The sequence below is a fragment of the Aedes albopictus genome, chromosome 1 (genome assembly GCF_035046485.1).
Source record: "Aedes albopictus strain Foshan chromosome 1, AalbF5, whole genome shotgun sequence".
NCBI lineage: Eukaryota > Metazoa > Arthropoda > Insecta > Diptera > Culicidae > Aedes > Aedes albopictus.
Genome location: NC_085136.1, coordinates 291,327,914 through 291,400,002, shown reverse-complemented (window position 1 = coordinate 291,400,002; position 72,089 = coordinate 291,327,914). Strand labels below are relative to the sequence as shown.

At 41.1% G+C, this 72,089-nt stretch overlaps 1 protein-coding gene across 1 annotated transcript; it reads left to right on the top strand.

Annotated features, from left to right (window-relative positions):
- Positions 1 to 45,512: 45,512 nt before the first annotated feature.
- On the top strand, positions 45,513 to 46,730 carry LOC134287562 (uncharacterized). The gene has a single exon (XM_062849582.1). It carries the CDS (start codon positions 45,559 to 45,561, stop codon positions 46,585 to 46,587), a length of 1,029 nt encoding a protein of 342 aa, XP_062705566.1. The 5' UTR covers positions 45,513 to 45,558; the 3' UTR covers positions 46,588 to 46,730.
- The last annotated feature ends 25,359 nt before the right edge of the window (positions 46,731 to 72,089 follow it).

Sequence of the window (72,089 nt, the reverse complement as noted above, 5' to 3'; positions counted from 1 at the left end):
TGACTGCGGTGGCGGCAACGGCACTGACTGGCGGCGCTTCGTTATCTCCAGAAATGCTCGTAATATACAAATTTAATTACGAAGTGCACTTTTCCTCTGCTCCCACTCGACTACCACGGCGGCGATGGCAACGGACGGCCAAAAAACCAGACGACGACGACGGTGAACCTCGCGCGCGACCGAATAGAGAGGTAATCCCAGCATCAGCCCGAGCTGACTAATTGAGACAGTTTGTTTCCGAAACAAACGACGAGCGATGATGATGATGGTTTTCGATCTCACGTGGATGAACTACCTCTTGGTATATTGTGATCGTAAGCCTAAACCGACGAGTGCCTCTTGACTGATGAAGACGAAGAGCTTTGGACCATCAAAGAACGCATAACGAAAAAAGTCAATCACCTATTTAGATTGCAGCAGAGAGATGATCGGTCCCTTATTGTGCCACACCGAAAAAGTCCCTCAACTACCGGAGAATTTACGAGTTTACTAGTTGGAGGTATGCAGCAACATCCCATCCTCCTCTATTGTGTGGGTGTTTGATATCCCTGCCTGGAGGCTATACGATAAGACACCGCCGCTAAGATAAGTCGCACGCAGTAATCTCCATCGCTGCCCACACGTAACTCACTCAGATATGTTGTCCTATTTTAGAAGCGGTTATATCAAAAGCTAAAACTGTACGCTTAAAAAATCATTTACCACCGGGTAATTGATAGCAAGATGTTGTAAGCTTTCCGTCTATAAATTAATCATGTTTCGTCTTGAACTAGGTAAGGTAGTTCAGCGGTCGGTCGTCCGTCGTTGATGGAATACATACGCGGGGAGTACCACAGCAGCAGCAACAGCATCAGCAAATGGGAATGTAATCACGTGCTTGCTTCGAACGCCGCCGCAGAGGTATTAATTTTCCTTCCCATAAGGAGCGAGTAAATTGAAGGTAAATGATGGAAAATCGATGCTGGGGAGAACAAGACGAACAACGAGCGTACGTACTGGCACGACAAATCATACGGTTTAGCGACGACAACTTTGGCTTCGTTGGGCGACTGACTGGGACGAAGAGACCAATAACAACGACTTTCGATTTCTGCTTCCATAGAAGGGAAAATCGTATGGTTTGGACATCTCTGTCTGTGGCTGGTTAACTTTTACCCGATTTGCAGTAGTAAGTATATCATGAGAGAGTTGGAATCGATCTGGGTTGGTTTTTATCACGGGGCAGATGCGAAGTTCGATGTCCACTGGTTTGCGGTAGCTTGATCTTTGGGAAACTTCAGCAGAGAAAGCCTGCTGGATGTTGCCATCTGTAGTACATGATCAATGTGCACCACTTCCAATACCTAATGCTAAAATCAATAAAATAACTAGTTTAGTGGTCCAATGACTTCCGCTTCTACCTACTGCAGAAAATCATGAGATCGATTACAAGCCAGCCTCTAAGAGAATATCTTTGACAAAGGGCTGTAGACGTAGACTCTTAGGGGGGACGGGGGTCTGGCCAAAGTCTAAGGTTCATACAAATTTCGAAAATTTTGTATTTATTTACGTATTTAATTTCAACTGACCTAAATGGTCTTATTGAAAAACTTAAAACTAATGACACAGAGCTTTCAAACATAACATATAACATTAACATCAGCTTCCAACACAAACATTATTGAAACAAAAGAATTAAAAATGAACATGACAATCAACATTACCAAACATATAGCACCAAAACATAGTAGTGAATTGAACAGTATTATCAGTTACATATTGTACATTATGATTATGGTGCCCAATTCTCGATATTTAAGTCCTACAGGCCAAGTTGCGGGATCCATAGCCAAGCGCTTCAGGTTTGAATTAAATACAGCTTTGAATGAAATAAAGTCTAAATCGTCAATTGAGTATCCCTTGGGCAGTAATTTTCTAATCTTCACAGTTCTCTTGTCGATGATATCCAGACATTCACATACAAGTTGTTTTACGTCTTCTTCTGTAGCGTGGCAATCAACATTGGTGAGGAACAGAGAAAATGTATCGTTGAGTTGACCACTCTGGTTTGTGATCACGCTTGTATCCCTAGTGTGGTTGACTTTTGTTCCATCCAATAGAATAGAGCTCGCAATCGGAGGTGATAGTACGGCAGTTGAGTGCAGCTTCTCACAGAAAGGCTTTTGATGATGAGGTACGAGTGTAGCAAGGGTGTCGATGATCTTCTCTACTTTTGTTTTCAGGTCCGCAATTTCAGCTTCAATTTCATTTGTTTGGCTATTCGAGTCGTCATCGATCTCTGCTGAAATGGAGATATCTGCGTCACGGGTCGAGCAGTAATCAGCCAAACATTCATCACACATCCATAAAATATTTTTCGCGAATAGAGCACACATGATCGGTTCGGTTAGTCCTACACATGAAGCGTGGAATCGTTTGGCACACCTTCCTTCGCAAATTGTGTATGGACGAAAGTCTACGAGGGGGAGGAGGGAGGGGGTTCTGAGACGGCCAAAAATGAGTCTATGTAATTTATGGACAGTGCCATACAATTGTGCACAATTGTGAACACGTCCTCGAAGAGTAGTGTTTGCAAGGATCTCGAGCAGGGCCTGCTGATACGTCGGAAGTCTATGTAATCGGCAAAACAAGACCGTGATAAGTTCATAGAACACAACGGTGACAGCGACAGAGTCCGTGAAGCTAAAGGTACCAAAGTCGACCCAGAATGAGGACATTTTCGGATAGCACAAAAAAGTCGCTATGTGCGACTGCTTCCTCAAAGCATGCCAGGGAGCCGTTGCGTCGCATCGTAGGAGGAGCTACCTGGTGGCACTTGCAAGGTCAGGAGAATACTTACTCCGAAGCAAAAAGATCAGCTGGACGCCTGTCAGGCACTTCAGAAAGCTGAGAAGCGTGTGCCCGAAAAGACCAGCCTGTCTTGGTTTATAGGAAACAGGAGACTGCGACCTTGTGTTACATATTACGGCGCACCAGGAGGAAACTGCGGCGGGAGACTGGAGAGGACAAACCCGATAAAGAGGTCACATAGAGCAGTTGTCAAGCGACTCAAACGCTCTCATCATCAAGACCGACTACTGAGCGATGAGGAGCAATGATAAGCTTTAGGAGGATCTTGGAGCTGACGTACGTAGTATTGGACGTATTTTTAGATACCATCGGTCGAATGATCTTTGAGCTTAGATATGACACCGTAGGCCAACAGTGGCGCAATGCAGAGGATGCTTTGCGTCAACAGTGCGAAGTGCAGGTGGCCGCCATGATTGCCAGGTTGCGGAAACGTTCGATACGGAAGTAGTGGCCTTAATTTGGGCACCTGCGGCGGATGCCAATGCATTCGTGAAGGTAAAGAAACCCAAGAAGGCAAATGCTCGACAAGCACACCAGAGATGGACTGGACAAGCTCTCATCGTGAAGCATTTTGCGAGTGGAAAGCCAACACAAGGCTGGTTCTGAGAGTAAGCCTTGTGTGAGTTCGTTCGCAAACGCCTACCTCGTCAGTACAAAGCAAAACGTAAACAAGAACACTCACGAGTGTTTATAGAATTTTGCATCGAAATTTAAAATCAATTTTCCCTCCGAGAGAGAAAAGAACGGCAACGAATGGAAATCAAAACAAACCATTGGAAAATGTCAAAATTCGCGTGAGGGAAAAGGAAGGGACGAACGAGAATGAACCAAACGTTCATTCGTGACGTCACCTTGCATAATTTTATTCATGAGGAACTAGTGGAAATGCGGGAAACGCTTTTTGTGTCGTTTCAACAGCAACTCTAGTTATTATTCATATTAAATTAATGCCTTGTGCTTCATTGTTGCTAAAAAGCTAAAAATGTTAGCCGATTTAATGCGTTTTACATTGAAATGCAAACAGTTCAAAGCTTCTTCGTAAATCACAGGCGAGTGCGTGCCAACTTTGTTTACTCACGAGTAAAGTATGAGTATTCTCATGGCCACTGTACTCACGAGTAGGTGTTTGCACAGCTGCAATCTTTAGCATTGCCCATACCTGCCGGAGAATAGCTTCAGATGTTTCGAACCGGGATACCAGTACATATTGAGATTGCAAAGACCCGGAAAGAAGCATACTATTTAGAGACGAAGTCCATTAGGAGAGATCTTCCAAGTGTTAGATCTGTTCTTAGAAATCCAAAAACAGCAAACACCGTTGGTAGGCCCAAAGTGCCCGATCTTCAAGAGAGCCTTAGCTAGCAAACTACAGTGTAGGAACAGCAGTTAAACCTGAACTGCTGCGCTGCGGCAATTCCTGAGTGGTGAACGAATATTGTCATCATTGTGGATCCATACCGCGTACCTGCCCGAAATGGTAATTGTGTTGCGGATGGATAAAAACATGGTGTAAGTAGGGACGACGACGGCTTAATACCCAGTCCAGGAGATGGTGTCAACATCTAATGAGGGCTTCGTGTTCGTCAAGTCAAATGAGTCTTCTTCTGTAGCTGCTATACGCCCAATAGAAAATCAGTAGTCTGACTGTACTAACTATGTTATCGAGGAGGTCATCCGAAGTGTTCAACTCCGTGGTTGCGATACGAATGTATTTTATTCAAGTCTAAGAAATCTATTGAGCCTTAATTCTAAGCTACATAATTGGTTTCACAGAGACAAATCGAGAGAATGAGAGAATCGGTAAATACGAGGCGCATGGTAACATCGATATGCGTTAAAATTATATTGCAGTTGACAACCCGTCGATAAGTGAAATTCGAGAATCATTTAGCCTGGGAATATTGAGCTTGGGAAAAGAGCATCGTTGGCGGTTGCAACATGTGACCGGCTTTTCGGGCCCGTATGAAGTTGATCACCAATATTAACTTCTTTTCCCGATCAGCCTAGATAGCTGTGTAGTGTCGGTAGCGGTTAGTTCAACTGGCTAAGAATAGCACTACGGACCGCCTGTTCCAGTGGTAGGAATCCACTAATCAGGTGACCCCTAATTCATGGTGTTATGCGGCTTTACGCTTACCGTGCCTAGGAATGAATGGTTAGGGGGGTCTTATAAAAACCTAATCGCAAACGGAGCCTGTGGAGTACCAGGGCACCCTCCACAGTATTTGCCCTTACTGTGTTAACCGGAGCAATAGCGCGGTGGACCTTGTGTTTCTCCGAGACAATCAGCTGCCCTTCTTCAATCTCATACTTGAGGCTGAATAAGGGCGGGATTATGAAGATGTTATTTATTAGTTTAGATTTTCACCTATATGGTTTCGCATTATGCGTTTTACACAGTGTATTCTGTGAATCCTCGCCTTTGGCGCACTCAAATCGATACCGATCTGGCTTTATTGTTGCTGTTCTTTTTTGTGCTGTGATTGTTAAGAGTTTAATCTTGCCTAGTTTGGGTAGTGGCTACGGTTAGGATAGCTCAGATCAATCTTCAGCACAAAAGAACAGCAACGATCAATCTTTGTAGACTTATGCAAAATGGTACAGCCCAAGTGGCGTTAGTCCAAGAACCTTACTTTCGTAAGGGGAATTTCTATTTAGGAAACCTTGTGAATCCGGTGTTTGCTACTTTCAGTAAAAATGAGATGGCAAACTCACGTGTCATGCCTCGAGCATGTGTGCTTGTCAACAACGCAATCGTTGCTACACTCATCTCTGAACTAACTACCAGAGATGTATGTGCTATCACAATAGATGTATCTGTTGGAAACCTCAACAGGAAATACGTTTATTGTTCGGTTTATTTACCGCATGATGAACCATCCCCTACGGATGCTTTCAAGCAAGTCATTGCATACTGCACTTCAAAAGGCCTTCCGCTAATTGTTGGTAGTGATGCTAATGCTCACCATATAATCTGGGGCAGCTCAGACATCAATTTGAGAGGCTCCAGTTTGATGGAATACTTAAGTAGTACAGATCTTGGATTACTTAACATAGGCAACCGCCCAACCTTCATGGTATCTGGTAGAGAGGAAGTGTTAGACATAACGCTTTGCTCTAGCAGAATTAGTCATGAGCTGACCAATTGGCATGTGTCAGATGAAGAATCTTTATCTGACCATCGTTACATCTTGTTTGAACATGTGAATGTTACTTCGCAAACTTTGCGTTTCAGGAATCCCCGGTCAACCAACTGGGATCTCTTTACCGATTTGGTTGCAGCCAAATTTCATGGATACTCACCATCAATTGACACTCCAAGTGATTTAGATGATGCCGTTGATACTACAACGGCCTTCATCATGGAAGCTTTTGAAGAAGCCTGCCCTCTGCGGTCTGTGAAGACCACAAGAGGAACCCCTTGGTGGAACTCCGATCTGGTGAAGCTCAGGAAACAATGTAGAAAGAGTTGGAACAGACGACGTTCGGCTGGATCGGAGGCTTTCAGGTCGGCTCGCAAGGCCTATCAGAAAGCTCTTCGGTCTGCTGAACGATCCGGCTGGAAAAACCTTTGTACAAATGTTTCCAGTCTGAGTGAAGCCAGTCGATTGAACAAAATCCTTGCAAAATCTAAGGATTTTCAAGTGAACGAACTTCGTTTGCCAAATGGTGATTTCACTTCCTCTGATGAGGAAGTTTTAGAATGTTTATTCAGTACACACTTCCCCGGATGTGTGGATATTACATCTTCGGATGAACCTGATGTCTTTTCTTGTAGTTATGATTCTTTAGCTTCGGCTCGGAGTATTATAACTTTAGAATCAATTGAATGGGCACTTAATAGCTTTGCACCTTTCAAATCTCCTGGGGCAGATGGGATTTATCCTATTTTGCTTCAGAAGGGATTTGATCATTTCAAACATGTTTTGAAACAACTACTTGTTTGCAGTTTTGCTACAGGGTATATTCCCAAATCCTGGCGGGATATTACTGTGAAGTTTATTCCGAAAGTGGGTCGCGCGTCGTATGAAGAAGCAAAGAGCTTCAGACCTATCAGTTTGACCTCTTTTCTTCTGAAATGCTTAGAACGCATAGTCGATCATCACATCCGTGATGTTCATCTGGCCAATGTGCCTCTTCATGTGAACCAACATGCTTACCAATCTGGAAAGTCCACTGCATGGTCCACTGTGACTCTTTTACACAAGGTTGTTTACGATATCGAGAAGGCATTCGCTCAAAAGCAATCCTGCTTGGGTGTTTTCTTAGATATCGAGGGTGCCTTTGACAACGTGCCTTTCGTTGCCATATTGGAAGCCGCACGGGGTCATGGTATATCTCCAATGATTTCCAATTGGATTCACCAAATGCTCAAAAACCGACATCTCTTCTCGACATTGCGTCAAGCGGCGATTTGGAAACTGAGTGTTTGTGGATGCCCCCAAGGGGGAGTCTTATCACCACTTTTATGGAATCTCGTAGCAGATACGCTATTGAGGCAACTCAATAATAGCGGTTTTCCTACTTATGGTTTTGCCGACGACTACCTAACATTGTTAGTCGGTATGTGCATCAGCACCCTTTTCGACCTGATGCAAAACGCTCTTCAGGTAGTTGAGGGTTGGTGTCGCCAATATGGCCTTTCGGTAAATCCGAGTAAAACATCTATTGTTCTTTTCACGGAAAAGCGAAACCGTAATGGTGTTCGAACTTTACGTCTCTTTGATTCTGAAATCAATGTGACTGAACAGGTAAAGTACGTTGGAGTCATTCTTGATTCCAAGCTTTCCTGGACACCTCATGTTGAGTTCAGAATCAAGAAAGCTTGTATGGCCTTCGGGCAATGCCGGCGAACCTTTGGTACAACTTGGGGTCTAAAACCCAAGTATATCAAATGGATCTACACAACTGTTGTTCGGCCAATCTTGGCCTATGGATGTCTTGTGTGGTGGCAAAAGGGCGAAGTGAGAACGGTCCAATCAAAGTTAGGCCATCTCCAAAGGATGTGCTTAATGGCGATGTCTGGAGCGTTCTCTTCAACTCCCACGGCAGCGCTCGAAGTTCTCTTTGACGTTGCCCCACTACACATTCATCTCAAACAAGAAGCACTTTCTCGCACTTACCGCCTATGGGTACTCGGTTTACTAGAGGAAACTCCTGTGAACCGCAGTTCAACACACACCTCGTTGTTTCCACTTTTGGTGAATTGGGACAAAGTTGTCCTTGCTCCAAGTGATCTTACAATTGCTTGTAATTTTCCATATAGGACATTTTCCACGAAATTCCCTTCCCGGGAAGAGTGGACATCTGGTTATCTGGAAAGAAGTATTTCAGACGGCATCGTATGTTACACTGATGGCTCCCTTCTCGAAGGTCGAGCAGGTGCTGGTGTTTATTCTCGTGAGCTAAGGCTGTATCAGTCTTATTCACTTGGCAGACACTGCACCGTTTTTCAGGCCGAAATCTTTGCTCTTATGTGCGGAGTGCAATCAGCACTTCAGCAGCACGTAATGGGCAAAGTAATATACTTCTGTTCAGATAGCCAGGCTGCTATTAAAGCACTTGCTTCGGCCAACTCCAGGTCGAAGATAGTTATCGCTTGTCGAACTCAAATTGAGGAGCTGAATTCAGCAAACGCTGTTCACCTTGTATGGGTACCTGGCCATTCTTCCATCGCTGGAAATGAATTGGCTGATGAGTTAGCTCGCACTGGAGCATCACATGACTTCATTGGCCCTGAGCCAGCTATTCCGGTATCCAAGTGTTGGGTGAAGCTTCGGATTGACACCTGGGCTGCCACTCAGCACAAACAATACTGGAATAGTTTGGAGTCATGTCGTCAAACAAAATTGTATTGTACTGAGCCATCTCTAGGGGTGGCAAAGTATCTAACAAATCTGTCAAAGCAGAATTGCAGCATGCTGCTCAAAGCATTGACTGGCCACTGCCGACTCAGTTATCACATGGCGAATATTCAGCAAGCTGATTCATTTGCATGTGATAGCTGTGAATCCGATTATGGAACTTCGTATCATTTAATATGTAGCTGTCCAGTTTTTGCGCAATTGCGTTTCCGAGTACTCGGGAAACACTTATTAAGTGAAACTGACTTCAGAAACCTGAATCTTCAGGACGTTCTGTTGTTCTTGACCCGCTGTGGTAAAGAGCTATAGGCTCTCTTTACGCTTTATGCATGATCACAGTGCCCTTTTCAGGGCGCTGTTCGAACCCATTGTGGCACGCTTATGCGATATTACAGTGTCCTTTTCAGGACGCTATGTGAACCCATTGTGGTACGCTTTTGCGAGTATGACGATCCTATTCCCTTACCTGTCCTTTCCCATGTCCTATCCTTTTTCCTTCCCTTCTCCGTCAGGTAAATGATGAATAGGCTCGTGTTCATGGCGATGGCACAAATTTCCCGAATGGAGGAGAACGTGCCTCTAGAGCCGACCTACTGATACCTGATACCTGATGGTAACATCGATATGCGTTAAAATTATATTGCAGTTGACAACCCGTCGATAAGTGAAATTCGAGAATCATTTAGCCTGGGAATATTGAGCTTGGGAAAAGAGCATCGTTGGCGGTTGCAACATGTGCTATTGCACTTGGGTGTTCTTGCCCACGTTGCAAGACCTTGACGATGGGAATTATTGTTGCTGTGCCACATCTGTTGGCAATATGCAACTCAACTAATTTATGCACTAGATTTGCGGTAGATTTTAATTCTATCGTAAAATGGAAAGTTTTCTCTAAATTAGCAATATAGCTCTGGTCCTCACAAGTTCCTAGCTCATGCTTCCACGGGTCAAGCGATGACAAAAACCGCCAGCTAAGAGTTGCGTGCTTAGCTGGTAGTGCAGTCTGGGCACTGTTGTCCTTCTGACTTCAGTTAGATTGAGGAGGTACGTTTCGAGCGTCTGTTCACCAAGGAGGTGCGGCTCAAACACTTCTGGCATACAGCAGCTGAGTATGAAATGCTCCTCTACCGGAAGCTATACCTGAGGCGGCAGCCCCATCACGGTGGATAGGGGCCCTTCGATCAAGCCCACGCGTGGGCTCCATACTACACACGAAACAGCACGTCGTTAACGATTTTTAATTCCGTTAACAACCCATTTTCGCACCGGTCGTTCGTTTCCATGTGAGTAATAGTAGTTTACGCAACAAGGTGCAGAATGACGATTTTTACAGCACGAGTCGTACATTTATCCAACGAGGCTTGCCGAGTTGGATAATTACGACGAGTGCTGTAAAAATCGAGTTCTGCACCGAGTTGCGTACAACGTTTTTTGCAAGTTCATAAATTACTACTTGAAAAAAAATTTCTCATCAAACTGCATACTGATGCTCATAGCCATGTTTAAGAAAATCTGATCATAGCAGGTTATACTGTGCAGTTGTCACAATTTTTCAAAACTGCATCCAGAAAGCATCAAGAAGTTGATCAAAACTGAAAACAGTGCTGTAATGATTCATTACGCAACGCAAATCAGTGCTGTAATGAACCATTACAGCACTGTTAATTTGATGCAGGAAAGTAGGCCTTTTCCTGTCAGATTTGCATGAGGTAAAACAGCCTATTACGATGAGAAATTGCAAAACATAATTATCGGTCGCCTTTGCACACCGGTGGTCTCTATTCCATCCGTATATTCGGTTTTTGCACTGTAAATCATCTGTGGTGTCATTGCAAATAATCTGAGCAGTATTTTTTTTAAAGGAGAGGGTTTTGGGTATAAGTCAGAACTGTTCTTTGTTACGTTTAAAGATAACATTTTCTCAAGAATGCGTTATTGGATTTAATCCTGGAATTCAAGTTATTTTTTACTTAATAATATGATTGTGACTTACTGTACGGCTTGTAGGTTGATTGTTGTTCTAAAATAATGTTTATCTCTTCGATATCCATGTTGCCTTTCTCGCAACAAAACTTATCAACCCGCAAATAATATATCTGAATTTCAGCTCTTGAGCATTTTTTGTTTATATTAAGTTTTATTGATAATTTTCTGGACATGTGTGTAAAATATATTCATAATGTAGGCAGTGCCGGATTTTGGCTTCGGGGGGCCCGGGGCAAACCCCATAAAGTGGGCCCCCAAAGACAAGATTTTCAGTATGTAAACTCAGATTGTGTACTCCTGATGTCCTTTAAAAAGTATACCTTTTTCAATGCAATTCTCCAAAATTTAGACAGATTATTAAAAAAATGAAAAAAAATGTTTCGATCATTTATTAAAATATTTTTGCTAAAATGTTAAGATGCCGCATTCAGGTTTACAGCGTAAATGTTATCTTATTCAGATAGTACATATATTTTAAACTTTCATCCAAATTCAATAAAATTTGTGAAAATGTTACAACTTGGCGTTCAGTTCGGATTGCAATATTAGTAAACAAAGTAAGGACTCTAGGGGCATGTGTAGCAATTACATTAGGAAAATATATTTTTCCGAGATTTTTTTTGAAAACTGCCCCGAATTTCCCGAACATCTCCAGGAATCGTTATCTTCTCTTTCCCAGGATAACCTCTGTCCTCAATGAACTGATGCAGATGAGTATTAAGCAGTTGTTTGACAGACACGCTTTTTTATTGTTATTTTAAAGTCATAGTTTTTCTAGCTTCGTTTTACCTGATAATTGAATACTGTAATACTTCTCTAGATTGGATTGTTTAGCAATTAAAATATAGTTTTTTTTTTTGGTGGAGCGGACCTGGTGTGATGGTTAGAACACTTGACTATCACGCCGAGGACCTGGGATCGAATCCCACTCCCGACAAACTCACAAAAAAAATGTGAGTTCTTCCTTCGGAAGGGAAGTAAAGCGTGGGTCCCGAGATGAACTAGCCTAGGGCTAAAAATCTCGTTAATACAGATAAAAAAAATATAGTTTTTTTAAACCTAATCAAGAGAGGAATATTTTTGCATCAAATATTATGAAACTAAGGATTGCGACGTGAAATTATCAAAAATTATAAACATTTGAATTTTAAAGTGAAAATTCAGATTGTGAAATGATCTGGATCCTCTTAAGAACCTAATTATAACTACTCAAGGACATGTATGAAATATAATCGTCTATTGGAATGCATTTTATATAGTGCTTCAGGATTCTAGGGAGGCCCCCCTGATCGGGGGGCCCGGGGCACTTGCCCCCTTTGCCCCCCCTTAAATCCGGGCTTGAATGTAGGGTCTTGTACCATTTGGGCAGGTGTACCTATTTTGGGCACTTGCTGCTATAACTAAGTCAATTTCAAACCGGTTATTTTGAATTTTTGTATAGTGTTAGATACTGTACGTGCCTAACGCTATACAAAAATTCAAATTAATCGGTTAGAAATTGACTTAGTTATAGCAACAATTGCCCAAAATAGATACACCTGCCCAAATGATGCAAGACCCTAGTTCTCTCGTTTACAACTTCGCGTAGGTAAACATTCTTGGTCATAGTAAATACTGTCTTCCAATAGTCTAGATATATATCGGTATGATTTAAATTTTTTTACAAAAAATATCTGCAGTTTTTCTGTGATTTCTGAATTTAGTTACATAGGATTCATTCAATTACGCAAACGTATTGTGGGAGGGGGAGTTGATCTAGCGCTGTGTTACGCTTCACATAAAATTTCGATATTTCCCATACAAAAGTTGTTACGTTGGGGAGGGAGGCGATCTAAAACTGCAAAATCTTGCGTTACGTAATATCAAATATTCAAAATTTGAAAGAATCCATATCCATAACTATCTCTAAACAATCGTAACTACTTTTATCTAATCTAATCCAGTACGAGGAAGCACCCTGGAAAGTAATCGCGCACGGAGAACTAATACTACCTATTTTTTTAGTTTATTTTACTCAGAAGCATGTATATCGTTTAAACTTTCTACCAAAAATTAGGTTGTTTTCTCTTTTTCTCCCACCGATGTTGTCAAAAACAAAGCAAGCTGCATCGACCCTCTTAGGGTACATTGGCCCAATAAGCCAATTTTGGGTAAATGTCGTTTTTGTCAAAATTGGGTTGGAAAAACTACCTAGTGTGGGTTTAATCTATTTACTCAAATTTGAGTTATTGGGTCAAACTATGGGGTTGCGCCAAAAGAACTCAAGTTTGGGTAGTTTGGTGGCTCCGTGTGTAAGATCACGCCCAATTACTGTCCTTGTCAATATTGATGATTGCAGCGTATCAGAGATATGACACATGTATCAAAGTAACCGAACTGAATCACTATTCAATATAAGTTCTTCAAATATAAGTTTGAAAACGATCGGCCGAATAAAAAATTGAAGGTGCAATTTAGAACAATCGTAACTACTTTTAAGAGAAAATCAATACATTTTCGATATGTATGATCGGCGAAGAAAGGAAAACTTCATTCAAAACATACCTAATTAAAACTTGTCTGTTTCAATCTATTATTTTTTTGCGTTTATATTGTCACTCTATCACTATTGTATGTCAGATAAATTGTTATGTTTTTGATGTAATGATTTATGATATTGTTTCGAAAGAAATTTCAAAGCAAGAATAAATATCAATATTTGATACAAACTAAAATAAATTACCTACACAAATCTGGAAAATCATTCTTTACAAACTGAACCGAACAGGAACGATTGTCAACAAATCCTACTCATATTCTTTCGTCTCCTCTTTGCGCTACCCAGAGAGTTGAACGCGAGAGAGCGCACGAGCCTACGGATAGATACCGTAGTTTGCTTGTCTCTAAATTCTAAGCCCCGTTACGAACCGTATGTAAACTTATCGTTTTCGAGCCCTTCTTAGCAGCGACCGGGTTCACGTCTTCGTTCGCGGCTCTACTTAAAGTTAAAACGCTTGATGGAGCCCATGCGTGGGCTTGGTCTTAGGCCAACAACCTACCTTTCTCGAAACCCAAAAATCGTTACAGAAACCGAAAATTCAAAGTTTGCTTGGTTTGACTACAGTTCTAGGTACCATTGAATTGTTTGCGCATTCATGCCTACAGACAACATCTGAATTTGTTTGTATTTTTAGTGAACGCCAAAACACAGTCAACGTCCCACACAGTCCAAAGGTGATCAGCGGTGCACCATTAAAACGCACTCTACTTTCCCACTGTAAATACTAAAAATACAACCATTTAGCAATCAGCCAGCCAGCCACTTGTTTCTCCTCAGGGCGGCTTTCGATGCAAATGCAATGACAGTTTTATTACGGAGCGATTCCTGTCTGGGCGCGCGCATTGAGTGGCACAAGACTAATTGTGGGAAATCTTGTCCGTGCGCCCGGGTTCTTGTTTGAGATGCTACTACATACCCTAGACCACACCACAGCAGAGTGCGCGGTTTACCGAAACACCAACGATCCATCCAGTTCAGAAGCAGCGAGAAGCTGCTTCTGCTGGTGCAGTTTGATTTATGACCCATAACATCAAAAACTGCAGCCAGCGCCGCTTCATCCAGCGTGGTAGGGCGCCACAAAGTGCGCGGAAAAGTTCATAACCCACTACTCGGCTCGGCACTTCCCGGTCGGTGGTGTCACAAAAACGGAGCTAAACGATCTACTCCCGTCGTTTCGCTTCGTGTTACAATAAATTTCCCAATGAAGCTGTACTGTATGTGAAGCTGTTGCTGAGTCTGCTGTTTGCAAAACGGTAGCGCCACACAAGTTCGTTTTTGGGTGTCTTGATTCGATTAAAATTTAAACGACACAAAAACAACATCAACTCGGTCAGAGTGACGCCACCATGCTGCCACCGTCGATGAATGACGACGGCGGTGGCGCTCTGTAGTGCTGATGGGAGCTGAGCGTTCACTCTGTTTCAATCATGATCTTCCTCAATTTGTTACTTCGATTTTTTTTCTTACAGTGAAGGGACGAATTTGTTTGATTTGATGCGAAATGTATGTGTAAGTATTCTAGAAAATTTAATTCTCACGTAGTGAAAAAAATAATGATAGTTTTATATAACCATCTACTGAATATACTCATCTCAGAGCATAATCCTATAGACATGTCAATTGACTTGAATATTCCCGGAATGACACTTAGAAGAATTCTTGAAGGCATTCTCGTAAAACTTTGAAACTATCACTGGAGAAAATCTTCGACATATCCCTGTGAGACCATGGAAGAGAGAAGAGTTTCTGGGAGGTATTCAAATAATTATATATAATGGAATTCTTGAAAAAAAATCCTTAAAATCACCTGAAGGAATTCCTGGACGATCATAGAGAACTTCTTGATGAATTCTCAAAATAAATTCCGGAGAGTCCGTCTTGATTTGTCGTTGCATCGCGTCGTCGTTCTGTGTGCGTGTTTTTGGGGGAAAAAAAAAACTAGTTTTCGTGCGAGTCGGTCGTGTGATGCCAGCAGCTGATGACATTTCAGTCCGTCTTGATTTGTCGTTGCATCGCGTCGTCGTTCTGCGTGCGTGCTCATCTTCGTACATGGCGGTTTAGTGTGTTTTTGGAGGCAAAGTGGAAGTGCCGCTTTTTTTTCATTCGGATCGGCCGCGTCGTCGTCGACAATTTGAATGTGCACATCGTCGTACCAGTGTGTTGTTGTAGCGGTTCAGTGTGATTTCGTGACCAGTTAGTGGAAGATACTGCAACACATACGCACTGGAGACTTCGAAGGATGTTTATTGGTGAGCTCGTTCCATTTTATCACAATAATTAATGCTAAAGGATGTATAAAATTCTGCTCTGGTTTTTTGTGTATTTATCTAACAAATATTGAAAAGTTCGTCACGTCATGTGTCGGCGCTAGTTCCAAAAGCACATTTAGTTGATGATAAATATGTTTCTTTCATTTTTTGCATGTACACAAAAGTTTGAATGGTTCGTCATCTTCGGTGTCGACATTTGTAATATTTTAGTCCAAATGAATAAATGGTAAAAGATAGACGGCGAACCATACGGTAAGGTCTTTCTGATTTATTTATCACGTGTAATTTTGTAAATACTTGTGAATCGATCGCGTTCAGCATTGTCTCGGGCGGAAACGCAAACTACGGGTGCGTCGGTGTTTAACATCAAAAATCAAAACATTACATTCGTTTACTACGACGAATTCCTTAACACATCTCCATTTACCCTGTCCAAACTCCTAGTGATTTCTCGTAGTAACGCAGAGAATTCCTCGGTTATTGGCCTAAGCGAGAATCACGTCATCACTTCCTTCCCCATCCTCAATTGACCTGCATTCGGACGCGGCCGGCGCTGGTATTGCTTATTGAAAAGTATTGGGATTCCAGTATTTACACAATGAAGAGAAAGCTAATCCCAAGCATCATCTGTTGGTTCTTTGTGTAAATGCAGTTGTCCTTGCAATAACAGAAGAGCAACCGCGGGCGGTCAATCATGCTCATGCTCATGCTCATGCTCAATTCTCAAAATAAATTCCGGAATCCGGAATCCCTGGGAGAATTCCGAAAGAGTATTCCATGATAAGTCGTAAAACCCTAGAGGTACACCAGGAGTGATTTCTGGAGAAATCATTTGACATAGCTTTGAAAGATTCCCTGAAGGACTTCCTAAAGGTGGTCCTTAAAACTTCTAGAGGAATCTCAGAAGCTCCTGAAGAAATCCATCGATGACTTCTTGAAGGTTTTCTTGTAGAAAAAAAATCTCAGGAAGAACTTCAGGAGGAATTCCTTTGCAGGAGCTGTAGGATGAACTCTGAAAGGATTTCTTGGGGAAAATTGTAAAAGAATCCCTGGATGCCTTCCTGGAGAATGTGCTAGCTTATGTAGGCATCTCTCTAAAATTATCTTAAAGTATTCTAATACAAAACGCTGCAGGAATTCCTCTAGAAATCTTTGAGACAATTCAAAAAAGAATTCAGGTATTCCTGGAGGCATCCCTGGAGAATTTCTTGAGTGCATCCCTGGAAAAGACGATAGAAGGTTTTCTGAAATTTCTGAAGCAATCCCTGGAAAAAATTCCGGAACAATCCCTGGAGGAATTCTTGTACACATTGCTGGCATATCTGGAAGATTTCCTGTAGGAATTCATGGAACAATCCCTGATAGAATTTCTGGAGGAAACTCTGCTTGCTAGAAGGAGTTCTAGGAGGAATCTAAAGAGGAATTACTGGATGAATCTTTAGTGGAATACCTGGAGGATGCTATAACGGAGTTCCTGGAGGAATACCTGCAAAAAATCTCAGAGAAATCTCTGAAGGAATGCATGGAGGAACCTCTGGAAAAATGCCTGAAGGAATTGCTGGAGAAGTCTCTAGAGGAATTCCTGCATAAATTTCAGGAGGAACCACTGTGGGAATCACTGAAGGAATGTCTGGAGAAATTTCTTAAGGAATTCTTGGAGGAAGTCCTAGAAGAACTTCTGGAGAAATGAAAGGGTCCCGGGTGGAATTCCTGCAAGAATCCCTAGAGGAATTTCTGCAGAAATGTCTGTAAACAGCTCTTGGAGGAATCTCAAGAGAAATTCCTGGAGAAATCTCTAGAGGAATACCTGCATAAATTCTCGGAGGAATCCCAGAAGGAATGCGTGGAGGAACCTCTGGAGAAATGCCTCAAGGAACTCCTTGAGGAATCTCTAGAGGTATTCCTGAAAGAATCTAAGGATTTCCTGGAGAAATCCCCGCAAATTTTTTCGGAGAAACTACTGGAGGAATCCCTAGAGAAATTCCTGGAAGAAATTCTGGATAAACCCCGTGAATTATTCCTTAAAAATTCTTGGAGAAATTTCTGGAGAAATTCCTGTAAGAATTCCTGAAGGAATTTGCAGGGATGCTCTTGGAGAAATCTCTAGAGGAGTTTCTGGAGAAATTGCGGCAGGAAGTCCCAGGAGAATCCTGGAAGGAATTCTTGGAGAAATCCCTGAAAATAATCCGTGAAGGTATTCCTGGAGGAATTCCTGAAGAAATCCCAGGAAGAAGTACTGGAGAAATCGCAGAAGAATTTCTTGGACAAATCATGAAGTAATCCTGATAAAAGTTCGTGGAGGAAATTCACACATTCAGTAAAACAGAGAACTGACTTCGGCAAAGCTGTTGCAAATTGACTCCTTTATTAAGGAAAAATGGGAATATTTGTATTGCTGACTACATCCCAAATTGGACTATCACACTTTTTATGGTACGCCTAAAAAGTGTGATAAAAGTGCACATTTGCCTCGGATCGTCTCGACGTCTTCGGGGCACTTATTCCTCCATTTGCTAGGAATAAGTGCACCGAATACCTCAATTCGATCCGACGTATCCCTGCGTTGCAATCACACTTTGAAGATGTGTGCACACTATTGTGTCAGTCCAATTTGGGGTGCAGTCAGCAATATTTGAGACTTTACTGACAGACAACCTAGAACATCCTGAACACCATGAAGCTTGGGAAACGAAATATTTGACATACCGGTTATTCTAAAAGCTGAATTTGGATATGGGTTACACTCATATGTATTCAGTTAACCTTCGTCAAGAATATAAAATGGTGTTTTAAATTCTAGGATGTTCTACGTATTCCAAACTGTCCTGTGGTATAGTCTTTCAAATCTACAAGAATAATTTGGAATACAGGGATATTCCAGGTCAGCCAAACTACCATGAAGTGCAGAACTTCAGATCAACGCTCATAACCGTAGCCATATCTGCTACACTGAGTAACGATGCGGTTATTGGACCAATCCACTGGCGTAGCCACGGGGGGGGTTTCAGGGTTAAAACCCCCCCCAGAGCCAAAATTTGTGGAACAAATTTTAAGTATAAAACGCTTTGCGACGAAAAAAATTTTCGGCTGCGCCGCTATTTTTAAACTTCGAATACGATTGCTCGTTACTGTTTACAAAATGTAAGTGTCAAATCAAAAAAGGTATCGTTGACCGTTGAAAACCCCTCCCAGAGACAATTTCTGGCTACGCCACTGGACCAATCATAAAACTTAAGGGTCAGGGACATTCAGGGTCGTCCAAACTGTCTTATAATGAAGTCCTTCAAATCTACAAGAATAACGTTATGTGTTTTTGTCATAAATCAGGGGTTGTCCATAAACCACGTGGTCATATTTTTGGGACTTTTTAACCCCCCCCCCCCCCGCGTGGTCATTTGTCCATACAAAATTTTTAATTTGTCCATACAAAATGATCATTGGCCGAACCACCCCCCCCCCCCCCCCCCCCATTACCACGTGGTTTATGGACAGCCTCTCATAGCATTTCATAATTTGCTGGGATCCGTGAGGCTCTTGAAATCTGAAATGTCGTTTAGAGACACTATATGGATATTCCAGGTCTGCCAAACTACATTGGAGTTCAGATCTTCAGGTCTATACTCGTAACGGTAGCCATACATGCTATGCTGAGTAACGTTGCATATTCAACCGCTGTTACTTAACGAACCTGAAATCTACCATATATTATTATGAACCTTTGGGACATTTAGGGTCGTCCAAACTGTTCTGAAGTTTAGCTCTTGACAGTAACAGTGGTTGTTCTCACAATGAACTGTGACATTACACATCCAGCTATAATATATAATCCTCCTGGCATTTCACGAGTCATCTCAAGAGAGTTTTAGTTAATCCAGATCAACCTAACTACTTTGTAGACCATAGCTTCAGGTCTCCACTTGTGATGATAGCTTTTGCCACTACGTTAAGTAGTGTTGCATAAACCACCGTATGTAGCAAATTAGTTCGTGGAACAATAGGCGTTGTTATATATTTTTGGGATATTATGGGCCAGCCTTACCGTTATAGAGCTTAGTTGATGAAAACAACCACTATAATATGAGGTGATTTCGTTTTAGATAGTAACGTTACACAACCATATAGGATCCATGGACCTCTTAAATCAAGGGTACTTCATTATTGTTTTGTGATAATTTAGGTCATCCAATATTTCACGGACAATACAACCTAATATCAACATTTGCAATGCCAGGCTTCTACACTGAATAATGATCCATAATAAACCATATTTACTAAAACTCTTCAAAGGCTAGTAGGCATTGTTCAGTGCCTGGCTGTAGACTCCATGTAATATATTGCAGGGCAGTGTGTACGATTCTGAATATCCTGAAGCTATGCTATAGTCTCTGATTGTATTCTGTGAGCTCCAGTAAGTATAATAGATTATTCAACATAACTCTATACAGCCAAAACAGAAACTTCAATTGCTGTATATGCTAGATTTTGAACATCATAATAATTTTCGATGATCTCAGCAGATCTGTTGATGTCCATTGAACGTTTAGAAGATTTGCTGAACATGATAGATTACAGATCGTAGCTTTGTATAATAAAAAAAAGTTCCCGTTCACCCGTAGACTTTAGGATCTAAACTGAAGAACAGTTTGGATAACCTAGGATATCCCAACTGACCGGATACTGTCTATTGAACTTTCAGAAGACTAACTGGACATGATGAAATACAAATCGTAGCTTTGTATATTGAATGAAGTTACCGTTACACTCGTAGACTTTAGGATCTAAACTCAAGAATGGTTTGGATGACCTAGGATATCCATAAAAAAATATTCTGCACCATATTTTATCCTTTTTATGATTGATTTGATTGATTTGTCTTTATTTAAGAGACTTTCAGCCCTTGACCTTTTTATGCTGTTGAGCGCTAAAACCATTGAAAAACGTACCGTCGTTAGGGGTGACATTGGGCCTAGAGGGTAACATTGGTCCATTGATCTCACTGATTCAATATAAGTCAGAGAGCTTGTCGATGGACGCCAAGTATCTTAGAATTATGTATTCTAGTAGTTTTACAAACAAAATGCATTCCCGTCGTACTCTAAATGTGCGGAGCAGTGGCCCAATGTCACCCCGCACGACGGTACTTAGAAAAAATCCGGCTTCAAAGGGTTAAGGCAATTTCCGGTGGAGTTACTGGTGGAATTCTTGGAGGGAATCCCTGAAATCATTCTTGGAGGAATTCTTGGAGAAGCTCCAGGGGGAATCCCGTAAGCCATCGCTTACGGAATTCGTTAGGAAATCCCAGGAGAGCTTTCTATTTGAATTACTGGAAAAAAAATATCTTATATGAATCCCTACAAAAAAACGTCTGAAGGAATCCAAGTCTGCAGTAATTTCTGGACGAATTATTGAAGGACACCTTAAAAAGACTCATAAAGGTTTTTTGTTCAAAATTTTGAAGGGACGTCTGGATCATTTTTGCCTTTCTCGTACACCGAAGTGTACTGAAAGACAATATGTTCACTCAAAAAACGAATTTTCGATAGAAGGCTTGGAGGGTCAAGACACATATACCAATCAGCTCAGTTCGATGAATTGAGATGGTGTCTGTATGTGTGTATGTACGTATGTCCGTGCGCAAAAATAGTTCACTCATTTTTAAGGCACTTCCCACTGGCCGATTTTTCAGATTATAGAACCGGAATCGATCCAGAATTCGAATTGAACCGGAATTTTACCGCATTGTTTGCTATTAAAAATGGTTCGTATCGGTCGAGGCGTTCCGGAGTTATGGCCATTTCAGTGATCCGGACCAGCACCGGTGGAACTAGCCGTTTATAAAACTGAACCAAGCCCCATCATGCGACACATCAAACTGCGACACATCAAACTGGTTGACGTCACAATAGATCAAAAAACTGGTCGCAGTGATGGAAATACCCGACACGGAATAAAAAAAATGGTTGACGAATTTTGTGTGGAAATCAGCACTGAAGACCGAAAATTTCAAATCCAAGATGGCTGCTGTTCAATAAAGTTTTAAGCTTTAAAACCATGCAATATGGGTATGTTTGGTATGAGGAAGATGTCCGGAGTCCAAAAATGGCAACCAGAATATCCAAGATGGCGGTCTAAAATCCAATATGGCGGCTCCAAATTCAAGATGGCTGCTGTTTAATGGAGTATTAGGATCTAAAACCAAGCAATATGGGTATATTTGGTATGGTGAAGATGTCCAGAGTCCAAAAATGGCGACCAGAATATCCAAGATGGTGGTTCAACATTCAAGATGGTGGCTGTTTGATGGAGTTTTAGGCTCTAAAACGATGCAATATGTGTACATTTGGTATTGGAAAGATGCCTGGAGTCCAAAAATGTCCATTAAAATATCTAAGATGGCGACCAACATATCCAAGATGGCGTCTCAATATTGAAGATGGCGGCATAAACTGCAAGATGGTGGCTCTAAAACCGTACAATATGAGTATATTTGGTATGGGGAAGACAATCGGAGTTAAAAAATAGCGACCAGAATATCCAAGATGGCGTCTCAAAATTCAAAATGGCGGCTGTGTAAAGGAGTTTTGGGCTCTAAAACCATTCAATATGGGTGTATTTGGTATGGGGAAGAAGTCTGGAGTCCAGAAATGGTAACCACAATTTCCAAGCTGCCGGACTTAAAACTAAAATGGTGGCTCAAAATTCGAGATTTCTGTTGTTTTTCAAGAGATTAAGGCTCAAAAATCTAAAGCCAGATAAATGATATGATCTCTGATGCTATGAAATGGATTTCTGTATGAAAGTGCGATATTCATCAACATGTCACTTGAGTTGTGTTGAAATGTGTTTTCGAAGGTACGAGAAAGGCGCCATGACCGCTTGGTGGATTATTTAGGGTTTTTTTTAGTAATCATCGATAGAATTTTCTGAAAGAATTTCTGGATGGTATATCTCCAGAAATACTCCGAATGATTCCAGATGAAATTATTGGAGCCATCTTTAGCGGAATTTATGAAAAAACTACTGAAGGAGTTCCTGCAGAATTACAGAAAAGTATCGCTAATTTTTTTTTCTTTTTTAAGAATCCAAAGCTCTCCGAAAGCTCATTTTTATTCGAGGATATCTAGTTGAAAAGAGAAAATCGCGGTAGAACTTATTTATATTCAGTGTAAGAGTATTTATGACATCCACTAAGTTTCACCACTACGGTTACGAAAGGAACACATCGTCATCATCACGTCATAAACAGGACTCCACTGTACTCTGCGGTCGACTCGATTCTGATTTCGCATTCCAAGTACCACAATGGTGGGGTGGCATAAAACTCTATACTGCAGGGAAAGCGTGCCTAACCCGTGCACAGTCTACAGTAGATGGCAACTGCTGCGTGGGATGCATTGCTCAACCGTGGAATGCGACGACGACGACATCGATGGCAACAATTGGTTAGAAGAGGGACAAACAGCAACAACACTACCAGAGTGAAACGTGACACGACTATGCTGCTGCAGGCAGGCGCTCCAAAGACAATCCAACCACTCCAGTCAGTAGGATATAGCTTCGTCCGTTCCGTGTAATAGATTGAGCTGCTCTCGAAGTGATATTTTGATCCGTTCCCCGTCGCGCGTCGTCGTTCGGTACTTCTACACATCTTCTGTTGCTCGCTTTTTGTCGGGCTGTTGTTGGGTGGGATCGGACTATTCGAGCGAAAAAACAGATGTTTTCCGTCGAGAGCGAGAGGGGGTTCGGTTACTTTCTGTTTGCCTGGAGAATAGTGCCCGGAATCTGGGATTATGGTGACTCAGTATTAGCAGAGCGACGGAATTGAAGTGGATTTTGATGATATGGATGTAGAACGGGACTTTATGGGGATATTGTGTGACGCAAGAGTTGTTCGTTTATAGTACATTGTTGGATTTTTTTCTTGGCATGTGGAAGCAGTATACTATTTCGAAAATGGTTCAGATTGGGATGACAGTTCTGATTGACGACGGAATTTGACTCGAATAAAGTCATTTGTTTGGTTGGTGGCGTTGATTGAATTCGAAATTAAGGTTTAGATGTTGAAGTTCAAGCAATTTAGATAAGGAAACTTTAGTGCATGTTTTACGAACTGTGACGAAACTCTTGCGCTTCAAGGCCACCCACTTTTTGTGGTTGAAACTCGAAAGCTCAAAAGCTTTTCCGTAACGTTCAATGATCCTTTAACCCATTAGTTACAATGTTGCTGAACAAAGTATTTCTTAATTTTCCGTTGTAATTTATAAAACAAATAGCGAAGTGCTTTCGGTAGACATGTGATAGGAATCATAGCAAGAGATAAGATCTATAATTAGCAGTATACAACATTGTAAATGATACGACTTTGGATTGTTAGTCCAACTTATTCACCCCGGAGTTTTTCGACTATCATACTCCGTTTTCGCTGACAGTAACCAGTCAAGACCGATTGAACCATAAAGATATTCTCCTAAAACACAACTTCCGTCTCGTACCTCCAGAGCAAACAATTCATCGTAACTTAGCGCTCAGCAACGGTCGCAGAGCGACCTTCCATTCCCGAAAGTGAGCGGGCGGGGGGAATCGCTCATATCTGATGACAACTGTATCGCGCAATCAAAAACAAAATATTTACCCGCGTGCGGGCAGCCAGCGCGTAGCTACGTCTGCTGAGTAGAACGCGCAGTTAAAAACCGTTTCCACCACCATCACCAAGCACATCGCGCAACTTAACGACTTTGTTGCGCGATTCAGCGATACGCACATTGGGAAATTTCGGCATTTCTTGGAATGGCCTTGCCGCGGGCCACTATAGACTAGCAGCGGTCGTGGTGCGTTGGTTGACATGAAAGGCAGTAATTCCGCTCGAAGGCGGATAGGACAGTTTGAATAGTAGTCGAAGTACTTCAAGGAACAAACCTTTTACAGCAATAATTTTTACAAGCTGAGCACGTGTACAGATTTGCATTTTTCTTAAATAAGTTACCCAAAAACTTAATTTTGTGAAAATTTCTAACTTAGATTGCAAAATTGACACCTCATTGATAGGTGGATTAGTCAGCATTTATTAATTTAAAGTTCAGCTCCGCCTTGCGGCAAAACCGTGGCAGCAAAAAGCTCTTTGCACTGAAATTCATAGGTTATGGCTACGCACAACATTCGATTCGCCGCGGATGATCAACGGAGAGTCAATACAACACATGCGTGTGTGGGGCCCGATTGCGTGTGTTTACTCGAGTGGGCATGTTTTAATAATAATGGGTCATAATTATGTGACAGATCCCCCGGACGCCGCGCATTATGAATCATGAACCCTCGGATTGATGATTTAATTCGCTGCGGACTTTTCATTAGGTTAGCATTTGTTCATCTACTTTTCGTGCATTGGGCATATGAAATATCCGATGAAAAGTGTGTATACTATGTTTTAAATAATGCGCATACCTAATGATCGAATTCGGACCTTCCTTATTTAATATAGTTTTTACAGTTGCAGCACTTGTATTATGTAACAGCTTGAAACTTAACATGAAGAAAATTTAAACTTGATAATGCTCGGGATACCTTTTAAATTTACTCATTTCGTCCCCCATAACCTATAATAAAATTCAATTCGATCAAGTCTATGGATTCAAGCTCAACTCAAACTTGAAGTTTGTATAAAAAAGCCCTTACTAATCCACCTAGCAGTAATTGAGCCTTTCTCGGGTCTTCGAAACTCCATTTCAACAAAACTCAAGTGATATGTAGATGAATATCGCACTCTCATACGTTAGACAAAAAAAATATTTCATGGCCCGAGAAATCATATCGCTTATCTGGCTTTTGATGTTTGAGCTTTGAACTCTTAAGAAAGCCGCAATCTTGAAATTTGAGCCGCTGTTTTGGATTTTAGCCCGCCATCTTGGATATTCCGGTATCCATTTCTGGACCCATATTGCATGGCTTTAAAGCCTAAAACACCATTGAACATCCATATTTGCAACCATGGTAAAGGTTACAAAAACCGCCGCAGTTTGATATGCAACACATCATGGGGCCAGATTCAGTTTTATATACGCCCAGTTCTACCGGTGCTGGTTCGGATCAATGAAATGACCATATCTCCGGAACGCCGTGACCGATCCGGATCATTTTTAATAGCAAACAATGCGGTAAAATTCCGGTTTGATTCGAGCTATAATCCGAAAATGGGAATCTATAATCCGGCCAATTGGGAAGTACCTTAAAAGTAAGTGAACTTATTTTGTGCACAGACATACACACATACACACATACAGACATCATCTCTCCATACTTAGGTATGGCGGCCCGGCGTGGGGTACCGCGCTAAGTACTGAATGCTACCGACGGAAGCTGGAAAGTACTTACAGGCTTATGTGCCTGAGGGTTGCAAGCGCGTACCGTACCGTGTCACACGACGCTCTCTGTGTCATTACTGGTATGGTGCCCATCAGCATTCTTATCAGTGAGGATATGGAGTGCTTCGAAATGCGCGGCACAAGAGGCATACGCAAGACTGTCAGGATGGCCTCTATGGTCAAATGGCAGCGCGCGTGGGACAGTTCCACCAAAGGAAGGTGGACCCATAGGTTGATACCGAGGGTAGATAGTTGGATTAATAGGCGCCATGGGGAAGTTTCATTCCACCTGACACAGGTCCTTACAGGTCATGGTTGCTTCCGACAGTATCTACACCGTTTCGGGCATGCGGATTCTCCCGAATGCCCAGTGTGCAATGGTTTAGAGGAAACGGCGGAACACGTTTTGTTCGTGTGCCCGCGTTTTCGCACAATGCGTGACCGCATGCTTGCCACATGCGGGGAGGACACAACTCCGGACAACTTGGTCCAGAGAATGTGTAGGGATGAGATTAGCTGGAATGCCGTTTCAACGGCTATCACCCATATCGTCTGGGAGCTACAAAGGAGGTGGCGCGTGGACTCGGAGAATGGCTAGTCCAGATGCAGTACAAGAGGTGGTCCAGGGGTTCGAAGTCGGCTTCGTAGGTCATACCGGTGCCCTGCGGTCGAGATCGACCCTTACAGCGATTAAGTGGCCGCGGAGAGGAAGTCCCGGTAGCGGTGCTGTCGTGGCGTCAGTCTACTGGGTTGGATCTGAGCCCGCGGTTGGAAAGGGGTCCCCGGCAAGGGTCGGGGTAGGTGAGACCCTGCTGTCTGCAACCTACGGATGCAGCTGATAAGGCCTGAAGGGTAGTGATACCCTTGCCTTCAGCAGGTCAGATCGGGTTGCATGTGGGCATCAGTTCTTGATGTCCGCTCAGCAGTAGGGCGCGGGCGGGGTTGACCCTGCCCGCCTTCCGAGGACAAAGGGAGTGGCGAGGACCACTCGGGAAACTGGCTAAGCGCCAGCATGCTATCGTGATGGACTCTCCAGTGCGAGTCATCGATGTTCGTTGCTGCTAGGCTACGGCAGCTAACCTTGAGGGTGCGATATGCACTAGCCCCTCTCTGAAGCAATACCTTCTTGGTGGTTCCGGAGAGACGTAGGGTTTGGCGACCATAGGAATGTGTTTTAGTGGGTCGAGGAGAGAGTAGTCCTGGCTTCTACCGGCATTGTAGAAGACGGCCTCATCCCCACACTACCCTAACCTTCCTGTTAGGGTGTCTGATGAGCAGATTTATCCCCCTATGGTTTAGAAGGAAAAAAAAAGACATCATCTCAATTCGTCAAACTGAGTTGATTAGTACAGGTCGGACTCGATTATCCGGAGTCGGGTTCTGATGCTTCCCAAACATATATCTGAGGAACGGAATGCTCTATAAAGCTGAAATTTTGACAGTTTGTTAAACCAACTTTGGTTAGTAATCAGTCAAAATTTCAGCTTCATAGAGCATTCCGTTTGCGAGCTATTATTTTGGGATGGGCCAAAACCCGACTCCGGATAATCGAGTCCGATCTGTATATGCGTCTTGGTCCGCCAAGCCTTTTCTCGAAAAATCATTTTTTGAGTGAACATATAGCCTTTCCAGTACACTTGGTGTACGAGAAAGGCAAAAAGGTCCAAATGTATGGCTGTTCTTAAATTTTTGCCACTTGTTGGCGCTGTAGTCGTTAAAACATTACAATTTTTTATTTGAAGATAGGTTACTTAATACCATACAACTCTGACGATTGTGAAGAAAGTTATAACCTAAGCAAAATGAGGAAATCCGAGTTTGATCAAGTTCAAGTTTCTTTCATATAAACTTGGACCATTCTTATGTACTGCAATCGTTTCTTTCATATGTTAAGTCATAATTAGCTATATTTAATGGTCTTATATTTACTTTTCATTTCAGGTAGGCGACTATTTGGCTCCAATTACGGTAAAATAGCCCAACTAACAACCACCAGACGCAAACAAGCATGCATGCTGAATTGTTGCTTTATAACAGTAATTATAGCTGAACTAAAATTATGCTGTACACATTACTGTACAAATGCTGTTTCAATTAAAAAAGTAGCTAATGTTCAACTTTTCATACCGGTATTGACAATGATATTTAAAAATACTTTTCAAGCGTTCAATAAGATTTTTATGCAATTCAGTATCATAATTTCTATTTTATATAACTCATTTCAGTATCATTATGGTCAACTTTTCTGAACTGCTTCATTATGCAACTAAAATGAATTCCATAATGAAAAATAGTTGCAACTCAAATGGGTTGCATTATGAAAAAAAAAACCATTGCATAAAATTTTGTATGAAACTCGTTGCAAAACTCGAGTTTTTCAGCACTCTTCGTATTTATGTACGGCTCGTGCTGAAAAACTCAACTTTTTGCAACTCGTTACATAAATAACTATTATTCGACTCGCAGTAATTCCTTTACAGCATAGTTTAACAAGACTTTTTTCTGTAAAAATTAGCTCATGTATCTGTATAATGTGTTTTTCACAAGTCAAATATGCGCTTTCGTTTCATCATATTTCGACTCAGAGTAAATGATGGAAAGCACGTGGTTTTTACTGAACAACAGCTGATCTAATCTGTTGTTCAGTCGTTGACCATAATGTTGTGTTAATTCACCACTGCTGAATAGGAGTCGAAGTCTGATCATTATTAAACCACGGGAAGTTTATGTTTTGATTTGAGCACTGCAATTCATCATCTCTAGGATGACGCAGATAGGAAGGCATGCGGCTGGTAATCGACGGGTCTCGAGTTCGAATCTGGAATTAGGTAAATTTATATGTAGTTATTATTTCACAATATTTGTTCACAACATTAAGTTCCAATCATATAAACTCTAGTGGAAATTGAAAAATTTTGCGTTTTTTTTAATTTTTAATCATTTTTGCTAAAGCTGAATAACAGCTTTACTATATGGTTGTAAAACGATTTAACAACAAATAGTTCAGTTGGACAACACTATGCTTTATAGTTTCTCCAAATTTGTGCTAACAAAACCCGAACAAAGGTTGTGCCTGAAAATTATCCAAATGTTATTCAGCACCATGCTGAATCAATTCGTTGTAAAGGTGCTTGTAAAATGAGTGATTGTTAGTTGGAGGGATCCTTCAATTATACTTAACATATAAAACAATATCTTTTCAGCAGCACTATAGCTCTTAGCTCTGATAGAGGTTTATCTGAACCTTAGTTAGACTTAGTGGAGATGCTCAGCAAAATAGGCCAAGAAAAGTTGGACACCTCCATGCACTGGTTGATAGGTAGTCAGGATCTGGGAACGATCCCATACCACAACACCTTTTCATCGACTTCTAAAGCGGATTAAGATAGTATCTAACGCACAGAGCTGTTAAAAATTATGAAAGAGAATGGCATTCCTGTGAAACTTAACAGACTGATTAAAACAACGCAACGATGGACGGTGTGCACAGCTGCGTAAGGATTTCGGATGAAGTTGAACCATCCAGTTCATTTGGATTTCTTCGCGGACTGCGACAAGGTGATGGACTCTTATGCCTATATATCATCTATGAAAGTTAATTTGGTGGATGTCAATCAATCTATATCCTAGGATGATCTTTAAACTACCCAGACAACCAATTTGCACGTGTAATGAAGTTTATGTTCATGTTATACGTACTTTTATGCGGTGAAGTTACATCGCATAAGATGCAGTAAAAGTGCCTTATGCGTACAAAAGTGGAGGCGCTATACGTGCATTGACGGAAATATAATGACGCTATATGACTTGAAGCGATATCTTATGCGATGCACTGTATGCGCTATTGCGACGTAATATAGTATCTCATGCGACTTAAAAATATACGAAACAAAAAAATCTTGTCACCTAAGTATCGAACCTTTGAATTATCGAGCTGCACTTCACACTTAACACCAAGCACTACTTATGAAACACATTGATTAATTGTCATGACATTCTAACTCACCTCAGTGCTTGTTGGAATGCACTTGGTTTCCGTGCGCTGTACGTTTTCGGCAGGCTATCTGGAGATCAAAATGATGTAGCATGATTTCCCGCACAGTTACCACTACTCCTCTCTTGCTAGCACCACCCATTGTTAATTATCAGGTCAACAAAACAAAAATGATGTCTTTGTAACTTGTTTTGTAATCATAATGATGACTTTTCACTTTCTTGTAGCTTTTTGGTACTCCAACAGCACATCACATTGTTATCACATCGCAATATGCCAACGTTAACGATTCTAGCTTATGCGAGTTTGTATGTATATTTGAATGAGTGTATTTTCACTTTTATGCGATTTAGTTTGTACGCCACTGCGGGATAAACTGAAATAATTAGAATAGTACCAAGCGAAGTCGTATGATCATCGCAATACGCAATTATGCGAATTCAATTGACACTTTAACTCAAACGCTTTTGCGAATAAGCAAAGTTTGTCGCAACAAAACATCGAAATATCGCCTACTACGATGTAGTCATTCATGTAGTTAATTTGCACTCTTATATGATTTTACCAGATACATCGCAGTAAGTTAAAAAAATAACATCATATGCGATGAAAGTTGTCCCTCAGCCGCACATATATGCGATAGTGACTTAAAATAGTACTTTATACGATGTACTGCGTGCATCCTTATGCGATTCCTGGTTGTCTGGGTAGGGTTCGAGTGACTTTGTGATCGTTTGATACTCACCTGATGGAATAAGTACGCATTTCTTACGAAGTATAGAACTCCCGAACGTACCACCCGGCTACTAATGAACCCGGCCGTTGACCTTCAGCTGTTCAAATCTCGAAACGAAAACAAAAACCTCATCACGGCGACGGGCAAACATCCGACTTCTTCTCGCTCACCTGAGAAGCGCTACAAGTTTTGCCACCTACCCAAAAACAAAAAAAAAAAAACGACGATAAAAAGCACCAAATTTCGGGTATTTACCGAAGGCACTCGAACGGGACCGTTTTCTTCCCCAAAAAACTCCCCGAACACTTGTTTTTGGCATGTAGGTGTCGCTAATGCTAGTTTAAATTTGAACAACGCGTGGTATGTAGTCTAAGGTAAACACACGACCTGTCTGTCACCCGGCCCCGGCTAGTTCATCGTCGTCGTCGCTTCGTCGTCGTCACCCCGCTGTTATTCCATTAGTTTGGTACCGTACGCGGAATTCAACAAACATAGAGCTTTAGTAACCGTGTGAAACATTTTTCGGGTCGTGATTGGGGAGCACCCGCTGAGGCTGTGGATGCCATTTGGTGTAAATTAACGCCTCTCTAGTGCATGATACCTACTTCTATCGATTAGGTTTCTGAAATGATGGTCATTGTGTGAGCACAAAATATGACCGATCAACGGAATCCATAACACTAGTTTACAAAATAAAATGAAAGTCGTGAACTTCTGTCAACGGCCAAAATTTTTGAAGCACTATTCAGTGCTGATTTCGAAACCGTGCTTTAAAAAAATTAAAGTAGAGCAGTTTTTGAGTTTTAGCTCAATATCGAGTTTTACAACTTTTAAAAATATGGAATTTACTAAAATTCAATATCTTGCGTTTTGTTCAACCAATTTCAAATCTTTTTCCATAAATTAAAAGCTGAATACAATACCATTTGATCATCTGAATGCAGGTTTTGCGTCAGATTGATGAAATTCAAGATATTGGCGAGTTTTAGAGACGATCTCCTTAAATTTTAGCCAAATTTCCAAAAATATATGAAGAAATGTATATTTTTCAACAAGAAAAAAACAATCTAAAAATTCTTTCTCAACGTTTATTTAACATATCATATGTAGGCAAGTTACAGTAAAAAATTCAGCTCAATCGGAACATTGATTATGAAGAATGAGATATGCGAAGTGAGCGACGTTGCTTAAAAATAGAACAAAAATCGATTTCAAATCATCAACCTTGTATGAAAAGTCGAAAAAATTTCCGCTCTACTGTAATTTTTTTCCTTCGCGTTTTCGAACTCAGGGCATGATTATACACCAAAAATGATCATCAGCTTACCGAGTTCAAAAATGCTGTAAACTAGTGTAATGAGAAGCTCGTTTAACCCTAAATGAACTACACCAGATCGATTCAATAGACTAATCAATGGATGATGTGATCTTTATGGGTTGTTATTGCACACTAATGTGCAGGGTAGCACTTCTCTATAACGTACCTATTGACTGGCTGATAAGGGGTCAAGTTTAGCTTGGCGAGAACAGTTACATCATGCTGGCTGCCATCGATGTGAGCAACGTATTGAAGCCTAATTGATGGATTACGATCTGCTAGAGGAATTTCAATCGACTAACTGTTTACATTCATAGTGCTTGCTTACAAATCAAGTTCAAGTGCATGATCGATGATGAACCAATGAGCGATCTGTTTCAAAAAAAACTATCATTAACGACTAGACATGTGAGTTCTTCTGGTTAGTTATGTATAGCTATGTAGTTATTATTTTAAATTATTGAATCAGAGTGTTCTAGTTTTGCGATATTACAGCTCTTCTCTAGTGTTAAATTGCCGATTGCCGCATATCAATATTTGTTCATTTTTTATGACAACTATAAAATAACTAACTTGCTTAATTATTATTGTTTTTATTATCTTTATTAGCTGGATTTTCAGCCCAAGGCAAAATTCTCAAATAAATAGCCAACTAACTATCCTTTCCCATCCCTAGTTACTGCAAGGTCGTGACTCTGAAAACTAGTCAAAGATACGACTGAAATCTCTTTGCTCTGTGAAAAGTATGTATTAACAATCACAATACCGTGATAGGAAAAAAGTGGGAACTGAAAGTTTCAGCAGCTCGTTCTCAGCCGCCTATGTACCGATTTTCAATTTTCTTTCAGGGATCTTTTACCCAACTTTTCTACTTCTGTTTTATACAAAAATCGTGTTTAAGGGATGCTCATGCTCATTTTTCCTCCAGAATAGCGTGAGTAAGGAACGTTAAAAAAAGATATTTTTTTGTTTGCATGAAACATTTAAGTTTGACCAAGGTCGTGACAACTTCAAATGACTGCATAGCGTGATTTCTGCTAATTAGGCAAAATATAGAGGTAATACAAAATGTTCGCAACTATCTGGAACATCCCTAGCTACGATCAATTGCAGCTCTTGACAAACAAGCGCTGTAGCGCTCTTGCCAAGCATCCTAGGGTCTTCAGAAAATGTGTCTAGATTGATTGGTGCTACATTTTTATGTCTTTGTCTGTCTGCTGAAATTGATCTAGATAAGTTTTAACTTTCAATACTACGCACTAGTGTTCTCGGTATGCATCCTAGAGGGTTGTAGTCTTCGACAAAGTGTTTTGAATTGGTTGGTACTACATTTCAACGTCTTTGATTTTGATCTAGAGCTGCTAAAACTGATCCAGATAAGTTTTATCTTTCGATACGACACTCTTTTTTTTTTATAGAACGAGAAAATCTGCAACAGATACCCAAGAGGTGGTTCCTCGGGTGATGTGGGGATCGACCCACTAAAAACTCATTCTCTCTCTTCCTTACCTTCGCGGTACGCCCGTTAGGGATGACTTCGAGAATCCGATACGACGCTCTAGTGTTCTCGATATGCATCTTGGAGGGTTGGAGTCTTCGGCAAAGTGCTTTGGATTGGTTGGTACTATACGCGCCAACTTGTGACGTAGTTGGGGTGGCAAGGCCTCTCAAAATCAATGAAATCCTGAAAATATCGACGCAGTTCATCTTATTTAGGTATATTCACGTGATAACTAGTACGTTGAGCCGAAAAAAGATTAATATTGTCCAGTTTTGGAAAGCTTCGCCCCCCAACTACGTCACAAGTTGGCGCTTATGGTTGGTACTACATTCTTACTTCATCGGTTTTGATCTAGATCTGCCAAAATTGATCTTGATAAGTTTTATCTTTCGATATCATATTATTCAATATCACTTTGCCGAAGACTCCAACCCTCTAGGATGCATATCGAGAACACTAGAGCGTCGTATTGAAAGATAAAACTTATCTGGATCAGTTTTAGCAGATCTAGATCAAATCCGAAGACGTAAGAATGTAGTACCAACCAATGCAAACCATTTTGTCGAAGACTTCAACCGTCTGGGATGCATATCGAGAACACTAGAGCGTCGTATCGAAAGATAAAACTTATCAAGACCTGTTTTAGCAGATCTAGATCAAAACCGAAGACATTAAAATGTAGTACCAACGAATCCAAAGCACTTCGTCGAAGACTACAACCCTCTGGGATGCATACAAAGAGCACTAGAGCGTCATATTGAAAGATAGAACTTATCTAGATCAATTTCAGCAGATCTAGATCAAGACCAAAGACATAAAAATGTGGTACCAATCAATCCAAAGCACTTTGCCGAAGACTCTAACCCTCTGGGATGCTTATCGAGAACACTAGAGCGTCGTATCGAAAGATAAAACTTATCTAGATCAGTTTCAGCAGATCTAGATCAAAGCCGAAGACGTAAGAATGTAGTACCAACAAATCCAAAGCACTCTGTCGAAGATTCCAAACCTCTAGGATGTATTTAAAGAACACTAGAGCATTATCTTGGAAGACAAAACTTATCTAGATCAGTTTCAGCAGATCTAGATCAAAACCGAAGACGTTAAAATGTAGTAAAAACCAATTCAAAACCCTTTGTCGAAGACTCCTACCCTGTAGGATGTTTACCGAAATCACTAGAGCGTCGTATTGAAAGCGAAAACTTATCTAGATCAGTTTCAGCAGATCTAGATCAAAACCGAAGACATAAAAATGTAGCACCAATCAATCTAGACAAATTTGCTAAAGACCCTAACCCTCTTGGATGCTTGGCAAGAGCACTAGAGCGCTTGTTCGTCGAGAGCCGCAATTGATCGTAGCTAGGGATGTTCAAGTAGTTGCGAACATTTTGTATTACCTCTACAATATGCCTTATTATCAGAAATCACGTTTTGCAGTCATTTTAAGTTGTCATGGCCTTGATCAGACTTGAATTTTTCATGCAAACAAAAAAATATCATTTTTTTAAAAAAAACTTCCTTACTCACACTCTTCTGGAGGAAAAATTAGCACCCCTAAAAATCATGAATTTTGTATAAAATAGAAGTAGAATAGTTGGGTAAAAGATCCCTGAAAGAAAATTGAAAATCGGTTCACAGGCGGCTGAGAACAAGATGCTCAAACTTTTAGTTCCCACTTTTTTCTGATCACGGTATTCCGCGTAAAGTTTTTTATCACGGTATTCGGAGTGTTAATAATAAATGCTGAGACTGATGTGAAAAACCAAGTTTCCTGTTTTGAGTTAGAAAATCTCTTGGAGGATATTTAGGGTTTTTATATAAACGTTCAGCATCATGCGGATCATGTTTTTTAAAGCAGTAAATTATAGTAGATTTCCCGCAATAAACCTGGAGGGTTAATGTCACTGCATCCTGGAGGATTATTGTAACTGTAATCCTTCCCCATCCCGTGCTGTAACAGGGATGGTCTGGCCAGGACTGCTCTTGACTATTGTCTTAGAGTCAAAGATTAGTCTCAAATATCTTTGCATTGGCAACGGGCGGGAAGGAAGTATGGTTTTTATCTAATTTCCATCTAACTAAGCACCGACCAATAATGATCGAGTTTACCCAAGTAACCACGGTGCTGAAGCCTTATTGCATGCAGATATACGGTGTACTTAGAGCAATAATTACTTTACATGTAAACTTAAAGTTGATTTAAAGTGGAAATGGGCAATTATGCGACTGCTTCAAGATTATACCAGTATAATCCTAATTTGATATTATAATTGCCCACTTCCACTTGAAATCAACCTTAAGTTTGCATGTAAAGTAATGATTGTACTAAATACACCGTATATCTGCATGCAATAAGGCTTTAGCACTGTGGTTACTTGGGTATTAGCTTGAGTAATTGTCCCTTGAATTTTTTTTTTCGTCTAATCAACGTCTAATTCTGGCAAAACCTAAATTCAATTTCGGCACATTCTGGTACATAGGATGGCCAAAAATTATCATTTTTAACCGGAGGTGTTTATTCGAAAAGTCGGTCAAATTCTTCGCAATCCAAATCAAATCATGCGTTCAAAGTAACATGCAACAGTAACAAAGCCACACCTCGAATTTTCAAGAGCACAAATCTGAAGAACCGAATAATGGTTTTCGCTGAAAAGTTGATCGTTTGGTCACCACCAGCGGGTAACCAATCGATTAACTTTTCAGCGCAAACCGACATTCGGTTAATCAGATTTGTGCTCTTGAAAATTCGTGGTGTGGCCTCGTTAAACCTAACACCCTGTATATTCACCTTAATTTTACCCGCCAGATAATAATAGGTACGGCATCACAGTGCAACGAAGAAATATTTCTGTGTTGTGATGAAATACGATGTTGCGTATGCAGAAAATCCACGCACACAATTGCTTGCATCCTGCCTAAGCGAAGACAACTTGTTGTCTACATTTTACTGATGGGAAAAAAGTTATGTATTTGATTAATTCAGCAGCTTTTGTCACATTCTGCATCATTGAAATATAACTTTGAAGTGCCACAGTGCTTTTGAGGGGTAAGCATTCAAGGTTGGATCAACGAGTGAATCTGGCGAAGTGAAAATTTGAAGGTGATAAGAACAATTCGGCTAGTTGCAGCTGCAGCATGCTGCTTTGGTGCGTTTGGCTTCGTCGTACGTAAACTTTGAATTTTTCGCGTTATTATTCGATTTCAAGAGCCGGCTATTGATAGTCTACATCTTTTTACTTCCATCTGATGAGCCATTGGCAAAGGTAAATTGAAATATCTGTATTTATTGGCTATTTTCCGTCTGATATGACGGGAATTAGCGCATATGATGGAGTATACAGATGGTTTGGGACTGCACCTACCACGAACTAGTGTGACTTACGTTGTGCTAATGCTAGAATATTACTGAGAATGTGAAGCATTGCATGTATCATGCATGGGATGTAATGCTGAGAAAAATAATGGAAGATGAAAAAATCCAATATACAGCGTTAACAATTGTCGCAAAAAATAATGTTACATTCTTCAACGTAGTATCCTTGGTCCATTGCATCGGAATTTCTTGAATGGAAATTGTTTAGCGTTGTTTTTTTTCTGTATTTCTCCCATCTCGGCGAAATCGCAACCACTTTGTTGCCTTTTCGTTCTGATTCAACGTAAAACGGACTGCAAAAAACACTCAGCCAGCCAACATATGAAACCCATGACAACTTGCTTCCCATTCATAAAACATAAAACTCCAAAAGCAAACGAAACAAAACATGAGAATAAAAAACCTGCCTTGGATAAACGTTTCCCCAGTTGGTTGTGACTGGGTGCAGATCTTACTGGACCCGGTCCCACTGCTACCGGTTTCGCTCGCACATACCACATACGCGACGAAATGCACCACCGCCGCGTCGCCGGCCGTTTGGCAGCCAGGAAAATGCCACCGACCCTTGAACGACCTCTCTCGCTGCTGGAGCTGGAGGAGATGTCCCCAAACCGATAAAATGTTGCTCCCCGTCCGTTCCTCGTCAGAACACCTCTCCGGACGAACGGTGGACAATGGGTGCCACACTGCTGATCCGATCCCGATGATGGTGCTGGCGGTGCTGGATTTCGTTTTCCCGTTGTTGTATACTTTCCTTGTTTTAATGTGCCTTCTATTGCTGAGCTCAATTGTTCTTCAATCGAACATGTATCATTAGACAAGGGTTTGTGAACCTGCTTGGAATGGGTAATCCATGGATTCCATATGTGCTGTAAATCATTCGTTGGTGTTCCGTTGTTGGAACAAACAATTCATAAAAACCTATTAAACTTGAACGTTGTACAAAAATAACTTCCACTAAACCATGTGTCCTCTCGAAGAAGAGGACAATTCTTGTTCAGCGTTCTTACCACTCGGAGAACTTTTACACCTGAGATCATATTTTGTATTGAATTTAATTCCCAGCAGAAAGAACAACTGTCCAGCACGTGCTTCGTAGCAAACCCGTGCCGTATAAGTCGCAAAACAGCTAACTTGCCTGGACTGGACTGCCTTTGGTTTCAGTGTAACCAGCAAATAAACGATGACAGGTTTTCCGATTATTGGATGCTGCTTCTGGTTGATTTATTCGATGTTTTGTAAAATATACATTTATTTATCGCGATAAGAATTCGTCACACTCTGAAAGACCGGTTGAGCCGGTTGTCTGGGAGTCTTGGATTGCGCGTTTCTTGCTCATAGAATAATAGTTGAAGAATGATGTTTCTGGGATTTGAAGGTAAAGACGTAAAAACTTAAAGCATTTGAGGGCAAAGTACGTATAATTGACAAATTGAAAGATACATTTGTGAAAAGTTACCACTTGTATTGGTGGGATTCAAACCCACGAATCCGTATCGCTAGTCCGGCGCTTTAACCAACTACGTCATAAAACAAGTTACGATTCTGCGAAATACAAACTCAAACTGGAAGCTCCATCAAGTTAAAGAGCCAACAATAAATTGAACTCAATACGTTACACAAAGAAGTCAAACATATATGTGAACATTTATATACAGGGGGTGGTCAAAATGTTTGGGATAGGCAACTTTTTTTCTCCCACAAAAAAGTTCAGCATGCTGTAACTTTTCATAGAGTGCATCAAACAATCTCAAATTTTGACTGTTTAGCAACCTGTTATATGTGCATCATTGGTACAAATTTGGGCTCGATTGAATATTTTTTCGCGAAATTAGAACCGTTCGGGTAAAACACTATTTTTTAGACAACTCATTTTTGAGCTGTCATATCTCGGAAACCAGTGAACCGAATTGAATGAATTTTTTAACGTTTATCAACAATATATTGATACTTAATACAACGTCATAAAATGTAATATTTTCTCACGGCGAATTAAGTTATACCGGGTTGAAACTTTTACTCATACAGAGGAAAATAAGTCTAATTTACAAAATCACACAAAAATTACTAAATGTGTTCTTCCTTTATTCTAAATAGGCTTCACTATATCTGATTAAAGATAACTTGAGAACAGAAGTGGAAAATCTTTGGATATCAACACTATAATTTATTGACATTGACTTAAAAAAAAAACATTTTCTCGAGAAAAATCCAAAAAGAGTCAATCCATGATAACTTTTTTCAACATTCAAAAAGTATTTATGTTTTAATATTTTGTGAAGCATTTGTATATTGTTAGTGTACGTTCAAAATTTCATTCAATTCGGTTCACTGGTTTCCGAGATATGACAGCTCAAAAATGAGATGTCTAAAAAATAGTGTTTTACTCGAACGGTTCTAACTTTGCGAAAGATTAATCAATCGAGCCCAAATTTGTACCAATGATGCACATATAATAGGTTAACAAACAGTCAAAATTTGAGATTTTTTGATGCACTCTATGAAAAGTTATAGCATGTTGAACTTTTTTGTGAGAGAAAAAAAGTTGCCTATCCCAAACATTTTGGCCATCCCCTGTATCATTAAGTTTTTTACAGGTTCCCAACATATTTACCTTGCACTGTCTGCCAAGTCCGTGCCCAAGGGAGGGGTTAAACCCCTCCCGTGGCCATATTTCATATACTATGCACTCCTTCGCCTTTTACAGAAAATGCCCAAAACCCCTTCTTTTGCGCCTTTTCTGTGCACGGACCTGCTATCCGCCATAAGTGTGATCCGTCAGTAGGGTGAGTGGTGGTCAGTCAGTGGAGAAGGAAGGATTTAATGGAATAATTCTCCAGAGAAATTTGAACAGTGACTAAATGAGTTTTCATAAAGTTTCAAGAAGGAGTTTCAAGAAAGCTTGATGAAGGCCAAATCGTGCGATGGAGCACAACTCGATTTTCAGTGACGGTTTAAGCTCCAAAGACATTTAAAGTGTTGGATGAGGAAAAAGGGGTTTTCAGAAAATTTTAAGGGAGTGTTATATAAAGATGGAGATATGGAAGAATTGAAAGGAGTTTAAGGATAGGTCAGAGGAGGATTTTCGAGGAGTTTAGTGATGGTCAAGAAGTCCAATGACAACCTTAGTAAGAAAATTCAGAAAAGTTTTAGGGAGTGTCCTAGTAGAAATTGTGGGAGGGCAAAGGAGTTTTCAGTCGTCGGTCAAAGGATTTTTCGGAATGCTTCAAAAGAATGTTAAGATAGGTGCAAGGGGCACCCTGACCATGAGTCCTTCTTTCGCCTTTCAATGTTGAACACTTTGAACATTTGAAGGCTATTTTTTCTTTCAAGCCCAACTTTTGCAAAAAAAAAACGTCTTCACAGTATTAAAATTAGAAATGCGATTCACTGAAAATACTTTCATGGTAGTCATTGTTTTGATTTATAGTAAAAAACTGATTATGTATTGCCGTAAACTGATGATGATTGGGGCTTTAACACATACATACGAACAGTAACTTTCCTCTCCACTACAACTCCTGCTCCCTTTTTTGACTTTTTTCAAAACTTCCTGAGCCCTTCTTTCGGCTCCGTATAAACATCTTTAAGACTACCTTTTGTCCATCTTCAAACCGGGTTGCACGTTTTCGCTCTCCTTACGCCTTTTGAGGTCATTTATTTCCTCTCAGCCATTGTGCAACTCCGATTGCCGTGAAATTTGATGGGTTTGTAGTTCATCAAAAATAATTAGACCAGTATTTTTTTTATTTCGATTAGGGTGTCCAATTTTCAGATTGGGTGGTTCAAAAAATCAAAGTTTTTCAAAACCATCAGTTTTCTAAAAATCATAACTTAAACCAGTTGACCTATTTTAAACTTCTTTTTATTGTTTCAAAGCTACTGAATTCTACTTTTCAGGAAAAACACGCTGAGAGGAACAAGCTGTGTTTTAGTGCAAAAAATGCAAATAAATTAGTTTTTTTCACATTTTGATGGTCTTTGAAACAAAGAAATACTCTGGTTCTTATTTTTTTTTTCATAAAATTCAGGTAATTTGGCACTCTATATTTAAAAAATCATATCTCAAAAACTAAAAAACACATACATCACTGATTTTTTGGATAAACATATGAAACCAGGGTGCCCCTTTGGTCCCGAGGCAATAAAAACGTGATGAAACTGATTTATTTGCGCCCAAACACAGTTTGTTCCTCTCAGGGTGTTTTTCTTGAAAAATAAAATCAAACTGCTATAAAAAAAAAAGAAATTCGGACAATCGGTTCAAAAGTTATGATTTTCAGAAAACCGTTTATTTTCAAAAACCTTGTTATTTTGACCACTCTATCTGGACATTTGTCACCCTAATAACGAAATAAAAAAAAACGTGGGTCTAATTATTTTTGATGAACTACAAACCTACCAACTTTCACGACAACCGGAGTTGCAGTAACATCGATTTTCTATGGAATGGATGCTCTATTTTATAGCATTTAAAGACTTTTATTATTTCTTATTTTAAGTTCGAGTTGGTTGCACAAGATGTCAACAAACCTGACCAGGTACGTAGGAACAGATTCACATTTATCGTCTAACTTATTACTCGGTGATATGGCCGAGAGGTACGGTCCACCCACGCCTCTCAATCAGCGGACTAGTGTTCAAATCCAGTTAAATATTTGACTTTCATATGTTTTATCGGTCAATTCGGTTCTTGCGATTGCTAGCGCGACTTTATTTGTTATAGAAGACGCACGGTGTCAAAATTTCGATTATTATCGAACTTTCATGTACATCGGATTTTTCTTCAGGGAATGTAAGAATTTCGGCTATAATGTATAAATGCAAAATTTGAAAATATTCTATCGGGGAAAATTTGAGTTAGATGAGTTTTTGGGTCTTTTCCATACTAAAAATCAATAATTACTATTTTAGCCCAAAAAACGTCCCATACAAAATGTATGGAAAAAATTTCGCCGATGAAATATTTTCTAGTTTTCCGATTATGAATATATAGCCCATTTTCGAAGAAAAATCCGAGGTACATGAATGTTCGATAATAATCGAAATTTTGACACCGTGAGACGTAAATTTACAATTTACAATTTACAATTTACTTAAATTTACACGAATTTTTCTAAGGGTGTATGCTTACTGAAACTCCTAGGGAAGTGGAACCATCTCGGCAGGGGTCCTATTTTGGGCACTTTTCTGCTATAACTCAGCCAATTCTGAACCAATTTACACAATTTTTGGAACGCGATGAGATACGTATAGTATCTAGCCGTGTACAAAATTTCAAGTCAATTGGTTTGGAATTGACTGAGTTCTATCGAAGAGTGCCCAAAATACCGGCCGCTGCCCAAGTGGTTCGCTACCCTATGTGTTCCCCCATTAAAACTCCTTCAGTACACCTTTTCCACTCTTTTTAAAAATCGCTGACGGGAGCGGACCTGACGTGATGGTTAAAGTACGTGACTGTCACGCCGAGGACCTGGGATCGAAACCCACTCCCGACAAACTCGCAAAATGTGAGTTCTTCCTTCGGAAGGGAAGTGAAGCGTGGATTCCGAGATGAATTAGCCTAGGGCTAAAAATCTCGATAATACCTACCTTGATACCTTGTTGGCTACTAAGTTACTTTACTCCAACGCCGAACGTATAATAGAGCACCATCTTCGTCGGTCTTGGGCCGACTGGAACCTCCAGTTTCCCCGAACGTGTAGGGATCGTAGATCTTCTTCAACTACGTGCAGCCAGCGAGTTCGCGGCCGCCCACGAAGTCGCCTACCTCTACCGGGTTCTCTGCAGCATATTGTTTTCACTATTCTTTCTTCCGCCATTCGCACTACATGTGCAGCCCACTGAAGTCTGCCGTATTTTATACGTTTCACAATATTCGCATCCTAGTACACTTGGTAAAACTCGTGATTCATGCGTCTGCGCCACACTCCATTTTCTTGTTTCCCACCGAGAATTGTCCGCAGCACTTTGCGCTCAAAAACTCCAAAAGCTTTTCGGTCTACCTCCTTCAACGTCCACGCTTCGTGACTGTAGAGGGCAACCAGAAGAATCAGCGTCTTATACAGAGCGAATTTTGTTTGCGTTTGCAAGTTACGGGACCTAAGCTGGCTATGCAATCCGAATCAGGCCCTATTCGAAGCTACAATGCGCCTTTTCACGGGAAACGACATTGTCATATGTCACAAGTGTTCCAAGATAAACAAATTCTTCAACAACTTCAAACACATCCCAATCAATCACTACCTCAGCACTAACACCACTAGGCCTGCTTCTGTCTCTACCCGCTATTAACTCTACCATGTACTTCGTCTTGGTAAAGTTAATCGTCAAGCCTATCCTCACTATCTCTCTCTTCAGAGGAGCATAAGCTTCCTCCACGATCGGTGCCGATGAGATCAAAATCGTTCGCAAAACCGAGGAGCATGTGCGACCGTGTGATGATAGAGCCATTCCTCTGCACGCCTGACCTCCTAATCGCTCCTTCGAGTGCAATGTTGAACAATACATTTGAAACAGCATCCCCCTGCTTCAATCCATCCAAGGTCACGAACGACGTAGACACTTCGTCCGCGATCCGAATACTTGAGTTTGTTCCATTCAGCGTTGCGCATATCAGCCTAATTAGTTTCGCCGGATAACCATGTTCTGACATTATCTGCCAAATCCCTTTTCTTTTAACTGAATCGTACGCTGCTTTAAAATCAATAAACAGATGGTGCGTCTGCAAGTTATATTCCCGAAATTTATCTAGGATCATCCGCAGGATATTTGATCCGTCGTTGATCGGCGCTCACGAAAATCAGCCTGGTATTCGCCGACGAAGGATTCCTCAAGAGGTCGCAGTCTGTTGAACAGGACACGCGACAGTATCTTATACGCCGAATTTAAAAGGGTATCCCCCTGTAATTGGCACACTCCAGTCTGTGCCCTTTCTTGTAGATTGGGCATATGAGGCCATCCAACCAGCTGGTGAGCAATTCTTCATCCTCCCAAATCTTTATAATGATATGGTGGATTGATTGATGTAGCTGCTTGCTTCCGTGCTTAAGAAGTTCGACCGGGATTTCGTCCTTCCCAGCAACCTTGCTGTTTTTCAGCTTCTTAAGGGCCTTTTCAACATCATCCAGTGTCGGTGGTTCCACTGCTTGATCGTCATCCATTATGTTAATCCTGTTCCTGGGTGCTCCTCCCCATACTCCCCATAAGCTGTTGACAGCTCCAGATCCGTTGGTCTCTCCTATCCTCTCGTCTAGCTTGTGATGGTACTGTGCAGCAACCCCTTCGGCTGACAAGCGCTGAATATTGTAACGCATCGTACTGTTGTTTCTTGAACTTGTGACGCTGGATAATCGTGCCCGAATTTTTGCGGCTACAAGATAATTATCCGAGCCAATGTTCGGGCCTCTGTAAGACCTCACATCTATGACGTCCGAAAAATGTCGCCCGTCGACCAGCACGTGGTCTATCTGGGAGCAAAGGTCACCACTCAGGTGTCGCCAGGTGTGTTTTCGGATATTCTTACGTGCGAAGTAGGTACTGCTGATTGTCATCCCTTTAGCAGCAGTGGATGTCACAAGACGCAGACCATTATCGTTGGTAACAGAATGAAGGCTTTCCGTTCCAATGTCAGGCCGAAAGAAACTTTCTATGCCGATCTGCGCATTCCCATCTCCAATGAGTAGGCCTTATCAAGGCTCTCATAGAACTCATCCTTCATGTCATCGGGTTTGTCGTTCGTTTGCGCATAGATGCTGATCAGGCTGTAGTTGAAGAATTTGCCCTTCATCCTCAACACACAAATTCGGTCGCTGGATGGCAGAACAGACGATGTTTGAGCCGCACCTCCTTGGTGAACAGACGCTCGGGACGTACCTCCTCAATCTAGCTGAAGTCAGAAGGCAACAGTGCCCAGACTGCACTACCAGCTAAGCCCTCAACTCTTAGCTGGCGGTCTTTGTCATCGTTTGACCCGTGGAAGCATGAGGTAGGAACTTGTGAGGAACAGAGCTATGTTGGACGCTCTTTTTATCGACTCACCGTTTTGCAGCCCAAAAAAAAAATCTTGTTAATACAGATAAAAAAGTCGCTGAGTTCTACCCTCTTTTATCATTTTAGACCGCATTATGTAGAAGATTACTTTAGTTACTGCCTTGTAAATCTCTTGAGCCTTCTTTGTCACCCTGTTTGTTATATCTGCATAAGACCTCATTTTCAGCCCCCTCCAAGACTCTCCTTTACCCTCTCCCTCTTAAATCCGATAGTGACCCCTTCCATAGCCCAGTCAACACACGATCGCATATGCTGTCGAATAGGTTGCTAAAGTGGAGGCGATTTGAGCACACTTTTGGACGCGGTTAAATGGAAGCATGTACGCATATATCCCCCACTTTAGTATCCTATTCTACATCTATTCTACATTCTGTGACTTCATGTTGGCTGGGCAGTCCTTATAGCCGAAGTGGTAGACGTGTGGTTACTCAACAAGACCATGCTGGTATATTCGAGCATAATCGTATGCAACATGGTAAAACGTTAGATGCAGGCTCTTGCAAGTTGAGACGTAATTTAAAAATTAAATGAAGTAAACTAGATCTCTCTTTACCTATCCTTAAACTCTCTGAGACTTTTAAATCTTCTTCTGATTTCCTCTTACCCCACTGTCATGTGATCTAGGTCAATGTTTCCTAATTGTTCTTATTCATCTTCCAATGTCTTTCCAGGTATTTTTCCAGAAAAAAAAGCATCCGTTACAGGATATCATTTTGAATGAACAAATTTGAAGGTACATTTGGTCCATTACTACTTTGTTCAGTTGACAAACGTTCTTCGTGCGCGACACAAGTGCTTTTCGTACAGCTCTACGTCTTTCAATTTGTCCGTTGTTCCTGTTGTGTTGGAATTTGCAGCCATTGCAGGATGTCTACGCACAGGAAAAACACACTCGTTGTTGACTTTAGTGTCCTGCCACGACGACCCAAACTAGACCAGATTGAGGAATTCCTCAAGGACGACATTAAAATCGACCTGGCCGACGTCAAGAACATCCAAATACACAATATCAAAAACTGTGTGTATATTGAGATGACTGACGCTGGCGTTGCACCACGACTACAAAAGCAACATCACCTCAAACATTACTACATCCACGAAGGAAAAAAGTACTACATCCCAGTCTACGTAGATGGCCCCACGACCACCGTCAAGATCCACGACCTTTCACCGCAAATGTCGAACGACATCATCGTGCGCCACATGCAGCAGTACGGTAGAGTTATATCCATTGAAAATGATGTGTGGAAAAATTTCTTCCCTGGGATTCTAAACGGCGTCAGAATTGTTCGAATGAGACTGGAGAAGACGCTACCGTCTCGCATTGTGGTTAACGGAGAAAGCACATACGTAACGTACCCAAAAATAAACGCACAATCATCAAGCAAGCCAACACTACTATCAAGCTCTGCTGAAGAGCAAAACCGCATTGGTGATAAACAATGCAAAATTGTTGATCACCCATCGATTGCGACTCGCACCGACACAAGTGACGATGACAACGACGACGACGGCGGCGGCGATGAAGGTGATGATAATAGAAACAACGATACCGATGAGCGCGAAACTGAAACCGTTGAAACTGAAGGGGAGCCGGAGACTGCGAAGAGACGGTTGTCAACTGAAACGGAAAATGGAAGAAGAGAAGAGAGCGTAGCAAAACGATCATGCAACGAGGAAGCACAGAAAGCTGAATTGGGATGGACGGTTTATCAAACTAGATCGAAGAAGAAACAAGTCATGTAAATTAAATAATATTGTATTGTTTTGATGCATTTTATCGACACGAATGCACCATAACGGTGTAAAGTGTCGTAAATAAATAAAACAACAACAACAACTACTTTGTTATCGGTGTTGCATTAAGAATTAGTACTGCTTGTTTCTTTTTTTTTTTAATTGCTACTGGACTTTTATAAAGATCTCTTGAAAAACGCGCGGATCTGGTGTGGTGGTAAAAGCACACTGCGGACCTGGGATCGAATCCCGCTTCCAACATACTCACAAAATGTGCATTCTGCGGAAGAGAATTATTATTATTATTACTTTATTATGGAGATTTTCAGCCCTTGGCTGGTTAATCTCTTAGCGGAAGGGAATTTCAGACGTGGGTCCCGAGATGAACTAGCCCCGGGCTAAAAATATCGTTGTTAAAGTAAAAAATAAAAACTTCGGTTAAAAAACATGATTGTTTTTTTTTGTACATGCATATAGTTTCCAGTCAAATTGAATATTGTTCATGTATGATTTTCTATCTGTAAATATTTTTGATGTCATTTGCTTTGCATTATTCTTTACCTAACACCTAACCTAACCTAACCTAACCTTTTCAAAGGTCGAATGAAAAAAAAAAACTAATTTTCTTCTTCTTAAAAAAATAGAAACTCAAAAACGGTTTGTTGGATTGAAATGATGTCTTCGAGAAAATGTTTGAAGGTATATTTGAAGGATTTTTCAGAAAAACATACACAGAGAGTCATATTCATTGCGGATCTATGTTAGATGTCACATTAATTTTTTGAACATCCAACCAACCTGCGAATTAAAAAATAAAATAAAAAAAATAAAAAATAAAAATATAAAAAAATAAAAAATATACACCTATGTGTTCTTCTGCTCCACAAGGGTTCAAACTTGAATCAAACATTCAGAAATAATTCATTTTCCCCGCACATGCTATTGAAATCTGATTTGAATCTGAACTGCCTACATATTGCTTCCATATTCCCTAATTTTCGAATAAAAAATAATAAGGACGAGCAAATTCCTTTTGATTCTACTGTCGACGTCGAGTCATAGTAAAATAGCTAAACCCGCAATTTTACCGCTTCTGCTATTTGGGCTCTGAATTTTGATTCAGTTCAGATGAATCTAATTGAGGAGCCTTCCAATGAATCAAGTTGCATCACGGGAAGTGGAACTTGACGCAAAATCCACGACTCACGATTTCGCGATTTTCTCGCTATCCTTACGTTCATTCATTGACATCGTAACGTCATAAGCCTACACTCCCTCGTTCCACAAGCTGCGACCACGCATCATTATAATCATAATTATCATCAACATCACCATCTTCGTCTACTTAATCGCACCTTAAAGTGAAGGTTAAGATGGCACTTAGAGGCAGGTATCACCGTGACTAGCGTGGACCGTGAAGGTGTGCAATCAAAAACTGCTCCGGTTTTAATCACGTGAGCGAGCGTACACACACGCACCGCACACTCCAAGATGAAAGATAGCAGGTACAACTCTTCTTCGCAAAGGTAGAGGGCAGCCAAAGCGACGACGACCAACCAGCTCCAGCCGAGCGTGATGCTCTTGATTAATGCGATTAGCACTAATCTTGACGGTTTGTCCCATCGCCGCCATAATTATGATGAGTTGATGATGCTCAGGCTGGCTGGTCAGAATGGCATCGTCATCGTTTCGTTCAAACATCGTCGTCGTAGGGTAGAGGATGGAACTCGTTGAAGCGAATTTGGGTTCTAATGAGTTTATTAGAATTCGCACCTTACGGTGGGAAACGGGCGCGATTGTGCCATCAGGGCGATTAAGTTAGGCAAATTCAAAATACTTATAGATAAGGGAGAGGGGAAATTTTGCCCATAATTTGTTTATTAGGATAAGTATGACATTCATTCATGCATTTATTTAGTATTACATCAAATTCAAGATAAAACTGAATCAACAATATTTCTCCATAATACATACACGGTTCGTGGCTGCTGTCCTCCACCCTTGGTTACACCCGATGCTCGCCAAGTCACGCTCCACCTGATCTGCCATCGTGCTCTCTGCGCTCCACGCCTTCTTATGCCAACCGGATCTGTCGCGAACACCAACTTTGCAGGGTTGTTGTCCGGCATTCTTGCAATATGCCTTGCCCATCGTATCCTTCCGGCTTTGGCAACCTTCTGGATGCTGGGTTCTCCGTAGAGTGCAGCGAACTCGTGGTTCATCTTTCTCCGCCACACACCGTTCTCCTGCACACCGCCAAAGATCGTCCTTAGCACGCGTCGCTCGAAAATTCCGAGTGCTTGCAGGTCCTCCTCGAGCATGGCCCATGTCTCATGTCCGTAGATGACCACCGGTCTTATTAGCGTTTTGTACATGATGCATTTGGTGCGTGGGTGAATCTTTTTAAACCGCAGCTTCTTCTGGAGCCCGTAATAGCCCGACTTCCGCTGATGATGCGCCTTCGAATTTCACGACTCACGTTGTTGTCAGCCGTCAGTAAGGATCCGAGGTAGACGAATTCTTCCACCACCTCGAAGGTATCCCCGTCTATCGTAACATTACTACCCAGACGGATCCGGTCATGTTCGGTTATCAGCATGTACTTTGTTTTTTGAGCATTCACCACCAGTCCGACCATTGCAGCTTCGCGTTTCAGGCGGGTGTACAGCTCTGCCACCGTTCCAAATGTTCTGGCAATAATGTCCATGTCACCCGCAAAGCACACAAATTGACCGGATTTTGTGAAAATCGTTCCCCGGCTGTTGAGCCCGGCTCGTCGCATCACACCTTCCAGAACTATGTTGAAGAGTAGGCATGAGAATCCGTCACCTTTTCGCTGTCTCCGGCGAGATTTGAATGAACTGGATAGTTCACCCGAAACCCTTACGCAGTTTTGGACACCGTCCATCGTTGCTTTAATCAGTCTAGTCAACTTCCCAGGAAAGCCGTTTTCGGCCATGATTCTCCATAGCTCTGTGTGGTCGATACTGTCGTATGCCACTTTGAAGTCGATGAACAAGTGATGCGTTGGTACCAGGTATTCACGGCATTTCTGGAGGGTTTGCCGTACGGTGAAAATCTGGTCCGTTGTCGATCGACCGTCGGTGAAACCGGCTTGGTAACTTCTTATAAACTCATTCATTTTAGGTGACAGACGACGCAAGATGATCTGGGATAGCACTTTGTAGGCAGCATTCAACATGGTGATCGCCCTGAAGTTTTCACATTCCAAATGATTGCCTTTCTTGTGAATGGGACAGATTACCCCTTCCTCCCACTCCTCCGATAGCTGTTCGGTGTTCCAGATCCTGGCTTTCACCCGGTGTAGACAGGTGGCCAACATTTCTGGGTCCATCTTAATGAGTTCAGCTGCAATACCATCCATACCAGCCACTTTGTTTGCTTTGAGCTGATAAATGGTATCCATAGCTTCCTTCAGCGTGAGAGTTGGTTAATTTTCGTCCTCTGCTGCACTGGCGTCGTCGTTTCGTCCATTACCGTGGTCTCTCGTGCCTACGTTCGCCACGCCATTCAGGTGCTGATCGAAGTGCTGCTTCCACCTTTCGATCACCTCACGTCCGTCTGTTAAGACGATTCCGTCTTTATCCCTGCATATTTCGGCTCGTGGTACGACGCCGTTGCGGGATGCGTTGAGCTTCTGGTAGAACATCCGTATTTCTTGGGAACGGCACAGTAGTTCCATTTCTTCACACTACGCTTTTTCCAGGCGGCGCTTTTTCTTCCGAAAGAGACGTGTTCGATAGCCAGAGAGTGTCTTACTGGTTCTTTCGAACTTTGGACTCCTTCCAGTTTATCGCAAATAATTTACACATCCAGTTACTTGGAATACAATCTTTTTTCGCGCCCGGTCTGTATCATGGACGATCAAATACTGAATACAGCTAAATATACAAAGAATCTTTATCTCTAACTTTACAGTGGGTTTCTCGTATGTAGGAATATTATAAACAAATCTGGCGTGAACATTCTCCCCCTATGAAAAGGCTTTTCATCATATTCAACTTAATCTAACACGACGTATATTCTTCTTCCGAATCAGATGACGAAGATATTGATGGCAGTGAACATCTATGATTTAATTGCATCCGTTGTCCGGTCGCTACTGTCCAGTCAGTGGGAGTGATAAAGTGGCCTCGAGGAATTCGTCCTGAAACCACACATCCAAGCACAGAATTCACTAACGTTGGTAGACCATGTCCTAGAGGAAACCGTCCGCGAGGATTGAATAAATCAAATAACACTTCTGCTCCTAAAACCATATCAACATGCCTGGATTTCCAGAATCCTGGATCAGTCAACTGGACATCAGCAGGGATATTCTGATTTCGAACGTCGATCGGCTCTGATGGAAGTTTCATCGTTATTTTTGGCATTACAAAGAAATCCAACGGAGCGTAGTGGCTGTTCACTCTTGACTTGATAACTGCGTTAACCCTTTTTTTAACTGTGGGTGTTCCCCCTGCTATTCCTAGAATCTGTTGATGGACCGATTCGTCCTTCAACTTCATGCTTCGGCATAATTTCTCGCTAATGAAACATGCTTGTGAACATGAATCAAGCAGTGCGCGAACCTGACGATTGTTGCCTTCGTTGTCTACAATATTAACCATAGCAGTTACCATTACCAACAACACTTGGCCCTTCTGTTGTTCACTGGTTGTCGCCGTAGTTGTGACGTTGGCGACTAATGGTGCATCACCACTTCGAATTTCTGTGTTGTTAATCTGGAGTGACGTACTACCTGCTTCGGCTTCACAGAAGAGTATGATGACGTGCCCCACATCTACGACACGAAAATCTCGACGGGCAATTCCTACATGTATGCCCCTTTCCTAAGTAATTACGACAAAGTCCATGCCTTCGAATCTCATCATCTTTCTCTGTGGGGCGAAGCTGCGCAAATACAGAACACCACCGTAGTATGTGATCACCATGACACAAAAAACATTTTGGTTCGGACACACGCAGCGCTGACATGCTCACCAATCTGGACCCATCACTTCTCCTGGACATGCTGTTCTGCTCTAAAGACATAGATTCCAATACTCGAACGCGACGTCTCAAAAATTCAAGCAGTTCTGCAATGGTGTCTGTATCCTGTTTTGATGACTCTTCTTCCCAACTGCGACGCGTAGATATATCCAGTTTTGTTGACAATAGATGCACAAGTAATAGATGTTTATAGTCTGCATCCTGCGAAACTTGCTCTAAAGCCTTCATTACCCCTTCAAAACCATCAGTGAGATCAAGAAGCTCTCTCGCATTCTCTCGCTTCAGTTCGGAAAGCTGGAGAAGTGTTTGTACTTGTTTGCGTATCAACAGCTTCTTGTTGGAATATCGTTTCGTGAGATGCCACTACGTAGTTATCTTGTGTGAGCGGTAGTGAACTAATCACAAACAAAGCCTCGCCTTCAAGTTATGAACGAAGAGAGTGGAATTTCTCGGATGACGGCGACATACAGATCCCGGAAGGTAGACCAATCCTCTATGTTTCCAGAAAACCTAGGCAAAGTGATTCTTGGTGGCTTTAGCACATTTCCCCGGATTCCATTACCCCGAATGACATTACCCCGAATTCCATTACCCCGTATTGGCCCAATATCCGTATGATTTATCCACAAGCCTACCTCGAGACCCGCCATGAGTAATCAACGGTACACCAAGTGTTTCACCACATTTCCAACAAAAATTTTCCTTTTTTTAGCATATGTTGTTCTCTTCGACCTTACTACCAAAGACATTATCACTACTATGTGGTCATCACATATGTATCCTTCTTTCAAGAATAGGCTATTCTTTCTAATCATCAATTTAAACAATTTGTTGGCGTCGCAACTGTTATTATTTTTATCACAGATTTTTCCTTCTTTTAATCATAGGCTGTTCTTTCAAGTTATACTGTTATAAAGAAGAGTGAAATGATCACATTAGTTTATTTCTTTCGTCCATATGATTAGAATCCAATTGTTCGGTAGAGGTTTTTTCCTTCTTTTGGTTATTGCCTGTTCTTTTAATCATACTGGTCAAAGATCTATGCAAAGGGTCCCAGGAGATCATATGCTTGGGTATACTACCGCAAAAAAATAGGCAGAATAAAGTTTTATCAACCAAGCTAGTTCGTTCCGGGATGAACGTCATGATTTTCCTTCGTATCGGAAAATACGAAATTTATAGTTAAAAAAATATTCGGGGAAATGGGTCATTCGGGGTAATGCAATTCGGGGAAATGGGTCATTCGGGGTAATGGAATTCGGGGAAATGTCATAGAGTCATTCGTAGTTTCGGAACCGTTTGCTGTACTACGATGGACTCATTCAGGCGAAATGGCCGTTCTGCGTTTTGTGGATCCTGCTCTAGCTTGCTAACTAGAAATTCCTTCACCATATAATACTTCTCCTCAAACGCAATTTTCTCCATCAGGTAGGTCGCAACATTTTCAGGATCTTCGTCGTTAAGCAGCAAATCCATGTACACAGTCATCAGTTGTTTGTGAAGCTTCTCTAATTTCTCGAGACGGATTTTTATTGCTGAGGTGGTTGTTTGCTCGTTGTATTCACCCATGAAGTTGAACAGAAGTTCAAACGAAGCCAATTCATTCTCCTTTTCTATTTGCAGTCCTTTAACTTTCCTTGCGGCAGACATTGTTGTGTTGATTGGGAGCGATTTTCAATTTGAAATATCCGCAATAAACCGTATCCGGTTCGAAGGACCAATGTTCGATAGTCAGAGAGCGTCTTACTGGTTCTTTCGAACTTTGGACTCCTTCCAGTTTATCGCGAATAATTTACACATCTAGTTACTTGGAATACGCCCGGTCTGTATCATGGACGATCAAATACTGAATACAGCTAAATATACAAAGAATCTTTATCTCTAACTTTACAGTGGGTTTCTCGTATGTAGGAATATTATAAACAAATCTAGCGTGCACAAGACGATTTTGCTCTTTTCGCTTCTGTTTGTAACGTTCCACGTTATGTCGAGTCCCTTGCTGCAGCATCACCGCTCGCGCTGCGTTCTTCTCCTGCAGTTTGATGTGCATGTATTTTTTAATTCACTGATTGCTTGTTTTCTCTAGGTCGTTAAAGGTGTAGTAAATTATGACTTAATTTAACAATAACACACGTTGAAACCCAAATAGTTTTCTATCAGTCGCAGCTGTACATAATCAAACATAAATTCACAAGGCTAGAAAAAAGGAGGACAGGTTCGGAACTTTGATACGGCGGCGCGAGTTGCGTCAATCCCAAACATTAGGGAAACATTTATGCTAATAATAGCCTCTATCGGATCGTAATTTCCGGCGTTGGCCCTCCACATTCACATCGGCTTGGGCCAAAGCGAGCGGCGGCGGCGGCACGACGGCGATAATGGCTTGTGATGAGCCGTCCGTGATGATATCGGCTAAGCCGCGGCCCAAAGGGCTATTAATCATAATCTGTGTTACAGCGCCAGCGGGGAATAGTTGGACGGACAGCCGCATGCATGTGCCATATGGCAATCGATCGTCGTTCTTTAGGTCCTATGCCAACGCCGTTTCCCGTTGTTCTGTAGTGTCCAGTTGATGCCAATCCACTCTGTTGTAGGTCACTACCATTCTCGAACTAGGGGAAAAATAAAATGCGGGACATCGAGAGCCTAACGCGTTTCCAATTAGAAGTTAGAACCCTGCCAAGCGAATGCCATTGCCCGCGCGGAAGTTATCACTTTTGGAGTTGCTACCATTTTTGGCACCCAGAGGCTCACGAACTTCGAAGCGCGCGAGGCTACACAACGGAGTCCGGACGGAAGACATTAATAACTTGGTGACCCCGTTTTTTCGATTTCGGAATGTAGCAAACCTAGCCAAGATGTCTAGTCACTGCTGTGCCGTGCCGGTTGCTGCTGCTGCTGAGAGCTTGAGAGTGTCAGACAGTGTTTTTGCCGGGTCGCGTTCTTCCCGGTCTTCGACGAAGTCGACGACTACGACGACGACGCACGACAGTAATTGCAATTGCCGGTTTGTTTGCCGGTTCTGTATGTTTACTACCGATCCCGCTGGTGGTGGTGTTGTGTGTAGACTCTCAAGGGACACCACGCGCCACTGACTGACTTCTAGCGCCTATATAAGGAAGGGTTGTGCGGCGGAACCAACCGGATAAATGGTGGCATTTCGGACGACGACAACTCGACACAGTCCTAGATGGGACAATACGCTATGGGGATTGGGGAACTGTGTTTCCCCCAACCAGGCAACCAACCAACCAAATGCGTTTTTGTGTGAGGCCACGGTGCGAGCGAGGTATAACGGGTTGCGCAATGCCAAATGGGTTTTTGATGGGCGACAAAAATGTCTCAAGTCATGGATGATTTACTGCTCGGTGGTTATGATATAGCAGTTTGCCATTTAGCTGGCTCACTGGACGTTTAGCTGGTAATTTCAGGAGAAGAAGGCTAATTGAAACCGAGAATTGCAAGCAAATTAGCATGGGTAACTATTTGAACAACGTCGAAAAGATATCCGCTTAACGTTTTTGTATCTACAAATCAAAAGAAACGTGTAAATTTCTGAGACTTGATGTTCACAGATAAAAATAATGAGATTTACATGTCATGTAAACTTCATTATAGTCATGTAAACTTAGTATTATGATGGTTTACATGATATATCATGTAAATTTGTGTTATATGTCATGTAAACTCTCAGAGTCATGCTGAATTACATGACATATAATGGAAGTTTACATGATATTTCATGAACATTACATGATATGTCATGCAAACTTCTATGATATCCCACGCTCCAATCAATCTGTGACGTATGATGCACATGATTGGAGCGTGGGATATCATAGAAGTTTGCATGACATATCATGTAATGTTCATGAAATATCATGTAAACTTCCATTATATGTCATGTAATTCAGCATGACTCTGAGACTTTACATGACATATAACACAAATTTACATGATATGTCATGTAAACCATCATAACACTAAGTTTACATGACTAAAATGAAGTTTACATGACGTGTAAATATAATTATTTTTATCTGTGTAGGGTATGTGTTCCATCATCTCACACTCCCATATTCATTCTATTCGAAAACAAGCGATTACGGCACCGATTGATTCCGTTCTTTTTGTTTCCATGGGTGCTCACTTCTAACAAAAAATACAAAAATAAGAAACAAAACAAACAGCGCTTCAATCATTTGTTTTTCGTAGGATGAAAATGGGAGCCACATGCTTAATAAGGGAACAACTACCTTGCACAATTAGAGTGTGAAGTTTAATGGAAGTTTACATGAGATGTCATGAATTTTTAAAGTATTATATAAACTTTCAATGCCGTGTAATTCAGTAAAGCTCATAGTTCATGACGAATAGCATTGAATAAAAGTAAACTGTCTATTTTCATATTCTTCGGTAGTAGCAGTACACAGAGAAAAAATATGAGATTTACACGTCATGTAAACTTCAGTTTAGTCATGTAAACTTAGTGTTATTATGGTTTACAGGATATATCATGTGAATTTGTGTTATATGTCATGTAAAAACACAGAGCCATACTGAATTACATGACATATAATGGAAGTTTACATGATATTTTATGACTTTAACATGATATGTCATGTAAACTTCCGTGATATCCCGCGCTCCAATCATGTGCATCATATGTCACAGAATTTTACACTCTTTTTTCGATCTGTGTAGCATAATAAAATGAAATTCAACAAAATTTTTCTGATTTGTTCAGTGAACTCTGCCGATCACCAGTAATATTTTGCTGAAATTCAGCTAACTTTGCTGAAATTTCAGCAGAAAATTCCTTCGAAAATTCATTTTTTTATGTCTTTAGCAGTTTTCTAAAGAATTTCTCCGGGATTTCTTTTAGAAGCTTCTCCAGGTTGTTATTCAGGTTTTTTTTGTGTACAAACCACTTCAGAAATTGAATAAGAAATTCCTTCTGAGGTATCTCCAGTAGATCTTGTAGGAATTCCATCAGAAATCTTCCAGAACCTTTGTCTACGATTTCTACAGACATTTGTTTGGAGATTGCTATAGAATTTCCTCAAAGGATTTTTCCTGGAATCGCTCCAGAAATTTCCTAAGATTTTTCCTTGGAAATAATTAGAGTTCCTCCATATGTCTCAAATGATTTTTTAAGAGAAAGGAAGGGGTATCCTGGAAGGGGTATCGTGGAATTTCTTCAGGACTAATTGTCCTCTAATCACTCCAAAAAATACTCAAGAATTTCTTCTAAGAATTTCCAAAGGTTTTTTTCAAGAGATTGCTTGAGACAATCCTCCGGGGATTTCTTATAAATACCTTCAGGGATTTCTTATAGAATTCTTCACTATTTTTGTGCAATTTCTGAAAAAAAAAGTTCTGAAAATGCCTGGAAGAATATTTGAACAAATTTTGCAGGGAACTCTAAAGATATTGCTGATGGAACCGCAAGAGCAATTTACAAAAATTCTTGTTGGATTTTCTACAGAAACCCTGGGAAGAATTTTTGAAGCAATCTCATTAGGACTTAAAAAAAAATTGAAGATTTTATGAAAAACTTTTTCTAGAGCTTTTAAGAAAACTTAGGAGGGCGGACTCTCCCCTGAAGTGTCAGCTTGAACCTCTTTTTCTATGAATGTATGAGTACAGTTTAACGAAACTTCACATTTGGGTGCAATACTTTTTGAATGAGAAGAAAACTTTAGTAAATCCGTGTCGAAAACATAGGAAGTACCTTTGAATAAATATCTGGAGGAATTTCTGAAGAAATTTCCTGGAGAAACTTCTCGGTAAATCTTTGGTGGAATTCCTAGAAAAATTTTTGGAAGGTTTAATAGGAAAATTCTTAGGGAAATCCTTTGGCAAAATTATTGGAGGATTTTCTGAATGTTTTTAAGAGAAATTTGGACGAATTTCCTGGAAAAAAATCTTGAATACTTGCAGAAACGCATGGATATGCGTCTGAAAAGACCCCAAGAAAAAACTCATGAGGCATTTCTAAAGAAATTTCCGTAGAAATTCTTAGAAAATATTATTGAATAAATTTCTTAAGAATCCGTCGAAAGATTATAGGAGTTATTCTTAGAGAAAATGCTGGAATAATTTCTGCGGTACTACACCGAGAGATATCTGGAGGAAATCCTGAAGTAATCTCTGTATGAACTCCTCCAGGAATATCTGGAGGAATTCCTGCCTGAATCACTGAAAGTAATAATGCAAGAATCTCTGGACGAATTTCTGCAGCAATTTTTGGACAAATTTGCAATTGAATTATGTACTGTATAGATTCCTGAACAAATCTCTGTTGGAAAACCTGGAAAACTTTCCGAGGCTTTTTTTACTAGAATCTCCAGATATATGTGTGGAGTTTCAAAAGGAATCCAAAGAAATCTATAGGTAATTCTTAGAAAGGGAATATCAGTATAAAGTCCTGGAGAAACTTTCTAAAGAATTCCTTGAAGATTGTCTGAAAAAATAGCCGGTGAAAAATAAGGTTTCTTCAAGAAACCTTGGTTGATATTAGGACCGAATTCCTGAAGTTTTGTTTTTTTTTTTGAAGGAATCCGTAGTTTACTTTTGGAAGACATCCATAGAAGTTTTACATGGACTTGGAATCCTTGGACAAATTTACGGATGAATTTATGAGGAATTTATGAGATTCATTTCTAAACGAATCCCTGGAAGAATGTCTGAAGGATTATTTGTAAGAATTTCTAAAGGAGTATGACAGATTTTTTAAAGAAATTCTTGGATAAATTTGTGGAGAAACATTTTTTTTTTCTGTATTAACGAGATTTTTGGCCCTGGGCTAGTTCATCTCGGGACCCACGTTTTACTTCCCTTCCGAAGGAAGAACTCACATTTTGTGAGTTTGTCGGGAGTGGAATTCGATCCCAGGTCCTCGGCGTGATGGTCAAGTGTTCTAACCATCCAACCAGATCCGCTCCACAGAGAAACATTTTATTTTCCTAAAGAATTGCTGAATGCATTTCAGAACGAGCCCGTGGACCGTTACCTGGGAAAAAAATCTCGTACAGATTCCTGACAAAATCCTTGAAGATTTTTTTTTTCAATGAAAACCATGACAGCTTTTCTAGAGGATTTTTTGGAGAAAATTCGGAAGAATCCTCTAACAAAAATTTAGATGTAAATTCAGGTGGAAATTCTGAACCGCATGAAGATGTTCTAAAGAACATTCAAAAGAAACCCATGATTTTCCGAAAGGAGCTCCTGGAGGATTTTCCAAAGAAATCCAGGAAGCAGCTTCTGGGGTAATCTCTTACAAACTTTGAAGAATTTTCTTAAGCATTTAACCCTCTAATACCCAATCCCGCCTTTAGACGGGGTACAGTTTGAGCATTTTTGTAATTTTTGTTTCGTGGAAAATCTAAATTTTTATATTTTTGGCTGATATTTAGGACTGTTCTGTATATCTCAAAATAGTTTTTGGTGTATTTTAAAGCGTATTTACATTTTTTTTAAATCATTGAAAAAATTATGTTTTAGTCACCTTTTAGAAGTCATTGTTTATTTTGTATTGAATCGCCACAATTAACATATTTAAAATTTTTCCCAAATCATTCTATCTTAGTTTAATAGTTTAAGGGAGTCGAATACACTCTAAAATTGTTTTCTTAGAAATTACACGGAAAATAAAATTTTCAATGAAAAAAAATTAAAATAAAAATATTTCAACTATATTCATAAAATCTCAAAATGTTTTCATCTCAAAAAATCCGTACCCCAAATTGGCTTCCAGGAAAAATATAAAAGTGTGGGGATGTTCAAAAATAAAAATTAGAAAAATCAAAAACCAAAATCCACGAAATCGAGAATTGAAAAGAATCATCTTCCAAAACATGTTTAAATCGATTTTAGACGACGAAAAATGATATTTAGATCAAAATCAAAAATTTGGGTATTAGAGGGTTAATGGAAGAATGCCTACAGGGTTTTTGGGATCTCCAGTTAGCCTAGTGGTTAAGGTGAAACGGGACGCCGTGTTATTTTTCCTATCTTGCCTCTCTTTCTAACAATTTGCCTCGCGATTTTGAAGATGGTAATCTCGAGACCTATCGCACTGAAGATGCTGAAAACCAATCAGCATATGCACTGCAAGTGAGCATACACAATGATAGGTTTTTGTTGCAAAATATGAAGTAGAATCTGAGATTACCATCTTAGTAGCAACAGAGCAATGGCGGATATTTTCTCGACCGTCCCGTCCGCCCTTAAGGCTATGGATCGCCAATCCGGAGACGGCGGTTCGATTCCCGTTCCGGTCGGGAAAATTTTTTCGACTCCCTGGGCATAGTATATCATTGTACTTGCCTTACAATATACAAATTCATGCAATGGCAGGCAAAGAAAGCCTTAACTGTGGAAGTGCTCAAAGAACACTAAGTTGAAGCGAGCCAGGCCAAGTCCCAGAGAGGACGTCGAGCCATAAAGAAGAAGAAGAAGAAGGAGAAAATGCTGATAAGACCGGTAGTTCTCTACGGGCGGCACGAAGCATGGACTTTACGTGCAGAGGACCAATGCGCCTTTGGAGTTTTCGAACGGAAGGTGCTGCGTTCCTTCCGAATGAACTACGAGCTGCAACAGCTACTGGGAGAACCAACCATCGTCCACACTGTGAAAATTGGGAGGCTACGGTTTTGGGGGGTCACGTTATCAGGATGTCGGATAGCAACTCGACTAGAGAGTCATCCGATTAGTACAAGAAGCCGTGGTGCGTAGCGAACTAGGCGGGTCGATCAAGTGGAGGACGACTCGTAGATCCTTCGCAGAGTGCGGAACTGGAGGCACGGTGCTTCATTTACCGTTATTATCAAAAAAAATATACCATCAAAACCTGAAACGCCATTCTCTTTCTTTATCATTCCTACACCTCTGGACAAATTTAAAAAAAAAATCGTTAGACGAAATTTTGAGTTACGCCCTTTTTAAGGGCCTAACCCCTAAAAAATCAGGGTTTCTATAGAAAAACGTCATATTTCATAACAGAAGCATGATTCTGCCATCAAAATTTGAAACGCCATTCTCATTCTTCATCATTTCTACACCTCTGGACAAATTTGTAAAGTAATCGTTAGACGAATTTTTGAGTTACGTCCTTTTAAAGGGCCTAACCCCTAAATTATCAGGGTTTCTATAGAAAATCATATTATTTCATAACAGAAGCATGCTTCTGCCTACAAAATTTGAAACACCTTTCTCTTTCTTTCTTATTCATACACCTCTAGATAAATTTTTAAAATAATCGTTAGGCGACATTTTGAGTTACGCCTTTTTAAAGGGCCTTACCCCTAAAAAATAGGGGTTTCTATAGAATATCATCATATTTCATAACAGAAGCATGCTTCAAAGTCCCACATAATAAAAAAATCAATTATAATGCTACAATTTGCTACTATGCACTTATATTGACTGCATTTTGTATAAAAATTAGCCATAACGCCAGTATGAGGGAAGTATTCTTTAACCTGTAGGATACGGACGTTGTTGGCCTAATTTACTATTAGGGGGATTAGGGGCATAATGGACACCCTAAGCAAATGAGTATGTTAGGCCTGTATAACAGACAAAAACTTAACATATTATCAGTTGGCTTTCAACTTTAACTTGTTTCCTACGTATTTCAATCATTTACAGCAGGTAGAATGACATTATTGTGAAGAAAAAATGAATTGTAAACCGAGTGTCTTTTGGGCCTGGCAGGAAAGGTACGGGGCGAAATGGACACCTATCGGGGCATAATGGACACCCCTGCATATTTCATGCTGTATCTTTGATAATATCAACCAGTTAAGTAATTTGCCCACGGAGATCAATACCACAGATATAATACTCCATCTTAGGCGAGTTCACATAACATCAAAATTAATTAAATAAATTTTAGGCTGAAATAATCGGATTGATTTTTTTCCAAACTCTCTAAAACGCCTAACTGTATGCAACTCGCGCATATCCATTCATAATTGCCAGTGTTCATTTCGCCCCGAATCAACTACAACATTGAAATTGCTATTTTGGGTAAGTTCTTATCAAAAATATAATACTTCATCCTTTGCTAAATCTGTGTATACATGTAGATAAGCTAACATTTCACTTGTTTTATGGCGGACACACTCAAACACTCGTGATACCTTATTTGCTGCTGCTTCGAAATTATAAGAAATCCACCACATGAAAAACATATTTCAATTTCAATGATATTTTGGTTATTTTGAAGGAATATAAATGGTACTTTTGAAAAATAGAACAATGTCTTGTTCCTTTACACTTATGCATTAAAAGTTTTACATAAAAGTCAACGGTTTCAGCAAAAACAGTGGTTGTCATTTCGCCCCGGGTGTCCATAATGCCCCTAATCCCCCTATAGCCAGAACAATATGCAATGAAAAACATAAACGACAGTTCATTTACTTTTTCATTTATATAGTTATTGCACACCCATAAACTGAATTTCAAAAATAATGTCGGTCAAATTCTTCAGTTACGCCCATTTGATGGTCATAAGTACTTATAGTAGAATTATTATAGAACTTAGTTTCATTTAATCATGTTTACTCTTCGGTAACGTAGTTTAGCAGTTAAATATAGAACTATCATTACAATTGATCATCTCAATCCTTATTTTTGTATGTTTATTAATTGAAAATGGCATTCACCAATAAAACTAACGAATGACAAAGGCGCATGTCATCGCTTGTTTTGTCTATAAAAAAGCAATACAAAAAACTTACGTCCCACGCTATGAATGACAATTGATACAAAAATGATTGCTTCCTACATGTTTGAAAATACTTCCCTTATATTAGCGTAATGGCCAATTTTTATACAAACATCAATACAAATAGCCAATATTAGCGCATAGTATCAAATTGTAGCATTATTTATGATACGTTTTATTATTTTGGACTTCAAGGCATGCTTTTGTTATGAAATGTGATGATTTTCTATAGAAACCCTGATTTTTTAAGGGGCCCTTTAAAAGGGCGTAACTCAGAATTTCGTCTAACGATTATTTTAAAAAAATGTTCAGAAGTGTAGGAATGATAAAGAAGGAGCACGGCATTTCAGGTTTTGATGGCAGAAGCATACTTCTGTTATGAAATATGATGGTTTTCTATAGAAACACTGATTTTTTAAGGGGTAAGGCCCTTTAAAGGGGCGTAACTCAAAATTTCGTCTAACGATTTTTTTTTAAATTTGTCCAGAGGTGTAGGAATGATAAAGAAAGAGAATGGCGTTTCAGGTTTTGATGGTACATATATGGGTCATTCCATATGAAGTGACCGAGAAAATGTGAAAACTTGCAACCGACCATCACGGATTTGAACCAAATTTGGTTGAAACATTTGTTTAGATGGAAAAAGAAAAAATCCAAATTTTGGTGCCGATCGGATCACCCCTCGGCCCGTGGCAGCACCCCTCGTTTTGGCCGATATGAAAATTATCCTCTCTTTCTTTTATTTTTATCATTGAAACGATTGCACCTACACATTTTCAACCTTCGGCTTTTTTAAAGGAAATCGTTCAGGGATTCCAGAAAAAATATTATTTTTTTGGTACAGTGTTGCCAGATATCATATTTTTCAATTTTAAAACTAAAAATCGATTTTTCTCAAAATACGTATATTTTGATTTTAAAAATTTTGATTCCATCGTGTTTATCAGACGTTTTTCTATCGAAAAAGCTTAACTCCCCAAAGTAATTTGCGTCGTTCCTGAGATATAGCGTTTTTAAGAAAAAATATTCATTTTTTCCATATGAATTATCATATAAAATCAGGTGCAGTTTATGAATTTCGCAAAAAAAAAAATTGTTCGATGCAATACAAAGACGTTTTGTGTTGATTTGAAACATATCAAGTATAAAAAGGATTAAAAAATGTTACAGTGTTGCCAGTTCATCAATTATGAGTCTATCGTAATGGACTAGCATAACCTGTTGAACTAAAAAAATGTATCTGAGATTGAGATCATCAATTCTAAACAAATTTCATATATTTTAACATTATCTGAACAGAAGTGCTGCCAAATATGTAATATTTATTGTAGAAATCTTAATCTTACTAGAACATTAGTATGAAAAGTATTTTTTTATTCAGGTTTAGTACATTTGGCAACATCGACGTAAAATATATTCAGGAAAACATTTGATGAGTGTATTTATAAGCAACAGTGCTGAAAATGTAATTTCGATATAACTACATTCAATGACCCAATTTCAGAAGCTGAACCTGATAAAATATAAAGTATGATATCCTTTGGAATTAGATAATATTAGATACTACGCATCGTCGCGCAACTGGTAGCTCAGACTTCAGTATTTTTATTTTATATTCGAATGTCCAACTCCTTATAAAAATCCCTGTAAAAATATCTTTTGATTGATTTTTACGGCAGTGTTGCCAAGTATGCTAGTATTAAGCGGAAACGCAAACAATAGGTGCGGGTATTGCGTTTACTCTTACTGGATTGCCGAATAATAGATCATGTCTTTTATTGTCCCAGGCAGAGAAGTGAAGAACAGTGTTGGGTATTGTGTTGTCTATTGATGTGATTGCATATGGTATGAGTTTTTGTTTGTTCTTCGTGGCGAAGAATGAACAGAAATTTCTGAGTGAAATGGATTAGTGGCGTTTGCTCCCTAGAGCCTACTTTTCTTAGGCTTTTTTGCATGGAAAAGAGATCGGTTGTACGCGAATGTTAATTCCGATAAATCAAATCGATTGTTCGATCAATTATAGATGACTCCCAGATCGACAATGTATAGTATCATATTAAGGATCGGTATATTCGCCTCTCTCCATTCATATTCACTCCTTTTTGCTGAATCGAATCGAGAAAGATGCAGCAAACGGATTGTCGTGATCAAGCACGTAACCCCATCACCAGTGGAAAGCCATGCGCAAGTTGCTTGACATGGATATTCGTTGCCATTCGTCGCAGTTTTGATCGCAAGCGAATGAATGAATGGCGAATGGTGAAGAATGCTGGTGAGTGATCGAAGTAGCTGCTGTCGTCGCTGATAAGCAAACACACAAACTATAGCGACAATCGTTTGCTGCGATTAATCATGGAGTAGCAATTATGAATTGTGTTGCCATCTATGCTCATACTCATGCAGTGTTGCCAAATGTGCTCGTTATGTATAAAAACAGAAATCATTTGTTTTTATTTGGTGTTATCTATTTACGAAAGCTTTTGTGTAAATTAGATGTTTACAATAAAAATGACATGTGTGGCAATACTTCCATCTACAACATCGTTGAAATGAATAAAATGACAATTGAAATGAATTTCACAATAGATACATTTTATATTTTAACAATTAATCCTCATCTTTTCCAATAAACCAATTTTTTTATTGCTAACTATCAAACTAACAATAACTGTCAATTATCGGGTAATTTTGTCAGATAGGACCATAAACAGACGTAACATTGGAAAAAAATCCAACGACCACGGTTTTAACGATCTTTTTAAACCTTTATAGTTGCAGCTTTCACAACCAGAGGTGCGCACATCATTTTTCTAAGCGTTAGACGTTTCACCTAGTGTGAACTAGGCGATGGATTTTCGCGAAAAATTTTCTAGGTGTTACGTCTGTTTGTCTGTGAAGAAAAGGTCAACAGCAGGGCCGTTAGAGAAGAAGTGTATTGTTTTTATCCTGTTCGAACATCTTGCAACACACATGGTGCGCATTTTCAGAATAACCTGTACATTGTCAAACACTTGAAGGTTAGGTTTCATGGTATAATAAAAAAGGTAAACTGGCAACACTGTCACAATTTTTTAATCCTTTTTATACTCGATATTGTTCAAATCAGCACAAAACGTGATTATATGGCATCGAACAATGTTTTTTTTTTACTAAATTTATAAACTGCACCTGATTTTATATGATACTTTATATGAAAAAAATGAATATTTTTTCTTTAAAACGCTATATCTCAGGAACGACGCAAATTACTTTGGGGAGTTAAGCTTTTTCGATAGAAAAACGTCTGATAAACACGATAGAATCAAAATTTTTAAAATCAAAATATACGTATTTTGAGAAAAATCGATTTTTAGTTTTAAAATTGAAAAATATGATATCTGGCAACACTGTACCAAAAAAATAATATTTTTTCTAGAATCCCTGATCGATTTCCTTTAAAAAAGCCGAAGGTCGAAAATGTGTAGGTGCAATCGTTTCAACGATAAAAATAAAAGAAAGAGAGGATAATTTTCATATCGGCCAAAACGAGGGGTGCTGCCACGGGCCGAGGGGTGATCCGATCGGCACCAAAATTTGGATTTTTTCTTTTTCCATCTAAACAAATGTTTCAGCCAAATTTGGTTCAAATCCGTGATGGTCGATTGCAAGCGGTCGGTCACTTGGCGTGGAATGACCCATATTTTTTTGGATAATAACGGTAAATGAAGCACCGTGGGAGGAGACACACACCCATGGACCGAGTAGGCTGGAGACGACTCCTACGTACAGCAGAGGACACTCAGGCCTTAGTCTGACCGGTAGGGTTAGTAAATATGCATTTCAGATACTATGATAGGCATTTCATTCTCCATTAAATTCAAATGTTACACCAATGCAAATTAAAGTCGAATAATCGTAGTACATAATATCAAGCTACCGTGTTCTTATCTCACCATCTCCAGTTGAGACGCTCCGTCTGCCGGGCAGGCACTTGCTTACGCTGCTGAAGCAATTTAGCGAACAAATTTATCAACACTTGAAAAATCGCTTCTTGGTTGTCGCCTGGAGCTCATCCACTACCAGTTCGCCTTCGCTTGCAGTGCGAAAAAAACATTAGAAGAGATAAAATTTCCCGATAGCCGGTGGTGTTGCTGCAGCTAATTTGAATATCAAACTCCCTGGCTGAGTGCGCTGATTGGAAAGATAACTCTTTCCAGCAGCCGCCAAACAACCAATCCATCGATGCAATGAGAGAGCATAGATAAAGTATACAACATCGGTAAACACTAAGCATATTCAGGCGCAGATATGTGTTTGCATATGCTGCATCCGACAGCAGCAGCAGTGATATAAATAAATTTTGCGCCATCACGTGTTATCCGTGTCGTGTACCTAGTTAGTTTGCATATCGACGACCGACGCGTCGCGTCGGTTACGCGTGAAACTAGTAATTACAGCCCCCGTGAACAGTGACACACGGTGCAGTGAGTCGACACCGACAGTCAACAGTCTGACTGCGGGCCGAGACTTGGATTGGGAACGTTTTGGCCTATCGAAAGATCACTCATGGAGACATGAGTGAGTGGTGTGTAGTAACTGACTCTAATGATAGGTTATGCGGAAGGTGGGTAGTGCACAGTGGTCTAGTGGGCAAAACTGTTTGGAGGTATTCTCAGCCAGTTGAACAGAATTCCGGTCAAAATCTTGTACGCTGAATTGAGAAGTGTAGAAGAGACCATCCAGCCAACTAGCAGATAGTTCTTTCTCTTCCTCCTAATACAGTGTAAGAGTTGATACGGCTGCTCATTACAGTGCATGAGAAGCTCAGTGGGAAGTTCGCCCTTCTCAGCATCCTTGTTGTTCTTCAGTCACCTAATGACCTCATCTAGCGTCGGAGGTTCCAAAGCCTGCCCATCGTCGTCGGTTTGAGTTCTGCTATCGCTCTCCCATTCGCACCGCTCAACAATACCACGAAGTGCTCTCTCCTCCTGGGAGCCACCATTGTTTTATCTGTCCGCAAGTTTCGGAGCAGTTTTTTTTTTCTGCGAACAACATTGACAGTTTTGTCAAATCTCCTCAATTCAATGAACTTTTCATGCTGGGAAACCACTTGTTACATGTATCGTTTCAATGGAGAGTTCGGACTCATGATGTACACTTTATTGAAAATTTCTTTCTAGACCATAGTGTTACAGTGAAGGTAACCTCGCTTACCGATAATAAGGCTCGAACCAGATTTGTTCTGCGCATAATTGGGAAAGGTGTTTCGTAAGTAAAGGCTGTTTGTGAAGCGGTGATGGCAAAGATGATGATTGACAATGTGAACTCAAGCAGGAATTCGCGGAAATTTTACAAATTTTCATAGAATTCCTCGTTGAATGACAGATCAATAGCAATGCGAATCAAGAGTGTATTGGAAGCATTTAGTCGTGAGATAATCGTTCCATATGTAGGTAATATCCAACAGTGGAAGTGCATTACTCACCGATAAACCCGTCATCGGCACGGTATGTACTGCGAGAGCACTGAATCGGAACGCATTAGTGCTAACGAAGGTTGTATATGTAGGTATCTATCTATACGCCACGTTCGATGACGGCATTTCAATTATGAATGATTAGATAGACAACAATTAGACCCGGTACAACCGGATCAAGACTCGATAGGGGACGTTTAAAAACTACGTCTTCATGTGAATGAAAGAGGCGTTGTTTCGAACAAATCATCCAAATTTTGTTTTGGCAAACATTTTCAAGGGAGAGGGCGTCAGCGATGACCACAATTCGTTGTACGTAGTTCACGAAACGAGCTCGAACCACGCCGCTGTCAGTTTTAATTTCAGATAACTTCGTGCGAAATATCGTTGAGCGAAATGAGTAAATTTATTAATTTCTTCAGCTGGGGGCGACCGCTTGGCAGTTTCATATCAGCATACCTCCTCGAAGGCTACAGGCCAAAGGAGAATCATCTGTCCACGGTTGCTACTCACTTCCAAGTTTCAACATCCATTGGGGCTCGTCGCCGCTTCGCAAAGAAAAATCGTTTTTCGGATCGCATTTCCGAGATAATTAAATTCTCCTGCCTCCAGACGCCGCCCTTGAAAACCGCCCCGGGAGGAATTTTCAGCCTGTTGCACTTTCCACGGGTAAACGCCCCTTAAGTCTGTCCTTCCAATTTGCCTCTAATCTACGCGGTGAAGCCCCCTGCACAGACCCGGGCTCGCTACCGGGGTGGTCTATCGGAATCTGTGGTTTCCCAAATGACTATTAAAGCCCAACTTAAGCCATTGAAACCCATTTCGGATTCCCATCAACAACGGCAGCCGTCATCATCCAGTGTGATTCATCTAATATTTCCATTCAACCGAATCAAGAAAACATCACCGCACCAATCAAACGATACCCATTCAATGTTGATTCGGTGCCCATTGTGCGGCGGGGCGGCAATCGATTTGCCTCCTAAACAACCCCTTGAAGCCGCCCCAACGCACGTCGTCGCCCACCGTCTTCATTTTAGAGTAGTGCACAGAGGGTACACCGACGATCGATGATGGTTCGCCTCAAAGATCTCCGATTTCTTTCACCGCGCGCTCCGTCGTCGTCGACATCCTCATCATCTGCTCGGCCCGTCTGTAGTCGTCATCATCCTCTCAGCATCCAGCACCACTACCATGTTTTGATTGATCTTCTCGGGCGGTGGCGAATAGGCGAAAACACAAACATTCGCGCCATCATCCGCGGACCAACCAACCCAGCCGTGTCTCGCGGCTGTGGGACGTACAATAGATATATAATGGTGCCCTTTATGCTTTTGGCCTCACTCATCTAATTTTGCTGCAACAACTTTGCCATTATGCCAGTGAGGTACCCAACTACTAAAGACTGACGGGACGGGGACGAAAGGGGCTGAAAACGCAGATCTGTCAGTCAAGATATGATTCCTCCGGGGGGTTTGCTTCGACGACGACGACGACGGTACTTTTCTATGCACTCGTTATTGTTGCTGTCGGTGTACTAGGAGGCCATTTACTGGGTCCCATTATTTAGATGAGGGGGCAGAACTGTTTTGATCTGTGGTGCCATTTGAGATATTGGGGCGCACGTTAGCCGAAACGGTGCTGAAATTTTTCGAATTGCCCGTGGCTAATAGACATATTGGTTGATTTTCGTCAAATCTGCGAACTCGTCAGTTATGATTTCCAACATAACTAACACAAACATTGGAATTCCACTTACGCTATCTTCACTCAGAATTTCAGATGGTTTAAAAAATTTCCGGGGTTTTAAGGAGTTTAAGTGGGTAAAGGGGAGTTTAAGGGGGTTTGAAGATTCAGGAAATTTCAGGAGTCTCAGGAGGTCTTGAATGCATATAAGGGGATTTCAGAGACGTTCCAGGGAAGCTTCAAAGCAGCTTCAAAGGGTTTCAGGGGAATTTTGGGGTTCTTATGAGAGTTCAGGAAGATTCAGGGGATTTTCGGTAGTGTTGCGGGGGGATTCAGAATTTTAAGATCTGGGTCTCAAGAATTTTTCCGGGGATTCAGAGGTGCTTCTGGGGATGTCAGAAGGGTTTCATGGAGTTCTAGGGAATCCCAGCAATGATACTGTATTGTTGCATCGTTTGATTGGTGATGGCCGTTGAAACGGCATTCCAGCTTACCTCATCCCTACACATCCTCTGGACCAAGTTGTCCGGAGTTGTGTCCTCCCCGCATGTGGCAAGCACGCGGTCACGCATTGTGCGCAAACGCGGGCACACGAACAAAACGTGTTCCTCCGTTTCCTCTAAACCATTGCACACTGGGCATTCGGGAGAATCCGCATGCCCGAAACGGTGTAGATACTGTCGGAAGCAACCATGACCTGTAAGGACCTGTGTCAGGTGGCATGTAACTTCCCCATGGCGCCTATTAATCCAACTATCTACCCTCGGTATCAACCTATGGGTCCACCTTCCTTTGGTGGAATTGTCCCACGCGCGCTGCCATTTAACCATGGAGGCCATCCTGGCAGTCCTGCGTATGCCTCTGGTGCCGCGCATTTCGAAGCACTCCATGTCCTCACAGAATGCTGATAGGCACCATACCAGTAATGATGCAGAGAGCGTCGTGTGACACGGTACGGTACGCGCTCGCAACCCTCAGGCACATAAGCCGGTGAGTACTTTCCAGTTTCCGTCGGTAGCATTCAGTACTTAGCGCGGTGCCCCACGCCGGGCCGCCATACCTAAGTATGGACGTAGCAACACTAGCCAGAAGCTTGCGCTTACTGGCGTACACCGCAGAGCTATTGGACATCATCCGGGACAGTGCCGCAATAGCTGTGGAGGCTCTTTTACAGGCATAATCGACGTGGCTACCGAAGGTAAGCTTATCGTCGATCATCACGCCCAAGTGTTTGACGGAGCGCTTTGATAGGATAGTGCACTCTCCTACACTGATCTCCGTCTGCTGCTCCGACTTCTGGTTGTTAACAACCGTCACCTCTGTCTTGTGGTGAGCCAGCTCCAGTTTCCTGGACCGCATCCACGCCTCCACAACCTTGATCGAGTGGTCGGTAGTCAACTTCACCTCCTCGATCGTTTCACCGTAGACTTCGAGCGTAATGTCGTCGGCAAATCCGACAATCTCCACTCCCACTGGGTACTCTAACCTCAACACCTCGTCTTACATGACATTCCATAACACCGGACCCAGGATGGAACCTTGCGGGACTCCTGAGGTTATGTGAAAGCACTTCCGACCCACCTCCGTGTCGTAGACTAGTACACGATTCTGAAAGTAACTTCCGAGAATCTTGTACAGACTCGAGTGCCTTCTCGGCGGTTTTTGTAACCGACAAGATAGCGTCTACGGTGGACCTCCCCTTCCGGAAGCCGTACTGGTTGCTCGAAAGACCATTTTCGCCCTCAGTGAACCTCAACATTCTATTGAGGATGATCTTTTCGAGCATCTTCCCCGCCGTGTCAATCAAGCATATTGGTCGATATGCCGACGGGTCTCCGGTTGTTTTTCCCGCCTTTGGCAAGAGGCTCTGCCTCTTCCAAGCTTCTGGGAAAACTGATCCAAGCTTCTGGGAACTCTGATCGTGCTCGCTGCATCCGCCGCCTAGTCCGTAGGCAGGCGCGGCGCAGGTCCGCAACCGCGTCGGTCCACCAGTAAGCCGGTGGTCTCCCATTTCTAGGGTGGACTCGCCTAGGCATGGTCGCATCACACGCTCGTGAGAGCACCGCTACCAGCTCGTCGCCGTCTGAACCGAATAAGTTTCGCTCACGGCGGAACGCCTCCCTAAATACCCCTTCGTCGAAGTATGATGTCTTCCACCTGCGAGGGCTTGGCCTTGGCCTAGCCGCCTCTTCTTCTATCCGCTGCCTGCTGTTGTTGTAGTCGATACTGTAGCGAACCGCCAGGTGGTCGCTGTGAGTGTAGCCATTATCTACTCTCCAGTTCGAACTACTTGTTAAGCCAGGACTACAAAAGGTCACGTCAATGATTGACTCCGCTCCGTTTCGACTATAGGTACTTTTGGTACCGACATTAGCCAAGTCGACATCTAAGATGGCCAGTGTTTCTAGCAGGATCTTTTTTTTTTATCTGTATTAACGAGATTTTTAGCCTAGCAGGATCTGACCCCACTGGTTCGTGAAACGGCTTCCCCATTCCACGGCCCAGGCATTAAAGTCACCCGCTATTACCACCGGCCTTCGCCCTGTTAGCACGGTCGTTATGCGGTCCAGCATTTGCGTGAACTGCTCGATCGGCCACCGTGGAGGCACATAACAGCTGCAG

Coding starts and splice junctions, on each gene's coding strand:
- LOC134287562 (XM_062849582.1), top strand. CDS start 45,559: ATGAACAAATTTGAAGGTACATTTGGTCCATTACTACTTTGTTCAGTT.